This window comes from Mustela erminea, chromosome 15, assembly GCF_009829155.1.
Source record: "Mustela erminea isolate mMusErm1 chromosome 15, mMusErm1.Pri, whole genome shotgun sequence".
NCBI classification, from domain to species: Eukaryota; Metazoa; Chordata; class Mammalia; order Carnivora; family Mustelidae; genus Mustela; species Mustela erminea.
The window spans coordinates 38185657-38257745 of NC_045628.1; positions in this window are offsets into that span (position 1 = coordinate 38185657).

Below are 72089 nucleotides of genomic sequence, written 5' to 3' on the forward strand. Positions count from 1 at the left end.
AAAGGGAAAACTAAATGAAACCTGATTAATTTTAGATTATATTTAGAAAGGAAAAACTAAATGAAACCTGTTTAATTTTGGATTATATTTAGAAGTAATAGTATGAATTCATATAACATGTGTGTAGCTTCTGTCCAGTATCAGAGGGCCTGCCAACTGCAATATCACACCTAGAGCCTAGAACTTCGTTATCAAATGCCATCCTCTTTAAAAAATAAAACAGAACCCAGAGCTCTTAGAGAAATGATTGATTTAAGTCAGTGTCAGGAAAAGAACAAATTGAGTTTGAAATATCTTATTGTGCACAACACAGTAGCTAAGAGATAATACTTCAGTGATCTGAAAACAAAGTTGTTGAAAAATACATTTAGTATATATAAGTCGTATCGACTTACAAAAGGCCTTAAATATGTTGATTTATTACAAGTAATTTGGTCTTTTATTATAACTTCAAGCCCAGGAACCCCTTTAAAAAACTTGGAATATTAAGCAAAGTAAAATTAAAATGAAGTCATCATTCCATATATAATATCTAACTAAACAGAATTATATATATGGATGTTATCAGAAATCCTGGGACTTAACTGAAAATAAAATAGCAAACTTTATATATGATTTCACTATATATACAATCAGCTTGATGCATCTGCAATATAATTTCATTTGTAATATAACATATATTTAAAAATCTATTTTAATTTCATGCACGTATCATCCGATTGCTTTCTTATACATAAAACAGTTTAAAAGTAGACTTTCAGCTAACTATAATTGCATCTGGTTCATCATTTTTCCTCAAAATCTGTCTCAATGGTCATATAAAACCAAAGTTATATATTTTAATGTACTATAATAATTGGAGTCCAAAAAATATCAAATCCTGAGTGTTACCCCCTTCAAAACGTTAATAATTTTAAAATAAAATAATCCAGTATATGCAAACTAATTATGAAAAACACAAAAAAGCTGATTATTTTATTAATATTGAGAACTTACATAAATTATTATATTTTACTATTATGGGGTCTTCATCACTCTGCATAGCATACCAGTAAAATTTCCCATCATTTTAGAAGGCTTCTAAAGCAGCAATTTATGTGAATTTTACAGTATTTTTAAAATTATTACCAAAGGAAACCCTTTTTCAAATGGAAAGGAAAGTCTAGAATTAAACTAAAATGTGAATGAATGAATGTAAGGTAGAATTACTAAGATTTTACTAATAACAACTTTCTATTTTTTAAACTCTATTCACTGCTCCTGTCTGCTATTACATCTCTGGCATATTTTAAGATTAATTTCAGATATTTTATATAAATAGCTGGTCCTTATACCTGGTTTCTATGGCAAGCTTGTCTGCCTTATGTAGCGAACCATCTTTTCCACTGAATGATTATTCTGTCCCAAATTGAAAGAACAACCTAGAATACCAGGACTGTCACTAATATTCACTTCCCTAAAAAAATGTTAAGAAAGAAATGTAAAAAAAAAAAAAAAAAATCTAGAACTAGAAAATTAATATTTAGATAGTAATTTAGATACTAATATTAATTTAGATTAGCATTTAGTTACTAATTTACATTATTCTGTAAAAGATAAATGTGTTTTGGAACACTTAATGACTTCTGATTTCAAGCAAGTTGCCAATGCTTTCTACAACTTCACTTCCACGAATGGCTGACGTTGTTACTGTTATTAAGAGCTTAAAGTAGAGGTTTCTAGGCTCCTAGAAAAAAAATTCCCATCAAAAGATTTATTTTGGAATTTGTTGGTTCATGGAGGGAAAATAATAAGTTGATACTGGGAAAGTCCTCAAAAATAAAAGCAAAAGATATATGATAATGAGAAAAGTTTTTGAAAGTTTGCAGTAATGAGGAAGAAAATAGTTATTTGTAGATCTGTTCAATAGAACCTTAAATGAATTTACTGCATAGTTCATCCACAGACCTGAAACACTTGAAAGAAGAAAAGCGCAGTCCTGTGCCTTCAAAATACCAAGTATGCTTATGCAGATGCCATTTCATCAAAACTAGTATAGACTAAAGATAGAGAATAGTGTTTGCATTTTCCAGACTATGTAAGATTCCTTGGAACATTCCACTTTTTTATGGAGAATGAGCTAAATCTTTCCAATTATAATGAAGCTTAAGTTTCTGTCAGACGTATTAATGCAGGGCCAGAACAGATTGTAAAACTTGGAAAAATAAAGTGTTTTTTAAAAAAAATCATAGGTATGTCAACTCTGGATATGCTTTCTGGCTTCCCCATCTATTTATTTCCTTAATGTCCTTTTTCTCTCCTCCCTTGAAGATGGCAGCAAAAGAAATGGTAGGGCCAAAGAAGAGGCCACATCGGAGAGGCATCAAGAAATCAAAGGTGGGGCCAGAAATCAAGGAAGTAACTAGCTTGGTTATGACATAAGGTTATTTAGCAAATAAAAAAATATATTGGAGATACTAGAAATCAATTTTCTCATTGTTGGAGAAAGATTTTATAAGTATATAAAAAAGATGAAAACTAGGAAAAACAGAATATAATACAAAGAATAAACTCCTTTGATGTTAGATTGAAATTAGAAGTGCTGGTGTGAACTCATGGGTAGTCAAGGTAGACTGATGGATGGTGGATGAATAGATGATAGATAGATAGATGGACCGATAGATAAGGGTAGTTAGATAAACAGTTATATTTATGTAACTATGTATATATTGCTATGCCTACATGTGTATGTTCAACTATAATTTACCACAAGGTTTGTTTAAGCCTTCTCTCTCCCATTGATATTTATAATTTCTTTCTCTGAGAGTGAAAAACATGACTGTCATCTGCAATTGATTTACTTATTTGTTCAATCTTATATACATCTCAAGTAGTTTTAAAATGGCTAACCCATGTCTATATGTAAAACATATTAACAATTTTTTTTGGCTTTCACATTACCATTGCCAGTCAAAACACAATTCTCCAAAACTGCTTAGTCAGGTTCTTTTCCATCCATGTGTCTGATAAATTCCTTTTATTTTCCTTTATTTTACATTTATATCCTTCATCCTGACTACTTCCTTTCAGGATAATCTTCCATTTCACCACTTTTCTCTTGATATGTTTGATCTTAATTAAATCATTAAATTAAATTTCTAATGCAAATTATCTTTTTTTTCCAATTTGGCCATTTTAAAAACTCCACATACCATTTCTGAAAAATTCTTGACCTTTTAAAAAAATTTGACACCGTTCTACGTGTGTTTAATTACATTAAACATGAATAGCTATACTCTGAATCTGATTATTTTAGCATTTCCAGTTTTTTTTGGATTCTTCAATTTTATAATTCTGGATTGTATTTCTGTGTTTGGCTGTAAATACTTTGAATTAGATGGCTTCTCAAAGCATGTGGTGAGTTTCACTTCCCATTTTCCTTATTCAAGTGTTGTGGAGTAAAAATCCCATCTGCTATCAATTTGATTTTTTAAAACTTAATATTTAAATTATTTATATGGCCATGATAAATGAGTAGTCTTTAGTCTTCTCAGGTCTTAAGATAATTACGAGTTAATGTTTTATAAGGCAGTGAGTGAAAGACACAAATGTCCAAGGAAAAAACTTAGTCTGAAATATTTCAATTTATAATATTAAAAATAATCAGATAAAATGCAAAATTTTTGATGTGGACATGAGTCCATTCTTGAGATATTTACAATTCTGAGTGTAAGTAGAAATTATTTTTCTTCCTCTTTTCATCATTTTCTCATAAGAAAAAGACAAAAAAAGTCTCCCTCATTAAACACTAAGAATCTGTTTTGGAGTAGTTTCTTCTTTTGTGAAGTAATCATCTTCAAATATTTAGAAACCATAGCATTCAATAATAATATTGATGATATTCTTATTTTCTTATTTGTGGTATCTATATGTGAACTTTCTCTATTTTCAACAGATGCATTACAAATAGCAAGTGCATACAAATTAACGTAATGCAATGCAAGACAGAAAGAAAGGATACACTGGACAATGAGAAATGATAAACTGGATGGCATTAACATCAGATTATCAATTAATAATAAAATATTAGTGAATTTGAAAATACCACAGTAAGAAATTTCCCAAAATAAATACACCAAAATATAAAATAAGCCTAAAAAATAAAGAACAAAGCATCCATCAGCTGTGGGAAAATTTCAAGCAGTCTAATCTAAGGTAAATTGAGTCCCCAAAGGAGAGGAGAGGAAAAAAAAAAAAAATGTAAGGAAACAAAGCCTAAAAACATTTCAAATTTGATGAAAACTATAAACTGATTGATACAAGAATGTCAATGAAATCTATATATAAGAAATATGATGAAAATTCTATAATCAAATTTCATATGCCTATACATACATTCAACATATATAAAACCATGTTTTACCTAAAACAATAATAAAACAAAACTAAACTGTTATCTAATAAGCTAACAAAGAATATAATAGTAATATAACAGGCAATCATCCCAAAGGCTGAAATACAAATAACATTAATAGTGAAATTAAATATAAATAATGTAAATATCCCAATAAAAGGCAGGGATGATAACACCGGGGGAAAAAAATCACTATATATTACCTAATAAATCCTCTTTAAATATAAAGAAAAATATATTTTCAAAGAAAGGGTGGGAAAAAATATAACATACTAATATCAATAAAAAAATCTAAAGGAATTATATGTTCATCAGCCATAATAGGTTCCATACCAAAGATTATTATGAGAAATTAAAAAGTAATTTCATAAAGATAGTTATTTATTCCTTAGGAGGACACAGTTTATGAAGTAAAAACTGATAAAACTACAAAGAAAAACAGATAATCCCACAATTATAGCCAGATTTAATGTCTCCTCTCCATAATCAATATAATAATTAAAAAGAAATTATAAAAGAATGTAGAAGATGACTATCCATCAACTTGACCTGATTAATTTAACATTTATAGAAAATTCCACTCAAAACAGAAGAATGCATATTCTTTTCAGGTACACACAGAACATTCACCAAATACCATGATATGGGCCACAAAACAAGCTTTGATAACTTTTTAACAAATATTCAAGTCACACAATATGTTCTTTAATCACTATAGAACTGATGAGAAATAAGTAACAGAAGTCTGGAAAATCCTTATTGTATGGAAAATGAATAGAATAAGTAATTAATTCATGGACCAAATTTAAAAGGAGGAAAATAAAATATTTTGAGCAATTATTAAATTGAATTAAAATACAATACAATATATTATAATTTGGGAAGCAGATAAAGCAGTATTTATTGATATGCTTATAGCAATAAACAATTTTATTCAATATGAGAAAGTTCTTAAAACAATGCCCTTCAATTGTACATTAAGAATCTCAAAAAGAGGGGGGCGCCTGGGTGGCTCAGTGGGTTAAAACCTCTGCCTTCCGCTCGGGTCGTGATCCCAGGGTCCCGGGACTGAGCCCCATATCCGGCTCTCTGCTCAGGAGGGAGCCTGCTTTCTCCTCTCTCTCTGCCTGCCTTTCTGCCTACTTGTGATCTCTGTCTGTCAAATAAATAAAAATAATTAAAAAAAAAAAAACCAAAATGCAAGGATTTTAGCATTGAAAATGAAAACAAGAATTTTTGTATTTTCAAATAGATTTAAAGAAAATTTATGTAGACACAATATAAGGTTGCAGAAAGCATTAAAATGTCTAATTCAGGGGTGCCTGAGTGGCTCAGTGGGTTAAGCCTCTGCCTTCACCTCAGGTCATGATCTCAGGGTCCTGGGATCAAGCCCTGCATCGGATCGGGTTCTCTGCTCAGCAGGGAGCCTGCTTTCTCCTCTCTCTCTGCCTGCTTTTCTGCCTGCTTATGATCTCTGTCTGTCAAATAAATAAATAAAATCTTTAAGGAAAAAAAAAAGAAACTCAAAAAGGAAAAAAAATGCAGAAGTATGTAGTTAATATGAAATAATAAAAAATAAAAATGGAAAGCAATGAAATAGAAAATAGAGAAGTAGAATAATATAGAAAATTTATAAAATAAAAATTTGGGTATTTCAGGAGATTATTGTAATGAATAGAACCACAGTCAGAATTAGGAGGCAAAAGAGTCAGAAATTACTATTCTCAAGAATCAAAGAGAATGTAAATCCTGATGTAGACCCACCATACATATATATTCAGTTTATTTGGAAAAACATGTCAAGATAATGTACTGGTGCTGGAACAAATGAATAGCAATATGAAAGATAATAATAGTAATTTTTTTCTTTATAATCCACAGTTTACAAGGAGTGGCTTGGTATTTATTATATACCTAAATATAATAGCTGAAACTACAAATTTCTGGAAGATAAAATTCTTAATGACCTTAAATTTGACAAAGATTTCTGAGTTATAAAAATAAGCAAGCACACATAAAGCACAACCCATTAAAGAAAAAAACTGATAAATTAAACATCATCAAAATGAAGAACTCTTTTTATAACACTGTTAAAGAAAGGAAGAACCAACCTACAGACTTAGAGAAAATAAAGGAATGCATCCATAAACAGCACCCAAAACTCAATAATAAGAAAACAATCTTTTATTTTCTTAAATGGTATAGGAATTGGATAGACAAATCACCAAAGAACATATAGAGAGGGGAAATAATCAATGGAAAAGATACTCAACATCACTAAATATTTGGGAAGTATAAACTGAAGCCAAATTGAGAGATCTCTAAACACCTATTAGAATGACTAAAATTCAAATACCCATAGCAAGTGTTGTCAAGGATGTGGAGTAACACTACTGGCATTAATGCAAAATTGTATTTCTTTGGAAAGTAGTTGACAGCTTCTTAAGAAGTTAAATATATATTTACTGTATCATCTAATCACTATAGTACTTGGTGTTTAGCAAAAATAAATGAAAACATCTGTCTGAAGACTTACACGTGATATTTATAGCAACTTTCTTTGTGATAGTCAATTACTGGAATCTATTCCCAAGTAGGGAATAGATGTTTATATAAACCATACAAAGAAAAATAACTCAGCAATGAAAATAAATGAATATAAAGATACTAAGTAATGGATGAATTTCTAAGTAAATTTGCTATGTGAGAGAAGTCAAAGAACAGATTATTCCATTTACATAAATTTCTAGAAAATGAAAACTAATCTATGGTCAGGCCAATGGTTGTTTATGGACAGGGCAAGGTCTTGGGGAGGGATGAAAGAGAAACAGTACAAAGATGCACAAGAAAACCTGTGCGGAATGATAGTTATATGTTTTTTTAATCTTGGTTGTGGTGATGGTTTCACCAATATATACATATGTCAATATCAAACTACACATTTAAAATATGTGGCATTTATTGGCTTTCAATTTTACCACAATAAAGCTATTATTCAAAAAAAACCCAAAGATACAATGAGACAGAAGCACTTTATTCTCTCCCTCTGTCTGTCTTTCTCATTTTTGGATATTTAAATAAAAGATCTCATGGGAATGAAAAGACTCAAACCTTGTATTTGTGTCATGCTTATCTAATATTGGTTTAATAATTATTTCTTTTAGGAGATAATCATTATCTAGCAAATGTCCAAGCAATATCCTGTTGCTCACTGTCATGGAATATGTAAGGCTCCACAAGCATATATCTATGTCTTAAGATAAATAGTTACTATTTATCTAGTGAAACTGAATGCAGTTCATCTTTGAATAACTATCTGCTTTTCATCAATTATTTCACTACCCCTAAGGTTATTTAGCTGGTAGTCTTAATCCATTAGGGCTGCTATAAAAAGCCAGCATTGTGTGAGGGCCCTCTTCCTGGTTCATAGCCAGTGCCTTCTTGCTGTGTTCTCCCATGGTGGAAGGGCTCAGGGAGCTCTGTGGAATCTTTTTTGTAAGAACACAAAACCCATTCATGAAGGTTCCATTCTCATGACCTAATAAGAATGTCCCAAAGACCCTGACTTCCTAATACCACCACATTGAGTGTTAGGATTCAATGTATGGATTTTGGGGGGAAGTAAACATGCAGACTAATAAGTTTCTAACTATATGAATATGCAACAAGATGCAAATTAAGATCATAATATAGTATCTTATTGTTAATGAAAACCAAGAATGGTATACATATATACATATATGTGGATACATATTTATACTACATGAATGGATAATTAGATATACTAGATATTTCTACAAAGTGAAAAAAGCAAATAAGCTAAAGATCCATAAAAGGCCAATATAAAATACTATGTGCATGGAATAGCTTTATGTCTTCTCTCAAAAAGCAATGCCTGGGCAAAAAATAATGTTTTTAGCAACAACATATTGGCATTTACCTTGAATATCTAGTATAATGAAACTCAGCGAGCTATGACATACTTAGGATACATAGTTAATGTGACTTAATGAGGTCACATTAACCTGAATGTGCATGTTACAATAGGTTAAGCCCCTGTTCTACCTGACTGCACAATGTTCTATATTTTAACAATTCATCCTACCCAAGTGTCATGGACCTCTCCAATGGATGCTTATTTTCAGTTCACTAATCATTCCTGGATCTTACTTTAGCCACCTAACACACTGGTTCTGCAGTGCTATACCTAGAAAAAATTGGTCACTTTTTAAAGTAAAAATCAAGATGATTATTAAATAGTTAAACAGGAAACTAAAATCAAAGGAAATATTTAACATCATGCTAAAGGTAATATAATAAAGAGTGCTGTAGAGTAGAGAAATTTTTTCTTGTCATATTCTCATACTTTTTTATCTGCCCCCCCCAAGGATAGATTACACAACTTTTGTCGGAGTTGTGGACACCTCAGAGAGAACAGAAAGTATCAGCATAGAAACACTGATAGAGAATTAGAAAAATCATTCTCTGGTGCAAGGATAGGAATATTTTCACAGAGAATTTTTTAAAAGATCAAATTACTTTATGTTCCAGAATCATATGTATTTTATGTATGTGTGCACCTGTGTAAGGACACATGCACATATGAATGTCTGAACACATTAGAGACAGGATTAGAGAGAGTTTCATATGTACAATCAAAGAAAATAGAACTAGTTGAGGAACTAAGAACTCTGCTATTTGGATTACAAAAACACAATAGTGCATACTAATAGACAACAACCCATTTTTACATAAAATAGAATAACTTGTAAGAGAAAAACACTGTATCATTTAATACCAATATTATATCCAAATAAGATCTGCCTTATACAAAACTATGATTGCACTAATTCTTGTTCATGCTTTGTTTATATTTATAAGTTCCCTACCCACCACCACAATGTCTTTCTGAAAGAAAATGTATTTCCCCAACCCATTAATTCTGAGCTAGCCACACAATTGGCTTTGGCCAATGACATGCGCATAGATGTGATATATGACATGTTTAGGCTATAATTTCAGATGTCATTACATGGTTTGATAAAGCACTGACACCTGAATCCATCCTTGAGGCTTGGCTTTCTGGTATAATAATACGATAGAAAGACACAGAGATGAGTCAGGTCCAAACGTTGTGGCCAAAAATTCCCTAGTCAAGTCCAGTGGAGCTGCGGCCAAACTCATACAATAAATTCAAGGAATAAAATGTATTCTTTTAAGCCACTGAGGTTCTTTTGTTTGTTTGTTTTCCTACTGGAGCAAAATCTGACTAATGTGCCTTAAAAGAGATGTTGAAAGTAAAGAAGATGGTAGAGTACCATGGTTTTTTAAAATAAGTTTTTATGTATGTCAGTATTCTGTTCACTATATCTAAATATTAGTATTTAAATTTACTATTTAGCACATTACATGTAATTTATTCCAAAATTCTAATTAACAATATAACACATGTTGGTATATTGCTTTGCTTGTTTTATTTGGTTTTGCAAAGTGGCCCCAAGTCCATATTGCAACAAGTTAACAAATTAATAAGTAACAAGTTAACAAATCCCTTCAAACATTATTAAGGAAAGAAAGATATATGAACTCAAAGATGTATGTACTCAACTAATGACGTACAGTCAAGATTTTTATGTCACTGGTGTGTAGGCCAAGTTAGCCATCTCCATTACTACAAAATGAAGTCTTAGTAAAGAATTATTTTTAGCTGTACTTGAAATGTCCTATCCTATGCAACATTTAACATTAAATCACAATTTATAAGGTGTGTTTACTACTCATTTCCCTAAATCATTACTGTTTTGTTTTTATATAAGAATGGCAGTTAATGATTCTCTTCTCAATAGAAGTGACATTTAGATCAAGAGAAAACAGTCTGACTCAAGAAGAAAAATGGTTAATCCTTTAAGATGCTGAATTTTTCTAATCCCTTGAGTAATATTTGCCAAAGACAATAAAAATTTCTAATATACCATGTTTGTTATTTACTAACTGCCTGAAGTATGCAGATTACACAGAAAAGCCTATTAGCGGATTGTATAATCGGTAAAAAAAATGTTTTTCTAATATTTGTATTGGAAGTGTGAATTTGAATTTTATATTTTAGGATTTGTATATGAAATTGAAATGCAACATACAGTTTTTAATATTTGATGTGCAAGAGGAGTCTCAAAGCTGTTCATCTTTCTACACAGATAGTATTTGATTTAAGATTCTATTATCATTAAGCTTATCAGCAATTTCCAAAATGGTCTAAATAACAGTGCCCCCTTCCCAAACAGCCCAAACCTAAAACAAATAAACAAAGAAAAAGAAACTGACTGAGACAAAATGTATTTTGAGAGTAGACCTATTCCTATAAGAGGGAGTCAGTACATAGGATTCTTTGCCATTAATCCCCTCAGGGAAGTAGACTCTACGAAAACTATGGTTTAAATGTTTATGAATCATGTTACTGGTGATATAAAAAGCTATCAAAATTATGAATATATTTATTCCTATTATTCCCTAGAGGAAACATCCAGGGTTTAAAAACATTGTAGTTATGTGATCCATGGTGCTCTTTTTTTTTCCTTCCCAATTCATATAACCCAAGGGCTTCATGTAGTTTCCTTAGCTATGAATTTAAATGTCTCGTCTATTTTTCTTCCAAATGTTTTGCTTTTCTGTGTTAACCTTTTTATCCATCTATATTTAGTTTGGTCTGTAAATAGTAAAACTGCTGCCTGAACTACCTCAAAAGAAAATGGACCTGAAAATCAAGGAAATAATTTTAACTCTTTGGAGTCATTCTTAAAACAGTATTTAGTAGTGAAATAGAGCAAATTCATAGAAAGCCTGTCCTTTGAAATGATAGCATATGGGAATATTACTTGCAGAATTATGGATCCCTGCCATTTGCATATCTTTAGAGAATATGTAGTCTAAATTCTTCCCTTAATGTTATAGGGAAAAACCACCACCACCATGCCCAGAGACCTAAAGCTCACGTAACTAGTTCCTTGGCAGATTGATAAATATTGAGATGTCTTGATTTCTGTGAAAGCATATTTTCAGTTTAGAAATATTCCTTGTATTTGATTCATGTATTCTTAAGAAAAACTTGACAAAGCATTCAGAGTAACATTTTATATTATCAATTTATCTCATTTACATGTTAATATATAAGGGATACAGGATAAGTTTAAGTAATTTTTAATAGTATTTTTATTTAAAAAATATCTTTAGATGACTGAGTCAGTTAAGTGTCTGCCTTTGGCTCAGGTCATGATTCTAGCCCCATATCAGGCTCCCTGCTCAGTGAGGAGTCTCCTTCTCCCTCTCCCTCTCCCTCTCCCCTGGCTTGTGCTCTCTCTCTCTCTCTCTCTCTCTCTCTCTTTCTTTCAAATAAATAAATGAATAAATAAATAAAATATTTTTTTAAAAATATATCATAGGATCTCCAGTTTCTGGTCAGACATGTAACAAACTTGAAAGTAATCACTACCTTCCTCCCAACAAGTAAAAGTCTGAACACACTGAAAATCAACTCTCTGTAGGGCGCCTGGGTGGCTCAGTTGGTTGAGCAACTGCCTTCAGCTCAAGTCATGATCCCGGACTTCCAGGATAAAGTCCCGCATCAGGCTCCCAGCTCCTTGGGGAGTCAGCTTCTCCATCTGATCTTCTCCTCTCTCATGCTCTCTCTCACTCATTGTCCCTCAAATAAGTAAATAAAAATCTTAAAAAAAAAGAAAGAAAGAAAGAAAGAAAGAAAATCAACTCTCTTTAGATTCATCAGAGAATTAAAGCCACAGTGCAAGCTGCTACCCTGAAAAATTTGAAATATAAATTACAACTATAATATAAAGAATAACAGCTCACCAGGGCCAGAAACTGGAAACTGGTAGGAACAGTTAAACAGGGTAATTGAATAAATACTAGATAGAAACTAAGTACTGCCTAGCTTAAAAGATTAAACCTCCTGGGGGACGCTACCTTGGGAGGAGTGTCTCCACCCTTTTGGGAGTTTTACTACCAGAAACCCAATCAAATTCTCAGGGTAAAAAGCAGAAAAAATTCTCCTCATACTTCAGGAGGCAGGGTAGAGAACTAACAATTTTGAAAAAAGCCTAGAGTGCTTGTTCTCCTAACAGAGATCTTCCTTCAAGAAAACTGTTTTGCCAGAGTTTAATTTAATTGATGTGGGTTTTACCACAGGAGAATCAACCTTGGGAAGGTAAATTGTTAACTCCAGCCTACTTATGAATGTTTACAGCAGCTTTATTCTTACATGCCAAAAATTGGAGACAACCAAGATGTCCTTCAATAGGTGAGGGAACAAATCATGATATATGCATACAAAGGGATAGTATAATAAAAGGAAATCATCAAGACACAAAAAGACATGGAGGAAATTTAAATGCATATTGCTAGGTGAAGGGAAAAAGTCTGAAAAGCTGTATAACTATGTTTTTGTCAATGTAATATTTGCACTGCTCAAAGTAAAACAGGCAGGAAAGACTGTATTCAAGACCACTGGAGTAGAAGAGAGAGGCTGAACTCAACTCCAACTGAAGCAAGTCAGGAGGGTTTTTAAGCACAGGGGCTGTCTAGTGGAAATGTACTGGAGGAAGTCAGAGAGGAGGCAGATTAGTGAGATGTGTGTAAAACATTAGTTACTCCTGAGTAAATGTTATTCCTGGTCAAAAGTTTTTCTCCATAATTGGGCCTTCGGTGTTTGCCAGTCAGTGCCCTTGGAAGTTAGGCTCCTACTTTGGCACAGGAAGATAGGGTTGCTATCTCCTTCCACGCATACATTTCAAAGACATGATTACTAGATTGTTAATAAAAGGTTACAAAACTGGCGAGAGGCTGGAGAAGATGTACACACATTTCAAAGCAGCAGAGAAAGAATTAACAAGTATTCTAAAGTAAGTGCTCTAAGAAAAGGAAGGATAGGGGTTATAGAAAGAAACCTGTCTAAAATTTAGTTATGCTGAGGGGAACATTAAGGAAGTGCTGTTCAATTCCAACTATATGGCATTGTGGAAAAGGCAACACTATAGATAGATCAGTAGTTCTAGAGAAAAACCAGTAGTTGCCAGGGCTGTGGAAAGCTTTGTGAAGAGGTCAGGGATAAATAGGTAGAGCACATGGGATTTTTAGGGCAAAGAATCTATTCTATATGATACCATAATGATGTATGCAAGATGTCCCACAGAACTATACAACACAGGATATAGACAGGTAAACTAGGACATTTAGTTAGAAATAACGTACCCTATACTGGTTCACTGATTTTAACAAATACACAACACAAATGCAATATGTTAATAACAGAAGAAACTGTGGGTGGTGAGGGGAGTGGAAATAGAGAAAACTCTACATTTTATTCAGTTTTTCTGTAAGCTTAAAACTTCTTTAAAAAGTAAAATCCATTTTTTTGAATCATAACAATATTTTACATTACCCCAAAGTTTCATGACACTACTTTAATCATTCATTTCCTCAAAGCAGTATCAGATGTATCCTCAATGTTTGTTTTATATCATTTGGGATTAAATTATACTTAGATAAAATATAAAATATGTTGCATAAAAATATTAATAGCATAACTGAAAAAACTTTAAAAGTTGTATTCCATATTCCCTTTTATTATGCTAGTAAAATACACTTTTCTTGTGTCCCATTTAAAAAGTTCCCTCTAAAGTTTACTTTATATGAATTAACTTTTTTTTTTAATCAGAATTACCTATTGTCTCAGCAGCTTTGAAAGAAACTATGTTATCTTCAGTGAGTTTCTGTCTACAAATTATAGATTGATAAAATCTGAATTATGTTTTCAAGGACAACTTGTAAGTCTTCTCTTCTACTAAGCTATGTATGAAATGTCAATTTAGAAAAATGCTTGTCTCCTATAAGGTTATCTTATTGCACTCCTATGTAGCTACTCTTATTTTTTAATTATCAACATATTAGGGCATACTTTCCCAAGATTAAAATAAACTTAAACATTTTAATACAGTGATAGGCATGAAATAGACTGTTTGATAAATGATGTTTGATAATAGAGAACAAAAGCTGTGTTTGCATGTCACTGCAGGTCCCACTGTTGGTGACGAAGGCTATCCAGAAGACCACTAAAGATGACATTCCACAGCCATGGATTAAAAAAAAAATGATATAAATGTATTGCAAGTGATTGTCTACACTTGTTGAAATCAAACACACTTTTCTCCATAAAGCAAAGGTGACAGGCTAAAAAATTCAAAATGGTAGCTTCTCTGATTTGGACTTTTCACTTGGAATATTCCTTTGGATTTGCCTCTCCCACCACACTGTCGATTAGAAGTATAAGTTTCTTAGCTCTTATAACTTTGCCTCAAGTGTAGGTGTATTTAGGAACTGGCCTAAAACAACACTAAAGATAACCTTTCCTTTATTCTTTTAGCTCAGTGTTGTCTTTTCCCAACTTATCATTATTTAGGTCTAAGCGAGATCAGATGGAAATCATTGCAGAAAATGCCAATTCTTTACACTTAGCAAAGTATCTTTTTATGTTAAGGCTCAAGCAATTTTACATATGTTTTTTCAGATTCTCACCACTCAGCTTTTCCCATTAGGGATAATACCCACTACATGGGATGGATTTAATGAAGTGCTACTCAAAGGTAGGTCTTTCACTGGTGTTGATTTGCAAATTGTGACAAGTCCTTGACAAGATGTCTCAAAATTTCATATCATTGCAAAAATGCAGGGAAATTATGATTTATTTCTATAGCTTTCTCATGGAGTAAAAGTTTTTCTGATAAATATAAAACATATTGGACTTTATTTTGTGTATTTTTAGTTTTGTGTTCCTATTAGCTTACTTTTACTTTAATTTTACAGAAATATCTACTCATCATCAGTAAATTATAAATTGAAAACAGCAACAGTAGCTTGCTATTTATAAGGCAGCTGTTCACTGGTTAATTTACCTTTCAGTCTTGTAGAGTTCTGAGGAACAAAGGCCCTGGAGTCAATTTCGAAAGTTCAGATCCCAGGTGTCTCCTTCCTTTCTTGAGACACTGGGTGGTTACTAACCTGTATCTCTCTCATGATATATGTGTGGTATTCAGTTCTGTGCCTGACATTCGCTAAGTAATTAACAAATGTCAGTGACATCTATTAATGTTATTTTCTGAATCAAAGAAAATTCCTCATCCCACTTTCTCCCAAGTGAATCCTCCCATTCAGTTCTGCATCCTGGTGTGAGAAAAACAAACAAACAAACAAATAAAAACAAACAACAAAAGAAAAAAAAACAAACAAAACAAAAACACAAACACGAAAACCAAATAACCCAAGATTTGTTCAGAATTGTGAGAAGAAATTTATGTTTATAAATTGAGACATTAGCCCAGGAAAAATAAGTTTGAAACCTACAACTCCAAGTAGTAATAATAATATTTTAACCATGCAATAAACCATGCTTTAGATGATTGAACAGGTATAGTTAATAGACTTAAAAATGTAGTTATCTGTCTGTCTCAGTATATTCCAATATAAACAGGGATGCTTAAGATTTTATTTATTTACATCTACCTCAGAGTGCCTGGTAGAAGTGTCCCAATAAAGGTTTAATAACTAGACACATAAATAACAAAGTAAGTGAATATGATAGGCTTGTAGCTATCTCTTCTTTTCTTCTTCTTTGGTTGCTCATTTAACAGCTGGAGAACAGCAAAAACTAAAATCAGAATTCCCTTACTCTAACAATTGTTTCTATTTCCCCCTTTTTCAACTGTCATAGAATTTGTGTGAAACTATTGTGAAAGCAATCTATTTAAACCCCTCCCACCCAGCCACACTTACAGATAAAACGCATAGGTGTCTTCACTTGGTCTTAATGCTTTGTTTTTCTAGGTCGCATGCCTTCCATTGTCAGAAAGTAGACCTCAACTACCAAATGAACATATTCTTCTCTAGCCTGACCACAACCCACATTCCAGACAAGACCTGGACAGAGTCACTGGAAAAACCTACCACCACCTGCTCTACCTGGCCAAAAATTGACCTTCTTCCCACACCCCCCACCTTGGGCATAGCTGCAACCCTCTCACAACCCTTAATATCTTTTAATAAGGCCTAGCCAGACAGAAACTGGGGACCAACATCTCTTTTGATGTTAGGACCCTCTCCTCCTTTGGAGAGTGAATAGACTCTGTCTTGCTTATTGCTCTACTTTTTGTGGAATTCTTTGTCACCTTTATGACCGGCCACCTAACCTATTGTATGCATCTTCTGGCAAATTAATTATACCAAATAATAACCAATTATGCCTCCATGACTGTAAAACAATGTGCTTAAAGTTTGGTCTGCAAAAACTTGAATAATTATAACTGAGAAACAAAATAAACATGAATATTCCAAGTCCTTAACATTTGAGAAGCATTGGTATGCAATACTCTAGTTTGGAAATGACCTGCCTCATCTCCTTTTAGTTAAATATTATGTCTCAGATTAACCACTATTTTTGTTGTTGTTTTTGTTGTTTTTCCTCAAATAATGCATTTATAGCAATCATTGCCTTTCTTGTTGAAGTCCACAGTTCTCAAAACAACCTGAAAAAATCTGTGGATTCACACTCGAAAATAAACAAATAAAGGTATTCCTAACATATTCTTAAAAATTACATTCGAATTTTTGAAATTGTTTAATTTCAGGGGATTCATGGCATCCCTGAAAGAGAACTGACCCTAAGATTAACATTTCTTCTTTACAAGGCTTTTAAACATCCCCTCTTCTCTTCCGTCCCCTTCTCTTCTCATTCCCTGTTCTCTTCCAACACAGAAAACTATTTTTTCTCTCAAAAGTGTACTTTTCCATTGGTTTTAACTTATGTTTATTTTCTCATATATTTATAGATGTACTTAAAAATATCAAATATTTTCTTTATGTTTTTATAGGAATTTAAGATGGAATATTTCTTCTTTGCTATCTTTTAATATTAACTTTCATATTTTGATGACTGATACACTTGTATGTTTTGAATATTTTATTGGTTGTACTTTTTTTTCACTTTTTCTTCTTTCTTTCTCTATATTAAAGGCTTTAGTTTTTTTTTTCCTTTTTTATTTTTTTCTCTACTTGATTTGAAATTGACATTCTTTTCTTTTTTTAGTTAATATCATAAATGTTTCACAAAAAATCGTTTTATTCTTATAACTCAAATATTTAAAAATCTGTAAAATTGTTTAACTTTAGTCTCTACCTTCTCATTTTCTATGTTACTGCTGGAATTTTAAATGTTAATCATTAATATATGGTTTCTATACAACATTTATACATGAATAGTCATAGAATTTATTTATCATGGGTTAAATTCAACCCATGATATTAAATTCAACCCATGAATTTAAAATCATGGGTTAGCCAATTGTTAGTTTGAGTTTTTAAATCTGGGAATGTTATTTCACCCATTTCATAAATGCTATTTGGATAATAGTAATTTAGAAAAATTCTCCTGTGAACTTATAGTACTAATGTTGCTAATGAGAAGTCATTCGTTCATGAGTAATCCATTTGGTTTTGCTTTGCTTTTCTTATAGCTGTTAAGACTATTTTTTGTGGGAAGTGATATGCATTTTTACTATTATGCAACTTTTCTTGAGATTTTATTTAATTTAGAAAGAGAGCAAGAGTGAGAGGGGGTAAAGGGAATGAGGAAAAGAGAGAATCTCAAAGCAGACTGCTCAGTGACTCCAGAGGCTGATGTGGGGCTTGATCTCACAACCATGAGATCATGACCTGAGCCAAAACCAAGTCTGACAGTTAACCAATGGAGCAATACAGGAGCCCCCTTACTATTATGCATCTTAACTATCATGCATCTTTTTATTCATGCTCATTCTTATTATTAGGCGTTTGAATCCTTTAAAGAGAGTTATAATTTTCTTTGAATCATAGGACCTAATTTACTATTATATTTTAAATATTGTTTTTCTCCATTTTCAACTTATCTTTAAAAAAAAAAAAAACTACTGGACATCTGACACGTTTTTAATTTTATGCTTCACTGTATCTCTTTCATAATTTATACCTATAGTACTCCTGCCTCTTATATGTGTATTTTCCTTTGATCTATCTTCTAAAACAAATTCTCTTTTCAGATATATTTTGTCTAAGTGCTAACATGTCTATGGCAATTTTCCATTTATATAATTTTTTTAAATTTTTTATTTTTTATACACATATATTTTTATCCCCAGGTGTACAGGTCTGTGAATCGCCAGGTTTACACACTTCACAGCACTCACCAAAGCACATACCCTTCCCCAATGCCCATAACCCCACCCCCCTTCTCCCAACCTCCTTCCTCCCAGCAACCCTCAGTTTGTTTTGTGAGATTGAGTCACTTATAGTTTGTATCCCTCCCAATCCCATCTTGTTTCATTTATTCTTCTCCTACCCCCTTAAGCCCCCATGTTGCATCTCCACTACCTCATATCAGGGAGATCATATGATAGTTGTCTTTCTCCGCTTGACTTATTTCGCTAAGCATGATACCCTCTAGTTCCATCCACATCGTCGCAAATGGCAAGATTTCATTTCTTTTGATGGCTGCATAGTATTCCATTGTGTATATATACCACATCTTCTTTATACATTCATCTGTTGATGGACATCGAGGTTCTTTCCATAGTTTGGCTATTGTGGACATTGCTGCTATAAAAATTTGGGTGCACGTGCCCCTTCGGAGCACTACATTTGTATCTTTAGGGTAAATATCCAGCAGTGCAATTGCTGGGTCATAGGGAAGTTCTATTTTCAACATTTTGAGGAGGCTCCATCCTGTTTTCCAGAGTGGTTGCACCAGCTTGCATTCCCACCAACAGTGTAGGAGGGTTCCCCTTTCTCCGGATCCTCGCCAGCATCTGTCATTTCCTGACTTGTTGATTTTAGCCATTCTGACTGGTATGAGGTGATCTCATTGTGGTTTTGATTTGTATTTCCCTGATGCTGAGTGATATGGAGCACTTTTTATGTGTCTGTTGGCCATCTGGATGTCCTCTTTGCAGAAATCTCTGTTCATGTCCTCTGCCCATTTCTTGATTGGATTATTTCTTCTTTGGGTGTTGAGTTTGCTAAGTTCCTTATAGATTTTGGACACTAGTCCTTTATCTGATATGTCATTTGCAAATATCTTCTCCCATTCTGTCAGTTGTCTTTTGATTTTGTTAACTGTTTCCTTTGCTGTGCAAAAGCTTTTGATCTTGATGAAATCCCAATAGTTCATTTTTGCCCTTGCTTCCCTTGCCTTTGGCAATGTTCCTAGGAAGATGTTGTTGCGGTTGAGGTCGAAGAGGTTGCTGTCTGTGTTCTCCTCAAGGATTTTGATGGATTCCTTTCTCACATTAAGGTCCTTCATCCATTTTGAGTCTATTTTCGTGTGTGGTGTAAGGAAATGGTCCAATTTCATTTTTCTGCATGTGGCTGTCCAATTTTCCCAGCACCATTTATTGAAGAGGCTGTCTTTTTTCCATTGGACATTCTTTCCTGCCTTGTTGAAGATTAGTTGACCATAGAGTTGAGGCTCTATTTCTGGGCTTTCTATTCTGTTCCATTGATCTATGTGTCTGTTTTTGTGCCAGTACCATGCTGTCTTGATGATGACAACTTTGTAATAGAGCTTGAAGTCCGGAATTGTGATGCCACCAACATTGGCTTTCTTTTTCAATATCCCTTTGGCTATTCGAGGTCTTTTCTGGTTCCATATAAATTTTAGCATTATTTGTTCCATTTCTTTGAAAAGATGGATGCTACTTTGATAGGAATTGCATTGAATGTGTAGATTGCTTTAGGTAGCATAGACATTTTCACAATATTTATTCTTCCCCTCCAGGAGCATGGAACATTTTTTCATTTCTTTGTGTCTTCCTCAGTTTCCTTCATGAGTACTTTATAGTTTTCTGAGTATAGATTCTTAGCCTCTTTGGTTAGGTTCATTCTTAGGTATCTTACGGTTTTGGGTGCAATTGTAAATGGGATTGACTCCTTAATTTCTCTTCTGCCTTGTTGTTGGTATAGAGAAATGCAACTGATTTCTGTGCATTGATTTTATATCCTGACACTTTACTGAATTCCTGTACAAGTTCTATCAGTTTTGGAGTGGAGTCTTTTGGGTTTTCCACATATAGTATCATATCATCTGTGAAGAGTGATAGTTTGACTTCTTCTTTGCCAATTTGGATGCTTTTAATTTCCTTTTGTTGTCTGATTGCTTAGGCTAGGACTTCTAGTACTATGTTGAATAGCAGTGGTGATAATGAATATCCCTGCCGTGTTCCTGACCTTAGCAGAAAAGCTTTCAGTTTTTCTCCACTTAGAATGATATTTGCAGTGGGTTTTTCATAAATGGCTTTGATAATATTGAGGTATGTGCCCTCTATCCTTACACTCTGAAGAGTTTTGATCAGAAAGGGATGCTGTACTTTGTCAAATGCTTTTTCAGCATCTATTGAGAGTATCATATGGTTCTTGTTCTTTCTTTTATTGATGTGTTGTATCACATTGATTGCTTTGCGGATGTTGAACCAACCTTGCAGCCCTGGAATAAATCCCACTTGGTCGTGGTGAATAATCGTTTTAATGTACTGTTGAATTCTATTGGCTAGTATTTTGGTGAGAATTTTCGCATCTGTGTTCATCAAGGATATTGGTCTATAGCTCTCTTTTTTGATGGGATCCTTGTCTGGTTTTGGGATCAAGGTGATGCTGGCCTCATAAAATGAGTTTGGAAGTTTTCCTTCCATTTCTATTTTTTGGAACAGTTTCAGGAGAATAGGAATTAGTTCTTCTTTAAATGTTTGGTAGAAATCCCCCAGGAAGCCGTCTGGCCCTGGGCTTTTGTTTGTTTGGAGATTTTTAATGACTGTTTCAATCTCCTTACTGGTTATGGGTCTGTTCAGGCTTTCTATTTCTTCCTGGTTCAGTAGTGGTGGTTTATATGTCCCTAAGAATGCATCCATTTCTTCCAGAATGTCAAATTTGTTGGCATAGAGTTGCTCATAGTATGTTCTTATAATTGTTTGTATTTCTTTGGTGTTAGTTGTGATCTCTCCTCTTTCATTCATGATTTTATTTATTTGGGTCCTTTCTCTTTTCTTTTTGATAAGTCTGGCCAGGGGTTTATCAATCTTATTAATTCTTTCAAAGAACCAGCTCCTAGTTTCATTGATTTGTTCTATTTTTTTTGTTTTGTTTATTATTTCATTGATTTCTGCTCTGATCTTTATGATGTCTCTTCTCCTGCTGGGTTTAGGGTTTCTTCCTTGTTCTTTCTCCAGCTCCTTAAGGTGTAGAGTTAGGTTGTGTACCTGAGACCTTTCTTGTTTCTTGAGAAAGGCTTGTACTGCTATATATTTTCCTCTCAGGACTGCCTTTCTTGTGTCCCACAGATTTTGAACTGTTGTGTTTTCATTATCATATGTTTCCATGATTTTTTTTTTTCAATTCTTCTTTAATTTCCTGGTTGACCCATGCATTCTTTAGAAGTTTGCTGTTTAGTCTCCATGTGTTGGGTTCTTTCCAAACTTCCTTTTGTGGTTGAGTTCTAGCTTCAGAGCATTATGGTCTGAAAATATGCAGGGAATGATCCCAATCTTTTGATACTGGTTGAGTCCTGATTTAGGACCGAGGATGTGATCTATTCTGGAGAATGTTCCATGTGCACTGGAGAAGAATGTGTATTCTGTTGCTTTGGGATGAAATGTTCTGAATATATCTGTGATGTCCATCTGGTCCAGTGTGTCATTTAAGGCCTTTATTTCCTTGTTGATCTTTTGCTTGGATGATCTGTCCATTTCAGTGAGGGGAGTGTTAAAGTCCCCTACTTTTATTGTATTATTGTTGATGTGTTTCTTTGATTTTGTTATTAATTGGTTTATATAGTTGGCAGCTCCCACGTTGGGGGCAGAGACATTTAAAATTGTTAGATTTTTTTGTTGGACAGACCCTTTGAGTATGATATAGTGTCCTTCCTCATCTCTTATTATAGTCTTTGGCTTAAAATCTAATTGATCTGATATAAGGATTGCCACTCCTGCTTTCTTCTGATGTCCATTAGCATGGTAAATTCTTTTCCACCCCCCTCACTTTAAATCTGGAGGTGTCTTCGGGCTTAAAATGAGTTTCTTGTAGGCAACATATAAATGGGTTTTGGTTTTTTTGTAATCCATTTTGATACCCTGTGTCTTTTGATTGGGGCATTTAGCCCATAACATTCAGGGTAACTACTGAGAGATATGAATTTAGTGCCATTATATTGCCTGTAAGGTGACTGTTACTGTATATGGTCTCTGTTCCTTTCTGATCTACCACTTATAGGCTCTCTCTTTGTTTAGTGGACCCCTTTCAATATTTCCTCTAGAGCTGGTTTGGTGTTTGCAAGTTCTTTCAGTTTTTGTTTGTCCTGGAAGTTTTTAATCTCTCCTTCTATTTTCAATGATAGCCTAGCTGGATATAGTATTCTTGGCTTCATGTTTTTCTCGTTTAGTGCTCTGAATATATCATGCCAGCTCTTTCTGGCCTGCCAGGTCTCTGTGGATAAGTCTGCTGCCAATCTAATATTTTTACCATAGTATGTTACAGACTTCTTTTCCTGGGCTGCTTTCAGGATTTTCTTTGTCACTAAGACTTGTAAATTTTACTATTAGGTGGCGGGGTGTGGTCCTATTTTTGTTGATTTTGAGGGGCATTCTCTGCACCTCCTGTATTTTGATGCTTGTTTCCTTTGCCATATTGGGGAAATTCTCCTCAATAATTCTCTCCAGTATACCTTCTGCTCCCCTCTCTCTTTCTTCTTTTTCTGGAATCCCAATTATTCTAATGTTGTTTCGTCTTATGGTGTCACTTATATCTCGAATTCTCCCCTCGTGGTCCAGTAGCTGTTTGTCCCTCTTTTGCTCAACTTCTTTATTCTCTGTCATTTGGTCTTCTATATCACTAATTCTTTCTTCTGCCTCATTTATCCTAGCAGTGAGAGCCTCCATTTTTGATTGCACCTCATTAATAGCTTTTTTTATTTCAATTTGGTTAGATTTTAGTTCTTTTATTTCTCCAGAAAGGGCTTTTATATCTCCCGAGAGTTTTTCTCTAATATCTTCCATGCCTTTTTCGAGCCCAGCTAGAACCTTGAGAATTGTCATTCTGAACTCTAGATCTGACATATTACCAATGTCTGTATTGATTAGGTCCGTAGCCTTCGGTACTGCCTCTTGTTCTTTTTTTGCAGTGAATTTTTCTGCCTTGTCATTTTGTCCAGATAAGAGTATATGAAGGAGCAAGTAAAATACTAAAAGGGTGGCAACAACCCCAGGAAAATATGCTTTAACCAAATCAGAAGAGATCCCAAATCATGAGGGGGGAGAAAGGGGATAAAAAGAGGTTGAGAAAGAAAGAAAGAAGAAAAAGAAAAAGGGGAAAGAAAGAAAATAATTTTAAAAAAACAAATAAAGAAAAGTATAAAAAAGAAAAAATATATATATGTTAGATAAACTAGTTTAAAAACGTTAAAAAAGAAAAGGGTAAAAGTTAAAAAAATTTTAGCTGAAGAAGAGAAAAAAATGAAAAAGAAAAAAAATTAAATTAACTGCAAGACTAAAGAATCATAAGGAGAAAGCCATGCATTTCATGCTTTGCTTTCTCCTCCTCTGGAATTCTGCTGTTCTCCTTGGTATTAAAACTGTACTCCTTGGTAGGTAAACTTTGTCTTGGCTGCATTTCTTGTTGATCTTCTGGGGGAGGAACCTGTTGTAGTGATTCTCAAGTGTCTTTGCCTGAGGCAGAATTGCACCGCCCTTACCAGGGGCCGGGCTGAGTAATCTGCTTGGGTTTGCTTTCAGGAGCTTTTGTTCCCTGAGCGCTTTCCGTAGAGTTCTGGAGGACAGGAATACAAATGGCGGCCTCCTGGTCTCCAGCCTGGAGGAGCCAAGAGCCCGTGGCCCCACTCCTCAGTGTTCTCCTCAGAGAACAACGCCCAGTAACTCCCGTCTGCCTGACCTCTGGCCGTGCTCCGAGCTCACCGAGCCTGCGACCAGTTCAAGGCAACCCTGAGCTTTGAGCTCACTGTCGGCTCTGTCTCTGTATCTGGCTTCCCCATTCTAACATCTATAAGCTCTGTGACACTCAGACACCCCCGATCCTTCTGTGACCCTGCAGGACCTGAGGCCACGGTGGCCCCGCATGGGCTTCACCCCGGTTTAGCCTCTGGAATGATGTCCCTCAGCGGAACAGACTTTTAAAAGTACTGATTTTGTGCTCTGTTGCTCCGCTGCTTGCTGGGAGCTGGCCCCTCCCCCCGGGGTCTGTCTTCCCGTCGCTTTGGATTCACTTTTCTGCCAGTCCTACCTTTCCGAAAGTGGTTGTTTTTCTGTTTCTAGAATTGCTGTTCTTCTCTTCAATCTGCCCATGGATTTGTAGGTGTTTACAATCTTTAGATAAGCTATCTAGCTGAACTCCTGCTAGCTGAAGTAGTCTCAGCCTGCTACTTCTCCGCCATCTTGACTCCTCCCCCTGTCCATTTATATAATTTTTTAAAAAAAATCCCATATGCCTGTTAATATTTTAGAGATACTTTTCTCATACTGCCATGCAATTACCTTATGGTTTCTACTACTTACTTTGTTTTATTTACATTTTAGATGTTCTTATTTTGGAGATGATCTTATTTATTTCAGTTTTTTTTTATATTGTTTCTTGTGTTTGGTAAGGAAGTTATCCAAACTCTAGATCAGCTGACCTCATCTTCTGAAGTTTTTGTTACTTAATCTATAATTGTTTTTTTCCCCTCAACTCAACTTCAGTTGGGTTGATGAAAGATTCATCTATCTTCTCTGGTGTAGACATATATGAGATACCTAGTCTTGATGCAGTTATAAGAATAATGTCTTAAGTTAGAATTACTGAGCCAAGCGTTTAGTGAGATTTGGGGCCCAATGTATGTCTACTGAAATCTGTTCTGTATTCACTTTTTGAAGCCTATTCCCAGCCTCCTCTGAGCTACAGATCAAGAACAAGATTATCTGAGGCTTCCTAAGAGTGGTGGGTGGAGAATTTATAATCCATTTCACAGACTTGACAGATTTGCAAATCTACTTTATACAATTAGCTCAGTTGCAAGCTCAGTTTCAGATTTCCCATATGGCAAGAATCTAGGAATTATTTCCTGCCATCCATTGCAAGTAAAAAGATCAACTCCACAATCAATGTCTTATTGCCTTTTAGTATCTTGTGAGCTACTCAAGTTCAGTTTGTGCTCATCTCACGGGGTGTTCTTGGTTGTTTTTTCTTCTTCTACATTACTTAAAATGTAGTATTAGCAAGTATCCAGCATTTTATATATTTTAATAAGAGAACCATTCCTTTTAATTCAGCTCACTGTGCCATAGTAACCAGAATCCTCATTAGCCCTAGCCTATATAATACTATACTCCATTGTAAAATTATTTTTCCTAACATATTTATAAATATGAGAAATTTGGCATTTTTAAAGATTTAATCTAAATATCAAATGATATAGCTGCTATGTGCCCCCAAAACATTGGGTATTATAATGAAATATAACCTAAAATGTATGAAAATAATTTTTAAAGATTAATACACTTGAGGGACACCTTGGTGGCTCAGTTGATTAAGCATCCAACTCTTGATGTCAGCTCAGGTCTTGATCTCAGGATTGCTGAGTTCAAGCCCTGCATTGGGCTCTACACAATATATTTGAAATGTAGAGTATTTAGGATGTTTGTATGAAAGTGATTCTTTTGTTCAAATATTTCATAATAGATGTTCTATGTAAAATGTGTAATCAGGAAAACTAAAATATTAAAGTGTCTCAAGTAGTTCTTTAAAATGTAAACCTGCTGCTTTTCAGATTTTCATTCTTAATATTATATGGCTTTGTTTTATGTTTTAAATGGAAAGAAAATGTTGAAGTGCTATAAAAATTGATGTTCTTTTACTTGTAATGTTTATAGTTATAAACTGCAATCTTAAAAGTGGAATATACAAATTCTTCCTAATTTTGAACCATAAATCTGCACATCATGAAAATAAGTTTCATGCATTTTAGGTAATATTGAAAGGATATTTGATTTTTATCAGCCAAATTTTATTGTGGTTTACATGATAAATGTATGTTATCAAACATATACTAAACATGCTAGGTTTCAATCTGTACTAAAGGTCATTGAGAAATTTCAATACATTAAAGAATCTATAAATTATGTGATGCTCCATGAAAGGTTTGGAAGCTGAACTCTTTCAAGTCAACATGAACTACCACATTATACAGTACCTTCCTCTATGAACTAAATCATGCTGATTTTATTGCAAATATAAAAGTTATTGATTCATGTTAATTAAAAATTTTTAAATATTTTATAAAAGACTTGACAGTGTGAGGCTTGTGGGTGGCTTAATAGGTTAAATTAAGCAGCTGCCTTTGGCTCAGGTCATGATCATAGGTCCTGGGATCAAGCCCCACATTGGGCTCCCTGCTCAGCCAGGAGCCTGCTTCTCTCTCTCCCACTCCCCTTGTTTATATGCCCTCTCTCCCTCTGTCAAATAAATAAACAAATAATCTTTTGAAAAAAAGATTGACAATGATTTCAAGTTATAATCTATGATGATGAACAATTTTATACAAGGGAATAGTGACTTTTTTTTGTATATTTATAATTCACCATTTGTACTGTAGGTGTAATAACATTTACAGAAAGAAAAAAGGAGGTTTAATTATTTGATAAATTTTTATGTTAGTTGCTTCAGCTTGAAGTAGAGCAAGAGGAAACATGCCTGTTAATATTTTAAAGATATATGTACATCATAAATAACTTTAACAGTATAAATCACTAATTTATGATTTCTTGCTGACATGTAATTGAGTCAACTCTCAATTAGTTTTCAGATGACATTCATTATTACATATAGAACAGGATAATTATTTACCTCTATTACCTAGCATGTTGGTGTTTAATTTTGTTTCACCAAAAGTTAGAAATGATAAGCAAAACGAAGGAGGTCCATTAACAACTGACTTTTGAGGTTGTGTCTAAGAACTAATGTGTAGAGACATCAAAGGATACATTTTATTCAAAATAGCCTGTGTTCTCAGTACCATGGCCATGGATCCTTCATAGCCTTTCCACTTCCTCCAATGAGATCACATGCAACATTATGTAGTCTATGAGTACATGTACTTTTCTGACCAGCTGTATTCCTATCCTCATCAGATTTTTCTAAATGACCTAGAAATAGAAAGAACACTTCTAAACCCACTTGCAAGGGTGATTAGATCCATGTAATTGTAACATTCTATGTGATTATGTAAGTAAATTAACTTTAAGAGTATTTTACCATACAGGATTAGAGGAATATGGGATTATAGGTTTGATCTCGGTTTAGGATTGAGGAAAGGCAGAAATGAGATGTTTCTGGTTGAGAAGAACATTTGAAAAAATATGAATTTACATATTTTAAAAAGTACATTCTCTTAAATGTACACACTTCAATATAATGTTTCCTCTAAGGATCTCTGAAGTTTGTCATGAAATTTGTCATTTCATGACATCACCTTTTTTTTAATGTAAGTGAATATAGAATGTCAGACAACACTGGGGAAAAAAGATGTGAACTGAAAGAACATCTAAACCAACGTTCTTAATTTACAATTCAGAATTGAAGATGAACTTAAATTTCCAGTGACAAAAAACTAAAGATAAAATAGAAGTAAGAAAAAGAAAAATAGACGTTGTTCTGCTTTCAGGTTTGTCTTTTCACCTCACTGTTTTACCCTGCTTAGAAAAATAACAGAAATCACCCCAGGAAAACATTCATAGGTTAACTGAATTGTTACTTAATATTTGCCTTAGCATTACCAATGGTTCCCAGAGCAAGGGATAAAACAGGGACTTATTTCCTAATATACCTAGAGTAGTGTTAAAACAAAACTAGCCTCAGGCAAAACCACAAGCTAGGATCAATCTGTGGAGGTTTTAATTTATTTTGCCAGGGGTGTTTTTCCATTGCTCATTATCTTCTCCTGACAATCACATTAGAATCCTTGAATTGTTGATAAGGGTTTTACCCCTTGGGTAAAGTCTCCCAGTAATTTAAGCCTCATAGTCATTCCACAACATGGAAATGACCAGATATTACTGTAAAGTCATGGTCCAGAATTTTTCATATTTTATTGCCTTAGCTGTGTCAATCTACAATATACTTCTGGAGAAGCTCAATGGATTAGAAAGTCTTTGCATATACTGCTGAAAGTTCTCTTACATGGTGATTGGCAGTGGGAAGGATATAGAATTAAAAAATAATTACGGAAAGCAGGAAAAATATATAGGGGATTTCAGGTATGGGCCATTGAGTTTTTGTAGGAAAATGTTCATACAGAACAAAAAACCTTTTTAAATGTGAGCCATTGGTTTTTAAACCTGCATATATGTTTAATAATGATGATGATGATATAATTTACTGAGTGCCTACTATGCCAAACACTCTTGGCTACTTTGAATCTATCACATAAATGCTGAGAATATTTATACTTATCCATTTTATGGGAACACAAAGACAAAAACAGCAAATACTTTAAAAGTGAATACAGCATTTTGCCTGGGGCATCAGAAAGAGCTTTCAAGAAAAGATGATGTTCTTAGGGTTTCCTTTAAGTAAGAATAATAGATACTTAAGTGAAAAGTTGAGGTAGTAAAAAGGGAGACAAAGAAAGAAAACAATCTAGATGGAAAGAACAAAATGTACAAAGGAACTGGTTTGTAAACAATGAATATGCAAATTATTCAAAGTGCTTATACTGTCTCATCCTATACCAAAAGATTGAGACTATTCCCTGCATATTCTCAGACCACAGTGCTTTGAAACTGGAACTCAATCACAAAAAAAAAGTTTGGAAGGATTTCAAGCACTTGGGAGCTAAAGACCATTCTGCTCAAGAATATTTGGATCAACCAGAAAATCAAAGAAGACCTTAATCAATTCATGGAAACCAAAGAGAATGAAGACACATCGGTCCAAAACCTATGAGGTATGGCAAAGGCGGTCCTAAGTGGCAAACACATAGTCATCCAAGGCTCACTAAAAAAAAAGTGAACAACCCCGAATACACAAACTCTTTTTACACCTTAAATAACTGCAGAGTCAACAACAAGTTAAGCCCACCCCATGCACAAGAAGCTAAATAATTAAGATTAGAACAGAGATCAATGAGTTAGAAACTAGAGATACAGTAGAACACATCAATAAAATTAGAAGATGGTTCTTGGAAGAATTAATAAGATCAATAAACCACTGGCCAAAGTAATCCAAAAGAAAACAGAGAGGAACCAAATCAATAAAATTATGAATGAAAGGGGAGAGATTATGACTAACACCAAGGAAATAGAAACAATCATCAGAAATTAATATCAACAGTTATATGCCAAAAAGTTAAGCAACCTAGAAGAAATGGATGTATTCCTAGAAACCTATAAACTTCTAAGACTGAAACAGGAAGAAATTGACAACCTGAATAGACCAATATCTAGTAACAAGAATGAAGCAATGGTCAAAAACCTCCCAAAAAACAAGAGTCCAGCACCTGATGGATTCCCTGAGGAATTCTACCAAATATTTAAAGAATAAATAATACCTATTCTCCTGAAGCTGTTTCAAAAAATGGAAAAGAAGGAAAACTTTCAGACTATGAAGCCAGCATTATTTTGATCACCAAATCAGACAAAGACTTCATCAAAGAGGAGAATTTCAGACCAATATCCCTGGCGATTATGGATGCCAAGATTCTCAACAAGATCCTAGCTAATAGGATCCAAAAGTACACTAAAAAGATTATCCAACATGACCGGGGGGATTTATTCCTGGGATGCAATGGTGGTCCAACATTTGCCAGACAATGTGATAGAACAAATCAATAAGAGAAGAAAAGAACCACATGGTCCTCTCAATCGATGCAGGAAAAGAATTTGACAAAATACAGGATCCTTTCCTGATTAAAACTCTTCAAAGTATAGGGGTAGAGAGCAGACTTCTCAACTTCATAAATCCATGTATGAAAAACCCACAACGAATATCATTCTCATTGGGAAGAAGCTGAGAGTCTTTCCATTGAGATCAGGAACATGATAAGGATGCCCACTCTTGCCACTGTTGTTCAACATAGTACTAGAAGTCCTAGAAACAGCAGACAACACAAAGAAATAAAAGGTATTCAAATTGGCAAAGAAGTCAAACTCTATCTTTTTGTAGATGACGTGATACAAAAAATTCCACCCCCAAATTGCTAGAACTCATACAGCAATTCAGTAATGTGGCATGATAAAAAAATCAATGCACAGAAATCAGTTGCTTTCTTATATAGTAACAATGAAACTATAGAAAAGGCAATTAGAGAACTGATTCCATTTACAATAGCACAAAAAACCATAAGATGCCTTGGAATAAACCTAACCAAAGAGGTGAAGGATCTAAACTTGAGGAGCTGCAGAACACTTGTGAAAGAAATTGAAGAAGACAGAAAAAAAGGGAAAAACATTCCATGCTCATGGATTGGAAGAATAAATATTGTTAAAATGTCTATGCTGCCCAGAGCAATCTATACATTCAATGCCACCCCGATCAAAATACCATTGGCATTTTACAAAGTGCTGAAACAAAGAATCCTAAAATTTGTATGGAACCAGAAAAGACCCCAAATTGCATATGTTGAAAAAGAAAAGCAAAGCTGGAGGCATCATGTTGGCTGATTTCAAGCTTTATTACAAAGCTATGATCACCAAGACAGCATGGTACCAGAACAAAAACAGACACACAGACCGATGGAACAGAGTAGAGAGCCCAGATATGGACCCTCAACTCTATGGTCAAATAATCTTCAACAAAGCAGGAAAAAATATACAGTGGAAAAAAGACAGTCTCTTTAACAAATGGTTCTGGGAAAATTGGACGGCTATGTGTAAGAAGAATGAAACCGACCATTCTCTTACACCATACACAAAGACAAACTCAGAATGCTTTAAATACCTCAATGGGAGATAGGAATCCATCAAAATCCTAGAGGAGAACATAGGCAATAACCTCTTCAACATCGGCCACAGCAACTTCTTCCAAGACATGTCTCCAAAGGCAAGGGAAACAAAAGCGAAAATGAACTTTTGGGACTTCATCAAGATAAAAAGCTTCTGCACAGCAAAGGAAACAATCAACAAAACAAAGATACAACCCACGGAGTGGGAGAAGAAATTCACACATGACACTATAGACAAAGGGCTGATATCCAAGATCTATAAAGAACTTCTCAAACTCGACACCCAAAAAAACAGATGATCATGACAAAAATGGGCAGAAGACATGAGCAGACACTTCTCTAATGAAGAATACAAATGGCTAATAGACACATGAAGAAATATTCATCATCATATCAAAAAACAGGCAGAAGACATGAACAGACACTTCTCCAATGAAGACATACAAATGGCTAACAGACACATGAAAAAATGTTCATCATCATTAGCCATCAGAGAAGTTCAAATCAAAACCACAATAAGATAACACCTTATACCACTTAGAACTGCAAAGATTAACAAGGCAGGAAACAACAAACCAGTTAGAATTGCAAAGATTAACAAGGCAGGAAACAACAAACAACATCCTTGAAGAGGATGTGGAGGAAGGGGAATCCTCTTATACTGTTGGTGGGAATGCAAGTTGGTGCAGCCACTTCAGAAAACAGTGTGGAGATTCCTCAAAAAATTAAAAATAAAGCTACCTACCATATGACCTGGCAATTGCACTACTAGGTATTTACCCCAAAGATACAGATGTAGTGAAAAGAAGGGCCATATGTACCCCAATGTTCAGAGCAACAATGTCCACAATAGCCAAACTATCAAAAGAGCTGAGATGCCCTTCAACACACAAATGGATAAAGATGTGGTCCATATGTACAATGGAATATTCATCCACAAGTAAGGATGAATACCCAACTTTTGCATCAACATGGTTGGTACTGGAGGAGATTATGCTGAGTGAAATAAGTCAAGCAGAGAAAGTCAATTATTATATGGTTTCACTTACTTATGGAACATATGGAATAACATAGAAGACATTAGGAGAAGGAAAGGAAAAATAAATTGGGGGAAATCAGAGGGGGAGATGAACCATGATAGACTGTGGATTCTGAGAAACAAACTGAGAGTTTTATGTATGTATGTATGTATTAAAGTATTTTATTCATTTATTTGACAGAGAGGGAGACGAAGTACAAGGAGGTGGAGCAGTAGGCAGAGGGAGAAGCAAGCTCCCTGCTGAGCTGGGAGCCCAATGTGGGACTCAATCTCAGGACCCTGGGATCATGACCTGAGCCAAAGGCAGATGCTTAATGACTGAGTCATCCATGTGCCCCAAACTGATGGTTTTAGAGGGGAGGAGGTGGGGGGATGGGTGAGCCTGGTGGTGGATATTAAGGAGGGCATGTATGGCATGGATCACTTCGTGTTGTACATAAACAGTAAATCTTATAACACTGTATCAAAAACTAATGATATATTTTATGTTGACTAACAAAACACAATAAAAAATTAAAAAATAAATTTAAATTAAATGCCTGTACTACAAAATGAGGAGGTAAGAAAGAGCAGGGGATTTTATTTACATATGCAGTTTCTGGCAATTACTTATAATGATTCTGGATTTATTATGAAAAAGTAGAACTGGAAGAGCCAGAGAAACTCTCAAAATAAAGAGAAAACCTGAAGAATCAGCCCCAGAAAATGGGCAAGTTCCAAGGAAGAGACAGTGGAGCATACAGTCACTCACACAGTGGGTCTGGATATATTCAACAAGAAGCCAGACACTTGCTAGGAATAGAGTTTAGAGAAAATCCATCATTACTTAGTCATTTCTAAAATCTTAGTTCTGGGGCACCTGGGTGGCTTAGTGGGTTAAAGCCTCTGTCTTTGGCTCAGGTCATGATCTCAGGGTCCTTGGATTGAGCCCTGCATCAGGCTCTCTGCTCAAGCATGGAGCCAGCTTCCTCCTTTCTCTCTCTGACTACCTCTTTGCCTACTTGTGATCTCTGTGTGTCAAATAAATAAATAAAAATCTTTAAAATCTTAGTTCTATTTCTCCAGTATTTGACATTCAGACACAATATTTAAGTAAAACCATTACAGGTGCTTTTCTTTTTATTTCTCATTTATTATTTTCTCTCTCAACATGGGTATTTTATTTACAAACTAATTTTCTAAAAATTAATGTTCCACATTTTGGGTGTAGCAAAAGCTGTTCTAAGAGGAAAGGTTATAGCAATATAGGCTTACCAGAAGAAGCAAGAAAAATCGCAAATAAACAGCCTAACTTTATTTCTAAAGGAGCTAGAAGAGAACAAACGAAACCCGGAGAAGGAAGGAAATAATAAAGATTAGTGTAGAAATCAACAAAATAGAAACTTAAAAAAAAAAAAAAAAAACTAGAAAAGATCAATAAAACTAGGATCTGGTTCTTTGTAAGGATCAACAAAAATAAGCCAGACTCAAAATAACAATAACAACAATAAGAACAAGAGAGAGAAAAAGAATTCAAATAAACAAAATCAGAAATGAAAGAGGAGAAGTAACAAAGGAGATCACAGAGATAAAAAAAAATTGTAAGATGACATTATGAAAAATTATATGCCAATGACCTGAACAACCTAGAAGAAATAGATATATTCCTAGAAACATAACCTTCCAAACTGAGTCAGAAAGAAATAGAAGATTTGAACACACCAACTACTGGCAATGAAACTGAGTCAGAAAAAGAAAAAAAAAAAAAAACCAACAAACAAAAGGCCAGGATTGGAAAGCTTCATAGGTGAAATCTACCAAACATTTAAAAAAATAGTTAATACCTATTTGTCTTAAACTATTCCAAAAAGTAGAAAAGGAAGGAAAGCTTCCAAACTATTCTATGAGACTAGGATTACCCTGATACCAAAACCAGATAAAGACACTACAAAAAACAAAAACAAAAACAAAACACACCTACAGTTTTATACATCTGATGAACTTAGATGAAAATATCCTCAACATAATAAAAGCAAACCAAATCCACCAATACATTTAAAAAAGTTATTCATCAGGATCAAATAGGATTTATTTCTGAGATGCAAAGCTGGTTCAATATTCACAAATCAACAAACATGACACATCACATCAATACGAGAAAAGATTAAAGCCATATGGTCATTTTGATAGATTAAGAAAAAGCACCTGAGAAAGCACATTTATGATAAAAACCTCAACAAAGTGGTTTGAGGGAAAATATCTCAACATAATAAAGTTCATATGTGAAAAACTCACAAGAAACATCATACTCAATGGTGAAAAAGTGATATCTTTGGGGCAGTTGGGTGGCTCAGTGGGTTAAAGCCTCTGCCTTTGGCTCAGGTCATGATCTCAGGGTCCTGGGATCAAGCCCCACACTGGGCTCTTTGCACAGTGGGGAGCCTGCTCCCCCTACCTCCTGACTCTGCCTACTTGTGATCTCTCTCTTTCTGTCAAATGAATAAATAAAATCTAAAAGTAAAAAGTATATCTTTTCCCCTAAGTTCAGGAACAACAGAAGGATATGCACTCTTACCACTTTAATTCAACATAGTTCTGGAAGTCCAACCACAGCCATCAGACAAGAAAAAGAAATAAAAACATGTAAATTGATAAGGAAGAGTAAAACTTTGAGTATTTGCAGATGACATGGTACTATATATAGAAATCTTACAAAAATTTGTTGTAAATCTAAACACCTATAATGAAGTAGGAGAAAGAGAAATTAAGAAAACAATTCCATTTACAGTTCCACCTAAAATAATGATACTTATGAAGAACTTAACCAAAGAAGTGAAAGACCTGTACTCTGAAAACTATAAAATACTCATGAAAGAAATTGAAGATGATGCAAACAAATGAAAAGATATTCCATGTACATAGATTGGGAGAACAATTACTATTAATGTGTCTATACTACCTAAAGCAATCTACAGACTTAAAGCAATCCCTATTAATATAACACTTTTCACAGAACTAGAACAACCAATTCTAAATTTGTATGGAACCATAAAAGACCTCATATATCCAAAGCAATCTTGAAAAAGTGAAACTGGAGGTATTACAATCCCAGATTTCAAGTTATACTACAAAGCTGTGGTAATCAAAACAGTATTGGTACAAAAACAAAAACACGATCAACAGAACAGAACAGAGAGCCCAAAAATAGAGCCATGATTATGTGCTCAATTAATCTTCAACAAAAGAGGCAAGAATATGCAATGGTAAAAATACAGTCTCTTCAACAAATGGTGTTGGGAAAACTCAATAACTATATGCAAATGAATGAAACTTCTCACGTCATGCAGAAAAAATAAACTCAAAATGAATTAAAGACCTAAATGTGAGGGGCACCTGGGTGGCTCAGCGGGTTAAAGCCTCTGCCTTCAGCCCAGGTCATGATCCCAGGGTCCTGGGATCGAGCCCCGCATCAGGCTCTCTGCTCAGTGCAGAGCCTGCTTCTCTCTCTCTCTCTCTCTCTGCCTGCCTCTCTGCCTACTTGTGTTCTCTGTCAAATAAATAAATAAAATCTTAAAAAAAAAAAAGGCCTAAATGTGAGACCTGGAACCATAAAAATTCTAGAAGAGAGCACAGACAGTAATTTCTCTGACATCATTTATACCAACATTTTTCTAGATATGTCTCTGGAGGCAACAGAATCAAAAACAAACATAAACTATTCAGACTAAGTCAAAATAAAAGGCTTCTACATAACAAAGAAAATAATAAACAAACTAAAAGATAATCTAATGAATGTGAGAAATTATTTGCAAATAACATATCCAATAAAGGGTTATTATCCAAAAGATATAAAGAACTTATACAACTCAACACCAAAAAACAAATAATTGAATTAAAAAAATGGGCAGAAGACACAAACATTTCTCCAAAGAAGGCATCCAGACAGTGAAGAGACAAATGAAAAGATGCTCAACATTACTCATCATCAGGGAAATGTAAATCAAAACCACAATATCATCTCAAACCTGTCAGAATGGCTAAAATCAAAAGCACAAGGAACAACAAATGTTGGCAAGAACATGGAGAAAAAATAACCCTTGTGCACTTTTTAAGGGAATGCAAATTGGTAAAGCTATGTAGAAAAGAGTATGGAGCTTCCTCAAAAAATTAAAAATAGAATTACCATATGATCCAGTATTTCTACTACAAGGTATCTACCCAAAGGATATGAAAACATTAATTTGAAAAGATATGTGCACCCCTATGTTTATTGTAGCATTATTGACAATAGCCAAAATATGGAAGCAATCCAAGTGTCCACTGGCTGATGAATGGATAAAGAACACCTGGTATAGATCTATAATGGAATATTATTCAGCCATAAAAAGGAACAAAATCTCGCCATTAGCAATAATATGGAAATATCAAGAGGTTATAATGCTTTGTGAAATAAGTCATAGAAAAAACAATACCACATGATTTCACTCATATATGAAACTTAACAAAACAAATGAGCAACAAAAGAAGAATTTAAAAAAATACTCTTAAATATATAGAACAAACTGGTGGTTTCCAGAAGGAAGGTAGGTAGGGGGATGGATAAAAAAAGTGAAAGGGATTAAGAGTACATTTACAGTGATTAGCACTGAATCATTATAAGGTACATGGGAAAATAAGGTAACACTGTATGTTAATTATACTGGAATTTAAAAATATCTTTAAAAAAATGCGCTCTCGGTGTTAGGTGGCTCAGTTGGTTAAGCTGCTATTGGCTCTGGTCATGATCTGAGCATCCTGGGATCAAGCCCTGCCTCAGGTTTCCTGCCTCCCCAGAGCCTGCTTGGCCCTCTCCCTCTGCTACTTTGTCTGCTTCCACTCTTTCTTTGTCAAATAAATAAATAAGATCTTTAGAAAAAAAAAATGTGCTCCACAGAAAAAAATCAATATGCTGATGTTCCTACTAATTTAATTACATCTTTTTTTCTTCTGTGTTTAGTATAGTTTAAAATCATGTACTTTATATTATCTTTAATAAACTGAAGCTAGATATCAAGATTACTTTGGTATAATTTTAATGCTTTTGTACTCATTTTATTATTTATTGATCTGTAAATGGGAAACTCTTCTTAGTTAAAATTCTTTGAAACATTTTATCTTCAAAGTTCTCATTATGTCTTAATTCCTTTTCCAGAAGCTTAAACTAAATCTTGCTTGCCCTGTGCTTTTCTTTATCAGAAGTACTAAGGCCCAGACACAATTCACTTACCATTGAACAGAATTAAGTAATAGCAGTACAGTAATAGTTCTCTCAATGTGAGAGGAGACTCCAGCAATCTAAGCTGTCCCTCAATGTTTTAGCATTTGGATTTTGATATTTGAGAATTACTGAAAGTATGTGATTTAGGAAAATACAGCTGTTAAATCTAAACAAATCTAATACTCCCCTAACTAATACTAGAAACATCCAAGTTATCATCCAATTACATAGAATAAAATGTTTAATGTGCGAGTGGTTAAAACATTGCTAAGGTCAGCAGAGTAAATCGATGATAAGATATTGATTTTCTGATATGAAATTTAATAAATGGAAGTGGCCATTTTCTAAAGTTAATAACCAAAACAAGGCAATATTTTAAGGTAAGAAATTTGGCTTAGGAACACTTGGTAATTAATGTACTCAGTTATTCAAAATTATCTGTGTGCCTGTCCTCAACTAGGCCTTCATCTTGACAAAAGATATTCAGAAATGAATTCCTGCATTTAAAGAATTAAGATACTCTGGCATACATGATTTACCTGATCAAACCATTTAACTGTTGAGTCATTTATAACACACTTCAAAATATTTCTAAATAATATTCTCTTTTGTTCCCTCTTCTTACATTACCCAATGCATTGTTTCTTACAGCCTCTTTCTAGACAAAATCCAAAAAATATGCTTATGCATATCATGCCTATCTTCTCATCACACATTCTATTATCCTTTTCATTCTTATCTCTCCGCTAATTGGTTCTTCTTAAGCTCACTGTTTACATTTATATTAATAATATAATGGGCCTTTCAGTCCTCATTTTACTCAATTCTTATTCATATCCCCATGTTGATAATGAACTCCCACTCATGCTATATTGGCTCATTTTCCTCAACTCTATTGCACAGAGAGAAAGAAAAAAAAAAACAAACCTCAAAATTTAGTTACAAGACTTTGCAATTGGAATAAGAATAGTATTAATAAGCCAGATTCTGGGGACAACACACTGTGATTTCTTAATACATCAAATTTAGGGACAATCTAAGACCTACTCCAAAAATTTTTCTGTGATCAGAAGAAGAGGATGACTTTTATACCATTGAGGTAATGAAGATGAAGCATCCTGAAATTCAGCAGGTGAAGGAAGTAGACTGTAAGATTGTAAGGTAAACTTCAATAGGGTCATTCCAAAAACTGACATTTTTAAAGGAGTCCCAATAAGGTTACAGTGACATCCAGTAAGTTCAAATTGTTTTTATGGTTTTAACTTTTAGAATAGATAAATATAATTATGCTGAGTATGTAGAATGTTTTCCTCTTCAACTACAACTATACAGGTTTACTCCTTTATATTCTCCTGTTTTCCTTCATTATCTTCTTCACATTTTCTACTACAAATTGGGAACTTCATTCATATCTATATTATAAATACATATTAAATTTATTAACTTATATGCAACTGCAATGCAAACAACAAACATCAAGTCACATTGTATCTTGTTTGGACTATTATGATAACCTCCTTCCTGTTTTCCTTAAATCTGTATTTATTCTTCAAGTAACCATTCTCTGGAAAGTTCAAAAGTATCTCCTAAAAAGGTGATCTAGAATTTGTTATTCTTCTGACACAGCTCTCTTTACCCACAATTGTAAAACATTCTGAGCCCTTATTATAATCTGGAAGACTTTGCATGATTTGGCATGTGGCTTTCTTTCCCAATTAATATTATTTTATTCTATTTTTCTTTTAACCAGCATACTTCAGGTAATCTAGCAATACTTAGTTCCTGAAAGCCAACTTTGGGCCTTGGGATTTATGTCTTTCCTTTACTGGATTGGGATACAGTACCCTAATTCCCCACATTTATTTGCTCAAGACACAGAGTGTTCCAGTTTTACACTAATATGATTTTTTTGCACATAACATTACAATAAATATAACTTTCTTCCTTAAAGAGTCGACACATTAGCATTTATTATTATGGTAATAAAGGGTGATAAAGACCACCATGAATATGATGATCTCAATTACTTACTAAAAATTCTCTATTTTGTAGTCATTAAGTTTATATTTCAACTGTTTATATTTTAGCTGTTTTAATTTAGCTGTTTTTTAGCTGTCTTAATTTCCTTGATCATCTTTGGTGATTTTATTTTAAAAACATGTTAAATTATCATCATTGTTAATTAATAATTTTAATCTACAAATACACTTATGCCTTGAACTATGTGGGTATATATGATTTGTGTTTGTGTTGCCATTCATACTTTCTGGATGACAGAACTATGATTCAAAAAAGAAAGACAATGGGATTTTAAGATAAGATTGAACAAAATATGATGAAAGATTATGGGTGTATTTGTATACATTTAATACACAGAACCTTTGTAATCAAATCTTTTTATCAGCTAATTTTGTTATAATCACTTTGTTCCTATCTAATTTCTTATCTTGATTCACTCTACATGAGTATAAATTAAAGCCAATCTAATATTATTAGGAGAACATACATTTTCATTTGTAAATGTTTTAATATTTATTTTAGGATATTTCAATCAAACTTAAAGAACTATCACAAGAATTCATATATATACTTTCTATCATACCACTTTTACATATATTCTCTATCACAGAATTTTCTTTGTTTTTTAGAAAAGTTTTTGGCAGCTTAATCTAAAGTCAATAGTGACTTAAGCTTAAGTTTTAGCAATTGCTAAGCTGAAATCTAATTTATATATTTGGACAGTTGAGGAAAAATATTTAGTTTATACAGAAAAAAATTATAATGACTGGCTAACCTTGTGACAATAAGAGCAAGATACTTTGTATGCTGTCAAGAAAGATAAAAAAGAAAGCAACATATTTTGAGAAGATCAACTTATTATTTTTTTTTTAAATAAAATATGTACACTATAATTTTTTAATGTACTTTTTTTTTCAAGTATTTATTTAAATTCCAGTTACTTACATATAGTGTAATATTAGTTTTAGGAGTAGAATTTGGTGATTTATCATTTACATATAATAGAACATACTTTTTTTTTTTTTTTTTGCTTTTTTTTTTTTTACCCAAGTCTCCATTTCATATTATTTAAAAATATATGCAACACCTACATTACTCAGCCTCTAGGCATTTAATGACAAGAAATGGATATGGCATATGAGATGGAAAGAGGAAAAAGGAAAGAGTCTATTTGCGTCTTCAACACAAGAAAATGGATATTAATAAAGCTGAAATGGTTGCTTTAAAGAAGTTTTTTATACTTTTTCTGACTCTGCATAGGTAGATTTGAAAAAGCTCAGCTTAGAGGTTAAGGAAGGACACTTCTGATTTTATCTAACTCAAAGAGGAGGTCATTTTAGGTTTCTGAGGTTGTGAAAAAACATAAGCAGAAATTGTTAGCTGCCAAAAGAAGCTTACTCTCTTAACTACAGGCTTGCAAACTTGACTTTTTTAACATTAATATCTTAATAATATTATTAATACCTTATTATCAAGCTATTAAAATTTAAATACTGAGGACACTGAGCCACAGAGGTCTTAAATGACTTGCCCTGTTTAAGTACTGTGTAAGAATCATTTTACAACTGGGACTAGGATAGCCTATGCTAATCTCTGGGTCTGCCTCGACGGCTGGTACTGACCCCTGGCCAAAATAAGGATAAAGTGAGCTAATTTGGATTTGTAACGCACTATCAAAAGTTTGAAACTCCCCTAGAGTTTCAATGGATGGTTTGCACATTTCAAACCTCTTAAAGAGCTGAGCTTTATAGAGGCCTGACCAATGAGGTATAAAATATGCCTTAGTAAACTCATGCCTGAAACAGATATGTTGTATCTTGATGGTTCATAAACCAAAGATGGAGTGTATACTATGTGACTAAGACAAAATACTGATTGGAGTGCCAGGGTGGCTCAGTGAGTTAAGTGGCCGGCTCTTCATTTAGGTTCAGGTCATGACCTCAGGATCCCAGGACAGAGCCCTGTCTCAGGCTCCACACTCAGAGGGAAGTCTGCTCCAACATTTTCTCCCTTCCTCTCCCTCTGCTTGCTCTCTCACTCTCTTCCTCTCTGAAAGAAATAAACAAATCTTAAAAAAAAAAAAAAAAAAAAAAAAAAAGATCCTGGCTTCTGTGCCTACAAATATTCAGGCATCTTTATGACTGCTTGTATTTTCTCCTCTTGTGCTTTATCATTTACATTTATTAAAGGTTTATATAAACATAAATCTGTGATTTTCTGTGACTCCTTTCAATTGTCCAACCCTGTACAATCAATGGAAGCAGTGAATCATGAGAAAACATAAAAATATAACATAGCACTTCTTACCTAATATACAGATTTTTTTTCCAAATGTGCTTGGGAAAATTAACATAGATGTGAACTTTTAAGAATGATTAATTCATGATGATGAAATGTGTTACTCTTCTCCCCAAATATAAAAATGATAACATACCTAAATTAAGCAGATTGCTGAATTATATTTTGAAAAAAGATGTATGAGCAGTAGATGTTAAAATGCATTACCCATATATTTCTTGAAGTATAAGCTTAATTGAATACATTCAAAAGGATTTTATTTTAGAAAACAGACTATTAATTTGGATTCTACATATAAAATGGAAGAAAATGTGTTATATAAAAACTTCATAGGAAAAGATGTTTCTGAGTATTTATCTGTGTAACAAATCTGCTCATTTAGAAAACAATTATATTGTTTTTAATGGATTGATAACCGAACAAAAGGAATTATTAGCTTTTTTGAAAGCAGTATTTTTTGACATAAATAGTAAGACATTTCCTTGAATAACTAGAAAGGATAATGGATAAAGAGAGTGGTTATTTGCCAACTAAATCTTAGTTATTATAAAATTAAATTGTCTGAATATTTGATTTAGTTAGACTTGTACATCTGGAGAAGACTCACTATCTTTTCCCGAGTTAGACATTTTATTACTGATTAAAATGTTTTCGAAAGTTTCTTTCTTATGACATAAGACATTGTAGTGATTCTTCAGTGAATTTACAGAGAGAAATTAATATTATGTGGTATATATTAGTAGCAAAAACTAACTATAATATTTCACATACTTCTGACGTTCTGAAAATATCTATGGAATAATAAATATTTGAAAAATAAATGAATTCAAGAATGAAAAAAACTTCAGGAAAGAAATAGCTTTATTATTTGGCAGAGTATATAAGCCTTTAGTTTAGGTATCAGTTTTGAAAGCAGTTTTTAAATAATTCATGCTTTAAAAGTTTTGAAAATGGTTCTATAACAAAAATTGAAAAGAATGCCAATCAAAACTGAGAATCAAAACTTATATATAAATACCTAACACACTCTTTTTCCCCATGAAACCCTCAGAATCTTCTTTTTTTTTTTAAGCTCAATACTGATTATTGCAAAGGGGACCAAAGTGAGCCAAACAACAGTGGCCTATGGAATACCCTCTTATTCTGAACATTCAATAACAGTTCAGTTCTTTATTCAACTTATTTTGTTTGCTCTTCCTACAACTTGTGTGTCTTTTTCTTGTAATAACAACCATCAGCTATCTACTTAATATAAAATTCTACCTTGAGGTCATGTCTAACTCAATGTAATTGAAAATAATTCTCAGTCTATTGGAAATTTCAGCTTAGACAACAATTGCATCCTATGAAGAAGAATGCAATTCCCTCAGGCTGAAGCCCAGAGAAGCCTGAGGCTTAAATAAAATGAGGATTGTTTTTTCTGCTCTTTGTATTGTTTCTTGCTAAAATAGCATGCTTGTCAAAGCCGTCTAAATGTGTAGATCGATAGAGAGGCAGAAAGCCTTTCACTTGATATGTCACAGAGGTAGACGGCATCAGCTCTAGTCACTGTTCCCTACCTTGGCATACTCGGTTTCAGAGGTATTAAAGCTCACTCGCCTTTTATTGACATAACCAGGAACAAAGCAATCTGAGGCTTAATGGGAAAATAAAAAAGAAAGTATGTATGTATACGAAAAGATATTGTCTGCTTTGTCCCAAATTATAGAATTAATTATCCCCTTTCACGGATCTGAAGTCTAAATACAAGGGAAGGAAAACTTCACATACCATTTTTCACAAAATCAATGAGACATTAACAATGACATCTAGTGGTGCAAGAGCATTTCCACAAAAACTTCATTAAAAATGTAGTCTAAATTAATCTGACACTATCTTGGTTTAACATGTATGGTCCACTTTATCTTATGCTTCAATGGAGTCCCACATGTATTAAAATGTTTAGTGTAGTCTGCACGTGCTTCTCAAAGTGCTATCTATGGACTGCCTGCACCACAATAATCTAAGGCTCTGGTTCAAATGCACACTTTAACCCTTCATGGCAAAGACCAGAAATACCCATATTTTAAAAGGTCTGCAGACAATTCAAATATGCACACTTATCTGAGAACTACAGGAATAGGAAAATGACAGAGCAAAGGCACTATGGGCAGAGCAATATGCTACATATAAAGAATATAATGTACAGTTTTTACCATCATTCTGAAGTATCATATAGCTCATTTGTGTACGTGTATGTATGTATATATTTCTGTTGTCATTTATAAAAAGGAAAATAAAGAAGTTATTGTCATTTCAGTTATTGAGGGGCTCATATTCATAAGATATAAAAAGATAAAAAGCTATAATTTTTATGTAAAACAACAGTATGTAGGCAAAGAAAGGATAGATAATATCTAGATGTAACACGGGAAAGATTCCTTCTGAATCCTACATTGGAACTCATTTCTGATGACTGATCAGGAGTTTGTCAGATGATGACACATAAAAGAAAAAAAAAACAATAACAGGTAGAAAAAAGAGCTTAAATCTGTCAACAGGGATGGCACATCAAGTAAATAATAAATCCTGAAAATGAACAGACTGTGGTCTGCAAATGACACAGAGTGAGAAAGAGGGATGAAGCCGCACATCGCAATATGAGGTTCTGAACAATGTTCAGTTCCCTAAACCTGTGATAATCTTTTTTCAAAATGCAGAGATCTTTTTTTTTATATAAATAGATAAAAATAAATAGAGAAGAAAATAGATAGATAGATAGATAGATAGATAGATAGATAGATAGATGGTAGATAGGGAGTTAGAATTTCCAATACATGGTTTTGTATTCAATAAATTCATTTGGAAAATCACTGGTCTTTATATTGAGAGGTTACTAGACCTAAAGTTTACCACAAAAGTAATACTGGATGTCCATAAATTATTTATTTTTACCCATTTGGCCAATCTTTGTTTTACACAGATTTACTGATGCATAATATTAAAAAACTGGACATATTTAATATATGAGTTTGGAGATATGCATACACTAATGAAACCATCACCACAACCAAGGTAATAAACATATCAGCTGCCTTCAAAAATGTCCTCTGGCCCCTCTAATTTTTTCTTTTTTGTATGGGAAGAATGCTTTACAGGAGATCTTTCCTCTTAACAAATTTCTAAGTGTACAATACTAAATTATAATTATGTTAATTATATATACACTATTATATAGGAGATTGCTACAACTTATTCTTCATACATAACTAAAACTTCATACACATCAAACAACTCTTGTTTCCTAATCTCCCCCAGCTCCTGACAACCAACATTCTACTATTTCTATGATTTTGATTTTTTTAGCTACCTTATTTAAGTGAAATCATGCAGTCTTTATCCTTCTATGACAACTTAATTCACTTAGCATAAGGATTTCTAGGTTCATCCATTCTTGCTGCTTATGGCAGGATTTCCTTCCTTTTTAAGGCTGAATAATATTCTACCATACACATTAAATTTTCTTTTTCTTTTTTTTTTTTAAAGATTATTTATTTATTTATTTGACAGAGAGAGAGATTACAAGTAGGCAGAGAGGCAGGCAGAGAGAGAGAGAGGAGGAAGCAGGCTCCCTGCTGAGCAGAGAGCTGGATGCGGGACTCGATCCCAGGACCCTGAGATCATGACCTGAGCCGAAGGCAGCGGCTTAACCCACTGAGCCACCCAGGCGCCCCAAATTTTCTTTATCCATTCATCTACTGATGGACATTTAGTTGTTTGTATTTCTTGGACTACCATGAATAATGTTACTATACACATGAGATTACAAATATCTCTTCAAGATCCTGATTTTAATTACTCTGTATATATGCAAAAGTAGAATTGCTGGATAACATTGTCATTGTATTTTCAGTTTTTGAGGAACCTCCATATTTTTTTCCATAGCAAATGTATCTTCTACATTCCCTCCAACAATGTACAAGATTCCAATTTCTCCATGCCCTGTGAGCACTTATTTTCTTCCTCTTTTCTTCTTCTTCCTTCTCCTCTTCTCTTATAGTGAGACATCCTAACAGATGTGAGGTAATATGTCACTGTGGATGTGATTTACATTTCCCTGATGATGACTGAAGTCAAAAGTCTTTTCATATACCTCTGGCCATTATGTATCTAGAGTGATGCCTATTCAAGTCCTTTCCTTTATCACTTTTCTAACTGGATCATTTAGTTTTTTGCTACTGAGTTACAGAAGTTTAGTACATCTTTTGGATATTAACCCCTAATCAAATATATGGTTTGCAAATATTCTCTCCCATTCTGTGGGTTACCTTTTTATTCTGTAGTTTTCCCTTTCCTGTGCAGAAGCTTTTGAGTTTGATATAGTTCTACTTGCCTATTTTTGCTTTTGTGGCCTGTGCTTTTGGTGTCATACTAAATAAATCATTGCCAAGGCCAATGCCAAGAAGCTCTTCCCCTATGTTTTCTTCTAGGAGTTTTACAGCTTTAGGATATATGTTTAAGTCTTTAATCCATTTTAATCCATCCTGTGTTGATTTATGTGTGCGGTGTAAGGTAAGGGTCTACTTGCATTCTTTCACATGTTGATATCCAGTTTTCCCAACACCATTTGCTAAAGAGAGTATCTTTTTCCTTTTGTTTATCTTGACACCCTCGTCAAAGATTACTGTCAGTGTTTTAAAGCCTTCTAAAAAAACTAAACATTTAGGGGGGAAAAAAAAAACCCTAAAGATACAGTCTTTGCTTATCAACAAATTTGAACAAAGGAAACACAAAATGTGTCAATGTACAGAAATGAAGCACCAGCAAATAAGACATGGTTAGGGTTAAAATACAGAGATGAAGCTGGAAAGCAAGATAACAATTTCCTTGTGGGGATTTCAGAATGTAGTGACTGCTTTATTTAGTTTTTACCTGAAAACAACAGAATGTCACATAATACATTTAAGTGTCCAAATTGGTATATTCCTGAAGCTAATAATATACAACATTTTAATTAATTGAGATTAAATTTTTTAAAAAAACAAAGAAAAATAATATTTATCAATGTTTAACTATTAGAAGTTTCTAAATAGTTTTTATTGATATTATTGAATTCCTTCAAATTATCTAAAATCAAATATAATTCCATGAAAATAATTTGAAAATATAAACATGAATGTAATTTACATATTAAAGTGATATAAAAAATGGAAGTAAAAAAGTGATTAATATTATTTGTAAACATTGATATTAAATCTGAACAGAATGCTAACAAGTGTAATTCAATGGGACATAAAGAAATTCACCATGAGCCAGTTCTTTTTTTTTTTTTTTTAAAGATTTTATTTATTTATTTGACAGAGAACACAAGTAGGCAGAGAGGCAGGCAGAGAGAGAGGAGGAAGCAGGCTCCCTGCTGAGCAGAGAGCCCGATGCGGGACTCGATCCCAGGACCCTGAGATCATGACCTGAGCGGAAGGCAGCAGCTTAACCCACTGAGCCACCCAGGCGCCCGAGCCAGTTCTTATAACCTGATCCAGAGCCCCACCAAACTTAAATATGTTCAATATTTGAAAAGTCTGAAATAAAATCAATAATGTTAATATATCAAAAGAAATAAACAATATAAGCTTCTTTCTAAGAGCTGATAAGGCGCTTGATAAAAATATACCATTTATTCTTACAATAAATAAGCAAGCTTATGAAGAACAAAGTTTAAAATTTACAAGCATCCATAAGAAAAGAAAGAATGAGTCCAATAAATGTTAGATATGCGAAGAGGGAAAATCTAAATCACATCTGAGTTCCAGCAGAGCATTAGAAGTAGGTGGGAAACAGGCAGAAAAATTTGAAGAGATTAATGTTAAGAAAAGGCTTTGAAATTTTTTTTATTAATTCAAACTATCTCAAGAAATATATTGTCTAAGTTGATTAATTTTAAACTAAATGGTGTGTTTTATTTTAAATTAAGTGAGCTATTTTAAACTAAATGAGTTTTTAATAATAATAATTAACAATAAATCATTTGAACTAAAGTTGACATTGAAGGGCTGACAATGAAAATATGTCATGAAAATAAGACAAAACTAATGTTTTAAGATAGTCATCCACTCAACTATACTTAAAGAGTACCTATTGTGTATCTTACAGTATTGTGAGCAGTGGTTATTTGCAGTGCACAAATAGTCTGAATTCTTAGGACAGAAAATCAAGAGAATTGAAAGAGAAGGTAAGTTCAGTACAATTCTAGAAGAATTTCTGTTACAGGCAATTTATTAAAGGAATGCAAGAATGTGTCAATAGATAGAAACTATCAATAAAATTCATTACACACAACAGAAATCTAAAGAAAAAATTCTGGTTATCTCCTTAGATGCCAAAAAGCAAATTTATGATGAGAACAAGTATTTGTGATAAAACATCTAGAAATTAAGTATGTGCTTCCTTATCATGATGATTAGATAAAAAGATAATAAATAGATGACAGAAGTGAAAAGTGATGAATTCAAAAAGATACTGGCATCCAAAATTCAGCATTATATTTAACTTGGTAAAATCAGAAACAAATCTAGAATGTCAATACTATCATTATTCAGCAAGTATTGGTGGCACTTGTCAAAATAATTAGGAATAATAAACTATAGGTGTAAAATTAAGAAAAAATAGTGGTAAATCTATCTCTATTTCCATTATGTGATGTCTGTATATCTGAAAATCCTGAAGGAGGCAACTGAAAACTAATTTCACAAAATCAAGTAATTCATTAAGTGGTAACATATAAAATAACACAAATGGTTGTATATTTATTTACATATATAATATATAATAAAAGTTAGATAATTATATAGATGTATAACTATAAGTAAACATATAAATATATAAACATATAAATGTTATCTAGTATATATAATAAAAACAATCTAGAGAGATCTGATACATATAATAAAGTAAAATAAAATATCTGGTCATAAATCTATTATAACTTGTGCAAAACCTATATGAAAAAAATTATAAACCCTGCTGAAATTTACAAAGAGACATAAACAAATGGAAAGATAAGTTGTATTTTTGATAGTCTGATTTATGATTATTGATTTATGATACTTAGTTTTCTCTAATACATGTAACATGATGTTAACAAAAATGTCTTTTTTTATCTCTAGATTTAGTCAATCCTAATATAAAGTCTGTAAGAACATAAAATAATAAGACTAGCTAGGATAATTCTGAAAAATAAAAACATGATATAATTAGTTAACATTACCAGTTTTTAAAACATTTTATAAAATCTTTATAATCAGAACAATATTGTGGTATAGAAATAGGTGGAAAGATCAATGTAAAATAAAAAAGAAATTCAATAATGTGGAGTAATCATGGAAAGGTAACATACTTAAAGATGGCATATTAAAGAAGTGTGAAAATTTCACCTTTTAAAAATTGGTATTGAGGGGATTTGGTATCCATATATACCTTTTAAATGATAAAACTGGATCTGTTCTTCACACTAAACAATTAAAAATTCCAACTGAAATATGAAAATTGCAAAAATAAGTAATACCAAAAACATTTAAGTTCATTTGTAGTTGGAGACTTTTCAAATTCTTACACAATATCCAGATGTAATTAGGAAAACAGCTTAATAAATTTCACTACAGGGAGAAAAATAAAGAAAAATACAGTAAGCTAGTGAAAAACAAATTACAAACTGGTATCAACTTACATCACAATCTAATAGGTCAACTAAAAATGAAGAATAATATTAGCAATTTTCAGACAAACTGACAAAGGACAGAAACAGATAAATCCCAGATAACAAAATGTAGTAGTCATTAAAGTATATTTTAAAAAAACATTAAAATGGTACTGAGATACAATTTCTTATACACCAGAATGACCAAAAAAAAAAATTAAAAGCTGGATAACAGAGTGTTAATGAATCTATAGACAGCATACTTTGCTTGTAGGAGGGTAAAATTGAAAAACAAAGTATTAAGGATTTGGCAATATTTATCATAATTTCATAGTCATTTACCCTTTAAGTGAACAATACTAGTCTCATTTCCTATCTAAAATACACAAACAAAATGTGATTTAGAGACAAAGCAAGTCAATGTTTAATATACCAAAACGAGAAGACACGAAATGTCCATCCATACATAATTAGTTGAATAAACTCCTTTAATTACAGAGTGATGTAGTTAAATTTTACTTGCAAAAATCAATTAATTATATTATCAAACAGTGATAGGGAATAATATCTAGAACATTTTGTTGATAAAAAAAGAGAGGGTATAAGTTTCTTTGTTTACAAAAGGAAGAAGGAAATATATGCATACATATACACATAGTCTATACCCATACCTTCTTGAAAATGTACTCATAATATGTAAAATTTTAAAATATACATTAACTATATATAAAATTTATATACAGTATCAAGCATATACCTGTATGCAAAATTTATTGACAGGATGGGAATATTGTGTATATTATGCTTCTATGGAATAAATAAAGAAACAGAAGGGGAAAAAGCAAATGCAAATAAAGGCACTACAGGGAAAATGAGAGTACATATTAGAGAAGCTAGAGATGGAAATGAGATTTCTCTTATGTACTATTTAATGTTGGTATTATGTATATGCTATCCATAATTGAAAGACAAAATTGGATCTATGAAGACAATATTCAATCCCCCCTAAGTGAAATAAATCTGAAATAATCTGTCTTATTTTCATAACAATTTGTGAAATGACCATGCAGAAAAAAAATATTTTTCAAGTGATATTAAAACCAAGTATTCAACTAAATGTTTCTAATGAGATTTATTCTAAAGACAAAAATAATCAGAAAGTAATCTTAAACTTTAGGAGTACCTGGGTGATTCAGTCAGTTTAGTGTTTGCCTTTGGCTCAGGCCATGATCTCAGGTTCCTGGGATGGAGCCAGAGTGCTCCCAGCTCAGCAGGGAGTCTGCTTCTCTCTCTCGATTTACTCACTGGCCCACCTGTTTATGGATTCTCACTCTTTCTTTCTTCTAAATAAAATCTTAAAAAAAAAAACAAAACAAAACTTGCTATTGGTATTGTTTCAAAATTATTGTAGGTGTTTTTTAAGATGAAGCAAATAAGCAATTGCTTCTATATATTTAAGGAGCCAAATGTATAAAGTAAGTTAAAATAGACACAGATATTTTTAAAAATTGCATTTAAGTGAAAACTGTGTAATAGTAAGGAAGAATTCACTTAGATATGAACAAATACATAGTATTTCTTAGTTCGGTCTACCAGAAAGGCCCAGAGAGTTTTATAAGTGACTTAATTAACAAAATTAAAAAGTGGAATTCAAGAACATCCTTTAAATTCTGTTTAGAACAAAACAAGAATGTAGGAAGAATTTTTTAACAATCAGAGAAAACAGAATGAGACTAGTTATTAAGTGTTTTAAAGAACTATAGCATGGTGTTAACTTTAAAAAATATGACATTTTGAGGAGCCTGGGTGGCTTAGTTGGTTAAATATCTGCCTTTGGCTCAGGTCATGATCCCAGAATCCTGGGATAGAGTCCATGTAGGGTTCCCTACTTGGTGGGGGGCCTGCTTCTCCCTCTCCCTGCTGCTCCCCCTGCTTATGCTCTCTGTGTGTCAAATAAATAAATAAAAATCTTAAAAAAATACAACTTTGGGGGAGGTCCTGCAAGGGGGTTGTGTATGGAGATACTGAAACTCCTCTGCCCACAGATGCACTGAATCTAAAGGCACATATAAAAAATTCTCTAATTAAAAAACACTGGGAAGCTAGTTGAACAGCTCCTTCATAACAAATGGTGAAAGGGCTAAACTGATATAGGTAAGAGAGGTAAAGACATGGTCTCACCAAAAACTCCACCTTGGCACAGCAACCTACAATTGGATAGGAGCTCACAAATCCAGGGTTTCTCCATGAGGAGTGAGGGGTTTGTGTCTCACATCAGCACCCCAACCTCTGGGACCTGCAATAGATATTTGAGCCCTTAAAACATCTGTATTTGAAAATATACAGAGTTCATGCCCAGGAAACCCACAGGGCAGCAGGGCACTGAGACACTTCTCTTAAGAGATACTTCTCTTAAGATACTTCCAGACTTATTCTAAGAACTAGTGGAAAGCAGCAGCTTAAAAAGTGCTTAGACCATATGCAAAGATTTATTTTATAATCTTAAAACTTTTGCTGGAGAGAGGAGCCTGTTAGGACTCTTTATAGAGAGAGAGGGGCACTGGGAGGTATCATTTATGTGCTCTCCCTCTATCTTGGTAGTGTTGGCCTTGTGTTCTCTTAAAACCCTAAGAAAACTAATGGGTGTGCTCTGGTCCTATGCTCTCTTGCTACCTCACTAAAATGAGCAAGTATACACAGTCCAAACAGGGGATGCTTGTGGATTACCTAGCTCTGGTACCAGGGAGATCTGCATTCCTAGGTGCCACAAGACTGTAGTAATTGAAGAGACAGTTTTTGGCAGGCTACCATCCCAAGGGTAAACAGTAGAATGAAACACACACCTAATCTTTTTGTGAAATAGTCCTATTTGCTTGTCCTGGAGTTTCAGACTTAAGGTTTGCCACATGTGTATAAAGACTATGGAGGTGTTCCCAGTGAACACTCCAGGACCAGGGGATACCATCTTTGTGCTTTTTTGCAGCCTCACTACAGCTCTCTAGTACCTCCCAGAAAGTAGCTTATAGTCATCTGAAGCCCCAATTTTTTATGATTTTTGCTCAAGGAATGGCTTCAGATCACCTGGTCTGTAGGCCCTTGAGGTTTACAAGCTGTTGCCTGAGCATATGGTCTTCAATCAGCCTGAAACTAGGTGCTGACTGAGATCCTTCCATTTGGGACACTGACAGGTCTTGGCATACCCTCAACAACTGGAACTATCAAGAATAAATTAGGCTACTTAGACAATCACAAAAGTTCTAGTGACAATCAAGAGTAGGGCAGTAAAGAAATATAATTTTTATCTCCTACACAAGGGTACTCCTTCAAGACAGGGAAAGGTGCCTATTTTGCCTATACATGGAGACAAACAGAAAATCAAGGAAAATGAGGAAACAGGAAAATGTTCCAAATAAAAGAACAAGATAAAACGCCAGAGGGAAAAAATAATGAAATGGAGAGGAGTAATTCACCTGATGAAGAGTTCAAAATAATGGTCATAAGATGCTTACTGAACATGAAAAAAAAGAATAGATGAACATAGTGAAAACTTCAACAAAGAGAGGAAAAAATGTAAGAAAGTACCAAAAAAGATGTCATACACATAAAGAATACAATGACTGAACTCAAACAGACACTACAGGGATTCACCAGCGGACCAGATGAAGCAGAAGAAAAGTGATTTAGAAAACAGAGCACTGGACCTCACCCAACGGAACAGCAAAAAGAAAAAGAATTAAAAGAAGTGAAGGTAGCTAAAGGGACCTATATGAGACAACATTAAGCAGAATAATATTTGCATTATATGGGTCCCTGAAGAAGAGAGAGAGAAAGGGGCAGAAAATGTAATTGAAGAAGCAGTGGCTGATATTTCTGACTTGGGCAAGGAAACACACATCCAGATCCAGAAGGCCTAAAGATTCCTAAGAAGATGAATCCAAAAAGATCCACATCAAGATACATTATAATTAAAATGTCAAACGTTGAAGATAAAAAGAGAACTTAAATGATCTGAACATCTTTGACAAATATAAATAATACATAGTTTATTGCAACTCATTTTCCCTTTTTTAATATATATACAGAAAACTATAAAAATGCAGAGACTTTATGAAATATTGAAGCAGGCAGGAACATCCATCTAACTCACATCAGCTGAATCAGTCCTGAGTTAACAGTTATTGTCAAAAAATTGCTGTCATATTTAAATCAGTCTCAGTAAAACTGATTATGATATTCACCAGCATATTTTTATCATTTGTTAATTTTTATCAAGAAAAGACCAGTATTCAGTTCATGAATCTTCTTGTTTCTGGCTTTATACTTTTCTACATATCTAATCATTCCCTTTTAATATCTCTTACAGTTGGTTCTAAATATTCAAAGTGAAAATTTGTAGAAGTAGTAATACATGAATTCTGGTAAATACACTTAAGAATTATATACTTTTATAACTCAATTCATTTCAATAAATGTTCATTGAATTTCAGGCATTGATTTTGTGTCAGTGGGGATAAAACAATGAACCCAGCAAAGCTCCTTCTGACACAAAGCTTATGGTCTAAAGGAAAAAAACTGAATGATTTATAAACCAACCATTAATAAGTGCTACGAAGAAAAGTAAGGTAGAATAAGAAGGATACATAATGTGGGGGACACTATACTATCTACGTAGTTGGGAAGGCTTCTCTTATAAGAGAACAGTGATGTATATTAGAAGAAACTGAAGGGGCAAGCCAGGCCTTTATCAGGGTAAAAGATTTTCAGGAAGAGGAAATAATGCAAAATCTTAGAGACAGAAGCCACTCTGACAGGGCTTATAAAGCAAAAAGAGGCCAGTGTGACTTGAGTAGATAAAGTAAGTTGGGTGGTAGGCAGTGGGCAGTGGACATATTAGATGGCTCTCCAGAGGTTGTATAATGCAGAACATTACAGATAACTGCTTTGTCTTTACCCTAAAGGTGATGACTTTTTATTCCAGATGTGATAATGATATAATTTCTACTTAAAAATAACCATTCCTTTGTGTAAAGCATAATTATTAAATCTCAGCTAGTTTCTTGATATTCTTTGAATTCATAACAAATTTCTCTACTCCATATATTCTCCCATTCTCCTTGAAAATTCTTTCATAAACCTTCTTTTTCTTCAACCTCCAACTCTTCCTTCATTATCCAGTATTATTCACACTAATAAGGTCACTCACCATTATATTTAAACATTGAAGTCTTCTGAGAAGACTTCATTTACCTGCTCTCCACTCCTTTACCTGCATCTGTGATTATAAATTCTGCCTTCTTTTCTTTTATTCTGTACTAACGGTCCAAAGTGACAAAAGCCAAACTTTCCACCAGAATTATAATGATGCCTTTACTAAGTTCTCCTCTCCTTTTGGCATCATTATTTTCTTATTCTATTAGATAATTCTCATTGTCATATCAATATGAGGTAATTTTCCTCATCCATAAAAAAATATGTCAGACTTTATTCCACTTCTTGAAGTCACCACTCTCAATCTCTGCTTTTCTTCACTCTGAAAGTAAAAGAAAGGATGGTATCACTGATTACCTTATTTTTTATTTCCCTCCAATTTACTTTTGAAACCATTCCAAACAAGATATTTAATAAATTATGAAGACTTGGTTCATCAATATATGTAGTGAGTGTGCTGGATTCTTTATGTATTTAAAAAAGTAAAGATGATTGGGTGGGAATTTTAAGAATGTGAAGATGAAGAATACCAGATACAGCTAAAACCCTAGCCATACTCAAGCCTTACATTTTCAGTGTTCACTAAGGATTTCCCACTCCCAGGATCTGCATCTTTTTGCCTAAAGGTTTTCTCTGAAGGGCAATTACAAAGCACTGAGAGTAGCCTTAATCCAATATTTTGCTGGAGATGGTATACAAATTCCCCAGTTGGCTCCTTTATAAGTTAAATAACTCTTAAATGTTTTTTCTATTCCGTTTTCTATGGTTTCCAGATAGTTCCAATGGCCCAAAGTTGGCTTTCAAACTCTTACTTCTCTACTCTTATGACAGTGATTAGTGTATGTTCCAAATCGATTCTTGCACTCAAATCCTTGTCTTAAGGTCCATTTTTAGGAAAACTCACACAAAGATGTATGTTTTCTTAGGTTCAAATAACTAGAGAAAGTAAGCTGAAAAGACTGTATCCCTAAAATTAAGTTTATCAACATGAGCAGAATTAAAACAAATAAAACATTACACAAAAATTCATCCATGTGGTGGCAGCTGAAGAGCATACATTGCACAAAAGTGTCTATACATTTTAGACAGTATAGTTAACATCAAGGGGGATAAATATTACACCCTAAGGGAGTCTCCATGTGAGGTCACTTGGGGTATAGAATAACTTGAATATCTATGATAGTAGAACAGCAATATCTCCAGTATTTTTATGGTAGAAACATCCATTGTCCTTGTTGCACATTGCTGCAGACAGACTGAGCTATACGGAGCACTGTGAGATTAAACAAAGTTGGAGAGGCTGGAAAAAGTCCTGCCAAAGGTTTAAAATGGTGTGCTTATCATGAGTATAGACTGACAGTGTTGACAGCTCCAGATCTTGCATGGGAAATCTATTTATTTTAACCTCAGCTGTCATTGCCTACTCAGCCACTTCTCTGCTGTTATAAACTCTCACTTTCTGTTAGACATCTAGAGTGGCAAGTGAAAAAAAAAAGAAATTTAGGTTTTTCAATAAAATAATGAAAGTTCAAAGCTTTGCACTGCAGCAGAATTTTCTGCTGCCAGACAGGTACAGAGAACTGAGCTCATAATAAAACTGGTGGGTAAAACACTTGGCAAAGTATTTTCACATGTGTCAGGACATGGACACACATGCACACATACACACACACCTTTATTTTCTCATATCTAGAGGCATTAGGTACTAATGCTTGGTCTTTTGCTACTTGATGCCTTCCATGTACCTCTATACCAAATTCACTTTAGTTTTAATATAAAGATATTGTATCATAATCTAAACAAAGGAGGATGAAGAATACCAAACAATAATATTTACAGATTTTTTTCTCATCAACTTCACTAAAATAAGAATATTAATAACCATAAACTTGATACTTGAGTTTGCATCTAATTAGAAAACAAGAAATTTCAATAAAAAGATGAAAGGAACCATTACAAGCTTATAAGCTCTAAATAAGGAAAGGATCTTATTTTCCCAAAACCAGAGTGCGTTTATACATCAATATGAAATTATGTGGTACAAATAAGGAAACAAGCATAAAAGAAGTTGTGAATACATAAATCTTTAAATATTTTTAAATTATGCTTTTTGAGTTAAATTGTCCCCTTGAAAATTGTCAATTCACAAATTAAGGAATAAAGGAGATTCAGAGGGAGACTTGGGACATGCTGTATAAGAAACTGTGTCAAAATAATTAAAATATTAGCAATTAACCAACAAAAGTTTTACCTGGAAATTCAAAACTTGCTGGGAAAAGAGGGTATTTATAATAAATACAAGGTCTACTCACCAAGGTTTTCAAAGATGCTATTTTAAAAATGTAGGATGATATTTGCTGTGGGTCTTTCATAGATAGATTTTATGAAGTTCAGGAATATTCCCTGTATCCCTATACTTTGAAGCGTTTTAATCAGGAACAGATGCTGGATTTTGTCAAATGTTTTTCTGCATCAATTGAGAGGACCATGTGGTTCTTCTCTCTTCTCTTATTGATTATCATCCTCAATGGGAAAAAGCTTGCAGTCTTCCTGTTGAGATTAGGAACACGACAAGGATGCCCACTCTCACCACTCTTGTTCAACATAGTATTAGAAGTCCTAGCAACAGCGATCAGACAACAAAGAGAAATAAAAGGTATCCAAATTGGCAATGAAGATGTCAAACCCTCTCTCTTCGCAGATGACATGATTCTTTATATGGAAAACCCAAAAGACTCCACCCCCAAACTACCAGAACTCATACAGCAATTCAGCAACGTGGCAGGATACAAAGTCATTGTGCAGAAATCAGTGGCTTTCTTATACACTAACAATGAAAATACAGAAAGGGAAATTAGAGAATCAATTCCATTTATTATAGCACCAAGAACCGTAAGATACCTGGGAATAAACCTAACCAAAGAGGTAAAGGAACTGTACTTGAGGAACTATAGAACACTCATGAAAGAAATTGAAGAAGACACAAAAAGATGGAAGACCATTCCATGCTCTTGGATCGGAAGAATAAACATTGTTAAAATGTCTATACTGCCTAGAGCAATCATTACTTTTAATGCCATTCCTATCAAAATTCCACCGGTATTTTTCAAAGAGCTGGAGCAAATAATCCTAAAATTTGTATGGAATCAGAAGAGACCCCGAATTGCTAAGGAAATGTTGAAAAACAAAAATAAAACAAGGGCATCATGTTACCTGATTTCAAGCTTTATTACAAAGCCGTGATCACCAAGACAGCATGATACTGGCATAAAAACAGACACAAAGACCAGTGGAACAGAGTAGAGAGCCCAGATATGGACCCTCAACTCTATGGTCAATTAATCTTCAACAGAACAGGAAAAAATATACAGTGGAAAAAAGACAGTCTCTTCAATAAATGGTGCTGGGAAAACTGGACAGCTATATGCAGAAAAATGAAACTCGACCATTCTCTTACACTGTACACAAAGATAAACTCAAAATGGTTAAAAGATCTCAACGTGAGACAGGAATCCATCAGAATCCTAGAGAATATAGGCAGTAACCTCTCTGATATCAGCCACAGCAACTTCTTTCAAGATATGTCTCCAAAGGCAAAGAAAACAAAAGCAAAAATGAACTTTGGGACTTCATAAGCTTCTGCACAGCAAAGGAAACAGTCAAAAAAACAAAGAGGCAACCCATGGAACGGGAGAAGATATTTGCAAATGACAGTACAGACAAAAGGTCGATATCCAGGATCTATGAAGAACTCCTGAAACTCAACACACACAAAACAGACAATCATGTCAAAAAATGGGCAGAAGATATGAACAGACACTTCTCCAATGAAGACATACAAATGGCTATCAGACACATGAAAAAATGTTCATCATCACTAGCCATCAGGGAGATTCAAATTAAAACCACATTAAGATACCACCTTACACCAGTTAGAATGGCCAAAATTAGCAAGACAGGAAACAACATGTGTTGGAGAGGATGTAAAGAAAAAGGAACCCTCTTACACTGTTGGTGGGAATGCAAGTTGGTGCAGCCACTTTGGAGAACAGTGTGGAGATTCCTCAAGGAATTAAAAATAGAGCTTCCCTATGACCCTGCAATTGCAATACTGGGTATTTACCCCAAAGATACAGATGTAGTGAAAAGAAGGGCCATCTGTACCCCAATGTTAGCAGCAATGGCCACGGTCGCCAAACTGTGGAAAGAACCAAGATGCCCTTCAACGGACAAATGGATAAGGAAGATGTGCTCCATTTACACTATGGAGTATTATGCCTCCATCAGAAAGGATGAATACCCAACTTTTGTAGCAACATGGACAGGACTGGAAGAGATTATGCTGAGTGAAATAAGTCAAGCAGAAGTGATTATGCTGAGTGAAATAAGTCAATTACCATATGGTTTCACTTATTTGTGGAGCATAACAAATAGCATGGAGGACAAGGGGAGATGGAGAGGAGAAGGGAGTTGAGGGAAATTGGAAAGGGAGGTGAACCATAAGAGACCATGGACTCTGAAAAACAATCTGAGGGGTTTGAAGTGGTGGGGGGGTGGGAGGTTGGGGTACCAGGTGGTGGGTATTGTAGAGGGCACAGATTGCATGGAGCACTGGGTGTGGTGCAAAAATAATGAATACTGTTGTGCTGAAAAAATAAAAAAAATTTTTTAAAATGTAGGAAAAGTAACAAGAATCAAAATAATGTATTGTTCTACTAGACTTATCAAAATGACTACTGCGTCTTCTCCTTTCCCTTCCTCCCTCCCTCCCACCTTCCCTTCCCTCCCTACACTTTCTTTTCCTCCTCTCCTTTCCCCCCTTCCTCTTTCCCTCCTTCCCCCTTCCTTTTCTTTTTATCTTTGCTTTCTTATCTACAGTATGAATAGCTCTAAAAAGTACGTGATTTCAAGACTGAGAACCAATGATCTGTATTTGTTTTGGATGTTTGTTCACTGACACTAATCAATACTGTATGTGATTTTCTTATAGTAAATTGTCAATACTAGCTCATTTATTAACAGATAGAGAAGCTGGGCTGCTTCATATGGATTGAAACTCTTTCTAGGGAAACCTCTCTAGTTATGTCATGCTGTTAAATATGTAGGCATAACTTAATATAGGACAGAAATGATAAAGCAACCAATGGATAAATAGATATATGGGCAGAAATAGTTTCAAGTCTATCTTGTGTATAGACTTGAAGTCTACAGACAGTCTACCAGTCTATAGACTGTTTATCACATTCTATCTTGTCTTGTACCCAGAACAAACTCTTACACACCTATGGATACCCAACACATCCACTGGACAATGAAAAAAAAAAAAAAGATGTGGAAATAAATCTATTCATCACAAGTCCATGTATATTAAACAATTTACTGAATCAATACTCCATCTGGATTTACAAACACCATCAATTTGCTCTTTGAAAAAGTTGAGGGCATGTGAAGATTTTATGTTTCATTTTGTCTCATAATTAATGTGTTTGTCTTTTTATATGTTAAATCACGGGTAAATCTACTTGATCCCAAAATGAACTGCACTAATAAAATTATTGAAGGCCTAATTAATTACCATGGTTATGAAGACCATTTTCAATCTAGTATTATACTCAATAATAGGCATCTGCTGGAGATGCTGCCATCCCTATCACTAAATTATCACCTAGCAAATGGTTTTGCCAAAATCTGACAATGATAATGTCATTTATCATGGGATGAGTTGTCTTCATTTATTTTACAAATTTTGTAGGTTACAGCTGACATATCTCTCCAGGATTCTATATCAAAATTGGTGTTGATTCTATGTCAGTATTTATTCAACATCTATTCTAGCAGTAGTAAATATATTACATAAATATATGTATGTGTGTATCTCAACAATATATTTCAAACAGCACAAAGTCTCCACTATCAGGAAATAATTAAGCTGTAAATACAGCTAGTTAGGAGTATTAATAATTTTTAATAGGAAATAAATACCTCTTAATTCATCTTGTTAAATATTTTATATACAGTTAACCACGAAATGTTAATGGAAATATATTTACCACCTAAGGAAAACAAGTATCAAAAAATGCATCTTTCAAAGAAAATAATTAAGACACCACTGAGCAAATAAACTTTGCTTTTTTAAGTTAAATATGCAAAAGTAAAATAAGACAATATGCAAAAATTACTTCCATAAACTCCAAATGTGATAGATCTGTCTTGTTAAATATTTCTTAAGCAATTTTTAATTGACAACATATGTTAAACATCACAAAGAATGTGTGTGAAGCTCTTTGCATCTGTCAGAGCTTCTTAAAGCTAATTCCTCTTTAATATGTTTGCTTCTCTTGTATTGTAGTGTGCTTTGTTTCTGTGTGTCAGATTCCAATATTGGTATTATATGAGAAACAGGAAAATACAATCTTGGCAACTCTAAAGGAAGTGATTCTAAAAGTATCTCTGGTATATTGATTCTGGGGGCACCTAGGTGGCTCCAGTCAGTTAAACATCTGCCTTCAGCTCAGGTCATAATCCCGGGGTCTTGGGATCAAGCCGGCATTGGGCTCCCTGCTGAGCAAGGAGCCTGCTTCTCCCTCTCCCTCTGCCTGCCACTCCCCTTGTGCTCTCTCACTCTCCCTCTCATTCTCTATCTCTCTCTCTGTCAAATAAATAAATAAAATCTTCTTAAAAAAAAAACAAAATATCAATTCATAAATTAACAGCTATTAAAATTGAGAATAAATCATTAATTTTACTGAATCTAAATAGGGATTTAGGTAAGATGCATGTAGACCCCTACTTAAACTTGATCAGCCCACACATAAAAAAGAAGGTAAGTTAATGTGGGGAAAATCAAAGGTTACTGTTATTTCCATTAACTTAAAACAGTTCTAAATTTGACTTTATGTTTCATGTGTTCCATGTGTAATAGTATTCAATTAGAAGATATCCTAAGACAAATTATAACATTTTTCAGTAATTAAAATGTACTACCCAGAGTTTATTAGAAATCACTATACCTTTCTTTTGTCTTCCCTAGTTTGGCTCCATGCAACAAGATCCTTTTGCCTTCCACGCAGTAGAATTGAATTGAATTGAAGAACTGAAGTAGAATTGATGTCTTGGCGAAGAGGAACGTCACTACATGGCATTATATATATACTACCTTACCCAAAGGATGTTTTGTTTTTCCCCAGCACAGAAAGGTTTTATTGACAACAGCGGAAGAGATATTCTATCTCTTGTTCCTAAATTTCTTTTTTCTTTCTTTCTTTCTTTCTTTCTTTCTTTTTTTCTTTTTTAAAGAGAGAGATTGAGCATCAGTGAGTGGTGGTAGGGAGGGGCAGAGGGAATGGGAGAGAGAGAATCTTAAGCAAGCTCCACATCAGTATGAAGCCCAGTTCAGGGTTTGATCTCACAATCCTGAGGTCATGACCTGAGCCAAAATCAAGAGTTGGACCCTAACCTACTAAGCCATCCAGGTGCCCCATTGTTCCTCACTTTCTAATTCATCAGTCAATCTCTGTCTCATTACCACTACACTATGGTTTCTTTCTAGGTCACTGTAATTATTTCAAAATTATGTAAAAGTATTACAAACACCCTCCCTCTCTTTTTCTCTCTCTCAAAGTTATACCAATTCAAGTGTCTCTCTGTCCAACTGTCCAATTTGCATCTCATCTCTTCTTCTCTCACCCTTGTTTTCTTCTCAACACAGATAAGGTATTGGTTTGGCTATACTCCAGTGGCTATGTAGAATACAACCATCCCTGCCACCTGGATAGCATATGGAGCAAAGTGAGTGAGTGTTTTTCATTCTAGAGGGTTGCAATAGGAACAATCGGTCTCTCTTAGGAATATCTGCATTTTCCTTAGAGCCAAACGCAATAGATACTATGAAGAGATTGGGGATAGAGAAAGGTTAATTTTTTTTTTTACCATGGTATGTGAAATGGTGAGTTCTGTGAAGTGTGTAAGCCTGACGATTCACAGACCTATACCCCTGGGGCAAAAATACATCATATGTTAATAAAAATAATTAATAAAACAATCTACTATGGAAGCATTCTTGTTGGGTTGGAAAAAAAGAAACCCACTGAGTTATAAAATAAACACAGTGATGGAAAATATAACAAAAGTATAAGGGGTGAAGGTATGGAAAAAAATAGGTGAGTTCTACCTATGAACATATGGAAAAAAATATATATCATGAATTTTATGAAATACTTTTTTTTTTAAATTTGACTGATTTGGCTTTAATAGGTTTGTTAGGCAATCAGTTCATTTTAGATCAGCTCAGAGAAGTCTAGCCATTTATCAATAGGGCATTGCTTGTTAGCTGAATGGAAATATATGTGCCATTTTAATGCTTTCTTTCATTTATATTAGTATTTTTTAATACTGGAATCAAAAATAGATTCTTAAAATATTATAGCTTTATTACATATATTTCAATTACATTTCAGTTGCTTGCAAATAAAACATCAATACTATGAATAACTGACTTAAAATTTAAATATTAGCTTTCTCATCTTTTTTTAAGATTTATTTATTTATTTTAGAGAGAGAGAGAGAGAAAGAGGTTGTGAAAGTGGGGGGAGAGGCAGAGGGAGAGTATATCAAGTAGACTCCCTACTAAGCAGGGAGCCTAACATGGGGCTCAATCTCCTGACGCATGAGATCATGACCTGAGATGAAACCAAGAGTCAGATGCTTAACGAACTGAGTCACCCAGGTGCCCCTAGTTTTCTCAAATTTTAAAGTAAAACAGTTATTTTAATTGATTTCTGAAACTAAAGTTCAGATCACTCAGGAATCTAACATATCTTCTCTTTATATTACAAGAAAAAGAAAATCAAAGGAATTGATCTAGTCATTCAGAATTTTCTTTCTTTGAAACTGAGTATAGACACCCCCAGTATCTTGTTAGCTCTACGGTCCTATCTGGTGAGACTAAAATAGTGTATTTTGCATAGAAACATTAATATCCAGTACAATGATCAGAGTCTTTAAGAAAAATTAATACCCAAATGTTAATTTTGATAAAACCTGCTATAAAGTAGTCTACACTTTTGGAAAATCCTGTGTATTTACAGCATTATATTACAAAAGTACTATAACCTTGAATGATTGAAAAATCCAAAATTTTACTTCAATATGAAGTAAAATTAGCATAACTATTCTTTCTATTAGGCTTTTTGTTTTTGTTGTTGTTGTTGTTTGTTTTTTGTTTTGTTTTCCCAAAATAGAGAACAAGGCTATGAGATATATTATTAGGACACATATTAAGATATAAAAAAGTGAAATAGTAATACATTGTGGTTTTAAAAGCCCAAGAAGTATAGAAGTTTGGGCATGGAGGAGAGAGAAGAGCTTCATAGCTTCAACACCCAAGGCTACTTCAAATACAGCCAGAATAACTGTCAACTAGGGTAACTTCCCATCTAGTAAAATGACTTAGCTCTCTCACTCCCTGGCTTCCCCTCTTAATTACTCTCTAATCTCATTCTGTCTTCTGCTTGTAAACTATACATACACATTTCATTTTACATGTGTGTAATGCAAATGTAGAAGAAGCCATCTTAAGGCCAGTTCCAGCATTGTGTGACATTTAAAAGAAGCATAAATTCAACATTAAACCTTTGAAGAATACTTCAGTAGTTTAATGTAGATTTCTGTCAGGAGATGAATAAGGCATTGTATTAAAATTAATTAAAATTTATTGTTGTACTTTTTCTAATAAATTTATTCATTCACTGTCCTTTCCCTCTTTCCTCCTGTATATATTCCACTTCCAGGGAAGTTTCTTCCTTTTCAGCACTTTTTACCTCTCACACTTTCTCATGTACTGATGTATGGTTTGTTCTATCATTAGCCTGATTAGTGAAGACTAAGTGGTTTCTCAGAAAACCATCCTTCCTCTTTAGAAGTTGGGGGAAGGGATGAATCACAAATATTTATAATGTGTTGTGTTTCCTGGTAATATTTCACTGTAATAGTGCTGGCATACTTCCAAAAAGTGGGCTGTAATGTTTACTTCTGGTACCTAGTGTCCCTTCCAAACCACAAAACAATAATTATTTTTTTCCTTTATTTATAAACTGTTTATTGGTCTAAAGAAATTACTTTTATTTGAAGTTGTAACTAAAATTAAATGGTAAAATAATATATAAAGCCTATGTTAAAAATAATATATGTAAATGTTTTTGTTTGTTTGGTTGGATTTTCCAGCTTTATTGAGATATAATTGATATGTAACATTGTGTAAGTTTAAGGTGAACAGCGTGATGATTTGATACACTTATGTACTACAAAATCTTTACCACAATAAGGCTAGTTAACACATCCTTTACCTTACATGATAACCATTTTGACATTGTTGTTATAGTTGGAACATTAAAGCATCCTGGTCAAAGGTCACAAATTTCCAGTTAAATAAGATAAATCAGTTCCAAGGATCTAATATACAGCAAGGTGACCATAGTTAACAAGACTTCCTTTTCCAACTGACCTAGGCCTACTTTTAATTTATTTTCTTCTTTTTTTTTTTTTTTTTTTAAGATTTTATTTTATTCATTTGACAGAGAGAGATCACAAGTAGGCAGAGAGGCAGGCAGAGAGAGAGAGAGGAGGAAGCAGGCTCCCCGCTGAGCAGAGAGCCCGATGCGGGACTCGATCCCAGGACCCTGAGATCATGACCTGAGCCGAAGGCAGCGGCTTAACCCACTGAGCCACCCACTTCTTGCAGGGTCTCTGAACATAGTGCCATCTGACTTATTCTCATTGTCCTCCTTTTTTATCCCCCCTGGAAAACTTTGTTGTTAGAAAATTTGGAGAAGTCCTAAAGAAAACAAACTACTAAATGTTTAGTCTCTCTTGTCTGAATTTCCAGTGTGTCCATATAGAGCATATGAAGCATACAGTCATGTGAAGCAGTGCTACAAATTTATTCACACAAAATTACATACATAAAGTAGTTCTTTAATCTTGCATACAACAAACTTCTTTTTTTTTTTTTTAAGATTTTATTTACTTGACAGAGAGAGATCACAAGTAGATAGAGAGAGGCAGAGAGAGAGGGGGAAGCAGGATCCCTGCTGAGCAGAGAGCTTAATGTGGGGCTCGATCCCAGGACCCTGGGATCATGACCTGAGCCAAAGGCAGAGGCTTTAACCCACTGAGCCACCCAGATGCCCCAACATACAACAAACTTCTTAATGGAAATTCAAACTGCGTACAGATTAAGAAATCTTTTACATGACCTCTCATTCCCTAATCTCCCATACCTAATTAAGTTTCAATTCTATCACCTTATTTGCTTATTTTTCTCAGATTTCCTGTTGTCTTCTAGGTCCTTCTAGCTGGACTAAGAATCAAACTGACATGAGACAGATTAAGAGGAGAAATAAAATTTAATCTCACATATACAAGTAATCCACACAGACATGGAAATTCTAAAGTGAGGCAAAACAAGGCATAAATGTCATCCTGAACTAAGAAGAAAGGGCCAGTAGGGGTCTGGGACTTCAGAGGGAAAAAAAAAATTACAGAGCAGTAAGAACAGTGGATCTTTGGAAATCAGATGTTTGCCCTACCATACAAATGGGTGACTCAGATAAAATTTATTTCTGGTAATCATCCTTATTCAGGAAAAGACCCCCAATTTAGGTTCTTCTATGGAGTTCTCAGAAGGGCAAAATTTCTTTTGAGCTTGGGAGGCTTCAACTGTGCCTTCATCTCAAAATAATATTTATGCCAATATGGTCCATCCTGGGGGGACCTGTTCTTGGCTCCCACATATTATTAAAGCAAATATTAAAGAAACCATAAACAAATAACAAAATTGAGTGGGGAATATCTTTTTTATAGTTTATCCCATTTCTTCTTAGAGCATTTGAGAAGTGGATATAATTTAATTCTATGTTCATTACTTCTTCCAACACCGAATTAAAATGAAGAGACATACAATTGAATACCAACAATAAGAGTGTGGTTTGAATAAATGTTTGGACTCACCTTCAGATATAGATATAGATATAGATATAGATATAGATATAGATATAGATATGATGTCAAATGTACCTTTTCAAGTACACATTGTGGCTCATAGTATTTTGTGTTTGTGTGTGGCTCATAGTATTTTTAATTAAAAAATTATATATGTATATATGTCTGCAACATGAATTTTCAACTATAAAAAATAAAGAAATTCCTTAGACAATCTCCCTGTTATACAGACCATATGTAAGCCAAAAACTTGCTTATTATACTATAAAAAAGAGCTCTGAGCAACTGTAAATAAATATACTTACTAGTATAAATATGCAATAGGAAATTATCTTAAATATGTCACACCATTAATATTATGCAATATCTCAAGTTCTCTTATGTTCCTCTGCTTTCTTCAGGCGGTATGATTTGTCATCAATTATGTGAATACAGTGCTTTTATAAATTTCCCAGTAACATATTTAATTCCTTGTTTTCATGTAACTCAGTGAATTAAATGAATTTCCTTCAGTTTCCTGAAAAATTACACACAAGCAGATTAAAAAGTAAAAACATTAATTTGTACAATTTACCAAAATAACTGGCCTACTAGTTGGGTCACTGTACTTTCTTAGCAAACCATGTAAAAATATTGATGATTTTATCCACTATTTGATAACCAGTTTTTAAAACAGATAACACATTTGAAAATAGATATAAAATGGCTCATCATCAAATCCAATGATTAGTTATGCCTTGGATTCTACATTTTCTCTTTCAGCTGCTCATGTAAAATCACTTCTTTCACCACTCATTTATTGCAGTACATTGACATCTATAATCCCAGGGAAATCTATTTGTTATTTATATTTTCAGTACTACACAGTTACAGCAATTATATTATGATTTACTTTATCATATCAAATGTTAGTCAATAACACAATTATAACACTACAAAAGTACAAATTTACTAGAGGAAAATCCATTAGCCTAGATGATAGATGCTCAGCCTTGCCTTCATATTGGAATCCCCTAGAGAGTTCTGAAAAATATCACAGACCTAGTCCCATCAGAGATGTCTGGAGCTGTTCCTGAAATTAACTAACCAATAAAACACTTGTGAAAATTCTAAGGGCACAATTATTACTCAAAACATGAGGGGGTTTCTCAGAATATAATAAGTACATATTTCAATTTTTTGGATCTTTTTTCATCATACTTTCCTCTAAATCTACCCAGCTACCTACCAACCACTTGATACCCTGGCAGGAAAAAAACAAATCATCATTCAATGAAAACTAATTTGTGTAGCTGGCCTTAAAAATCTGGTTTAAAAATATAGCCTATTGCTTATGTGAACTTAATTTTATATTATATGCTTTGGTTATCTTCCTTTAAAATATACAGAATTACCAAAGGATTTTAAGTAACAAAAGCAAAGATAGAAGATGACAATGTGGAAAATATATTTATTCTAATCAATAATTAAGAAGGGCAAATTGAATCAAATTAGGAAGTATTTGTAAAAGATAACACTCTTTATATTTGTGAAAATATAGAGTATAAGCTCATAAGAGGATGGTGGGAGTGTAAGCTGGACAACTCTTTTATAAATAAGTTTAACAACTTTATCAATAAACTTGTCAACAAAATAGCTAACATTGTGTGTATCTTTTCATTCAAAAACTGTAATTTAGGATTTAGGATTAAAAAATCCTAAAATCATGAAATGAAAGAGAGAGTAAAACAAAACAAATCTTAAAGGCAAACATGTTGGTACGAATATTGTTTATTATACTTAAAAGTTTGAAAACTAAATATCCAATGACAAAATAATAAACATTGATATATTTACTCAAAGTGTTTTGTGTCTGTTACCAGTAATTTTAATAAGAAAGTGGTTATATTTTAATTTTAGAGATAAAACTGAAGACAAAAAATCATATATATAACTGGATAACAAATATATAAACACTATATATAGAGAGAAAATGAAGAAAATATTTAAAATTGCTTTACAAAATTTTGTTCCTAGATATAACACCGATAATATTTTATTGTCCTTTCAGATGCTTTCGACATAAGAACTGTAAAATGTTTACCTTTACCTTCATAATAAGAATGAAAATAAGGAAGCAATTATATTATCTTAAAGAAATAACAGTGAGAAGTTATTTAATGAAAATAGTGTATATAATGTAAAGATGCATTTCCTCAGAGATCTTAATTTTCCAAATCTGCTGTTTCTGTCGAAACTTTTGCAATGGTAGTGTATACCTCAAAAATGACACAGTGTTTACAGGAACAAGTGACAAAGTCACAGGAAGAAGAAAGAATTGAACACTTCTTGAAATACATCCCATTAAAAATATGTCTATATAGTTTATCAGAATTTTTGTGATTTAGAGTGGCATGGATACTGGTAATAAAGATTCTGGTACTAAGGTTTAAACTGGAATTCTCCCAGGCAAGGCTGAATGTTCACTTCATCTATCTACCTATTTATTTATTTATTTATTTGACAGACAGAGATTACAAGTAGGCAGAGAGGCAGACAGAGAGAGAGGAGGAAGCAGGCTCTCTGCTCAGCAGGGAGCCTGATCCCCTGGGATCATGACCGGAGCTGAAGGCAGAGGCTTTATTCACTGAGCCACCCAGGCGCCCCTGCATGTTCACTTTAAATGTGAGCCCAAATAATGGCAGAAAGATAAAAAAACAAGTTATTAAACATGTTATTTGTTGTGTCTTTGATTTTTTTCCCCTTTCTTCATTTCAACCATAAATTTCTGTTCAATCTGAAACTAACACTGTAACAAAAATATATTATTTTAATGTTATTAAAAGAATAACATTATTTTAAATATTCTATTTTAATGGATGAGGTAAAAATTATTTCTCTGATAATTTACATCAAAGGATTTTTTGTGTTTGGCTCTCTTATATCATTTTGTCACTTTTCATTGATTACCAAGTCCTTGGTCATACTTCTCACTAGTAAGTCACAACTTTATTTTTACATAATGTTACACCTTTTGAAATTTATAGTAGAAATTTCTAAAAATTTCTATAAGAACTAGAAAGGACACTTTTATATTTCATCAATGATGTGAAACGCTGAAATATTTGGAAACTTTCTTGAAGATTTATTATATCATAGTGAGGTGGACAAAAAAGCAATATAATTCTGACCTTGTCTTTGGTTGTTAAAACTGTTAAAACTGTCTGACTTGCAGGACAATAGCATCAAGCAGGATGCCAACGTAACAAGTGTTATTCCCACTGATTTTCTCAGGAATGAAAACACAGTGAATGAAAAACCCTACTAACATTGTTTTTCAATAAATTTTAGCTTTCTTGTAAAATGCGTTCTCTGGGGGCATTTGAGTCTGTTTGAATTATAATAGTTTGACTGCTGACTATTACTGCAACAACTTTTAAAACTGTATGTGTTGCTATAAATTGCCTATGAGTCAGATTCATTGCAAGGTGAGGAAGGGCATTCTGAATGCCCTATCTGCTTTTCTCACCTAATCCAAAACTAAAATAAAATAAGCACTCATGCATTTTACTTGCTGTATCCAGCTTAAAAAAAAAAAACAAAATTACTAATTTCTTCAAGAAGTAAAAACAAAAGAAAAAAAGATGTTTGTATTAAAAAAAAAGCAAATTTTTCCAGATTAACTAACTAGCCTTTTATACAACCTTGTGGAAAGTGTTCTGATTAGCATTGACCTTCCTTTTCACATGGAGAATTGTGCTAGCCAGGTAGGAAATGAAGTCTCAAAGGTAAAGTAACAGGTCAGTAAAGTCAAGCATTTAATCAGATAATGGAAGCCTATGTCATTAATAAGTGTGTCATTTGCTTCAATGAAGGCATCACTTTAAGAAATCAAATCAGTCCTTTAATACTGGGCATAACTCCCACTATCCCACCCACAGACTCTTCTTTGATTACCTGCTCCCTTTAATTGTTCTTTCCTCTAAACATTATTGTCTGCATTCCTCATTTTGATGTTAAATAGAACATTTTATCATATGGCTACATATGCATTTTACATATGCTTACTTTGCCTAGCCAGATTAAAAGACTGTTTAGGACTGCAGATGCACCTTATAGTGAAGTTTCAAGAAAACAGTGATGAGGGAGCAGGAGGCTGACTGAGGACAAAGCAAAAGCTGGCAGGCACCTTGCACCCCTCTCCACCTGCTCCCCTCGGTAATATGTGTGACATTCCTCAGCCACCCCTGGCTGCCCTAAAGGAAAAGCAAATAGTTAATTTGCAGAGATCACAATCCTGCAAGACAGGAGTCTCCTTTGGTTTACCAATGTCCTAGAGATTTAGAACAAAGAAGCTATCTTAACAATATAAATAAAGTTAAATTTCTTCTAAACCCAAATCTCACTAACAAAGACGCTTAATAGCAGTAATGTGAATGGCTTGCCGAAAGACAACATTGATCAAGCAGCAAGACCTACGGTATCCCTGCACCTTTTGGCCCTCTTTAGCATATGAAAGCTCTGTTGAAACCTCCCTTTTCCCTCATCTTTCCCAACCCCAGGGGTTGCCATCCCTCACAACCCGGGGCAGCAGCTCTTTCTGCCCACGGGTGCTGTCCCGTACTTTAATAAACCACCATTTTGCACCAAAGATGTCTCAAGAATTCTTTCTTGGTCATCGGCTCTGGACCTCAGCCCACCGAACCTCACCTATGTTCCAGAACTTCATCAACAGAAATTTCTAAGTTGCCTAATAGTCTTACTAGCACCAAATGGAGCTAAATAGTTATGATGAACAAAGAAACTTTGAATGGAGTATATAATAATATATTTCTTAAATAACTGAAAATTATACAACTATAATCATACACATAGTCATGTTTTGTCCAGATGATTATTAAACCTGCTAGTTGTTCAAATATTGATGAGTTAATGAATGAGTGAAATGAAAAACAATATAATTATCACTTCAGTCATTATTGGATATCACCAACAAAAATAGACAAAACACAATTTTGAATTTTCCCAGATTCAAAATTCCTTTTTTCAATCTTTCTAAATTTATAGGATTTAGGACAGTGTCTCATATATATATATATGAGAACACAGTGCAATAAAAAAAAACCAAAACTGAATTAAGGCAAAAAAATACTTGGTTTTTTGCTTCTGTTTAGTGGTCTGTTATTG